The sequence below is a fragment of the Pristis pectinata genome, chromosome 20 (genome assembly GCF_009764475.1).
Source record: "Pristis pectinata isolate sPriPec2 chromosome 20, sPriPec2.1.pri, whole genome shotgun sequence".
Lineage (NCBI taxonomy): Eukaryota > Metazoa > Chordata > Chondrichthyes > Rhinopristiformes > Pristidae > Pristis > Pristis pectinata.
Window position 1 is genome coordinate 13,828,743 of NC_067424.1, and position 60,948 is coordinate 13,889,690.

At 43.4% G+C, this 60,948-nt stretch overlaps 1 protein-coding gene across 1 annotated transcript; it reads right to left on the reverse strand.

Annotated features, from left to right (window-relative positions):
- Positions 1-450: 450 nt before the first annotated feature.
- Positions 451-49,629, reverse strand: LOC127580878 (protein phosphatase 1H-like). The gene is made up of 10 exons (XM_052034847.1): positions 49,300-49,629; positions 31,666-31,798; positions 29,125-29,451; positions 23,173-23,285; positions 17,116-17,200; positions 12,604-12,722; positions 12,085-12,148; positions 11,079-11,186; positions 6,004-6,155; positions 451-3,896 (listed from the first exon to the last, which is right to left on the reverse strand). Exons 1-10 carry the CDS (start codon positions 49,539-49,541, stop codon positions 3,758-3,760), a joined length of 1,482 nt encoding a protein of 493 aa, XP_051890807.1. The 5' UTR covers positions 49,542-49,629; the 3' UTR covers positions 451-3,757.
- Between the last annotated feature and the right edge of the window lie 11,319 nt (positions 49,630-60,948).

A 60,948-nucleotide genomic window follows, 5' to 3' on the forward strand; every position in this document is an offset into this window, starting at 1 on the left:
TATAATCGTAATTCCACTTTAGTCCAAAAATGTATCCATCTCATCCTTGAGCACTAACGTCAAATTATTCACATTTTTATTCTACAAATACCTGAAGGGTTCAGTTTGAGCATTGCTGCTACAGTCCTTTCCCATTTGTGCAAAGTCACTGCAGATAGTGCAGATGGGTGTTACCTCTCTGTTTACGCCTACTGACTGAGGGATTCTTTCCAGGCCCTTTCCTGGAAGATCCAGAAGTGCAGTGGGACTATCCATCACTGTTGGAGGTACCCATTTCTGTATCCCTTGGGTAGATTCAGGGATTCCTTACTTCCCTGTCGGAGATCACTGTACACTCCACTGTCTCGCAAGTGCTAAACCCAAACTGTAGGCAAAAAAGGAATGGGAGAGCAAGGAGTCTCTATGACTGTCCTAGCATAGTCTGATGACAAAAAAAGCATGGAGAATGAATTTATGGAGAGCAACATTTTACTTACATTCACTTACAGACTTTCTGCTGCTCTTTGTGAGTAAAAAAACTGTTTCCTCATTTTACTCCTTTATGGCCAAGCTCTAATTTTGATCTTATGCCTCCTAATTCTTAATTTCAGAAGATTTAGTTTCTATGTACCCCATCAAATCACTTTAACATTTTATACACTTCTGTCAAATCAGCAATACCACTGCCGTTCCCTTCCATCAAATTGTCAATATTGTCAACCTGACTTTGTAATTTAATCCTCTTAAGCCCTAAAATTGTTCCTGGGAGCCTGTATTGTAGCCTCTCCTGTGCCAGTGCACCCTTCAAGATACTGCAATTGAAACTGCATGCAGTACTCTGGATGGGATTTTGATCACGGCTTTGTGCAATGGAAGCAGGACAGGCTATAGGTGATGTTCACTCCTAGCAACTTGAAGCTCTCAACCCTCTCAACCTCAGCACCATTGATGTAGACAGGTGCATGTGCACTGTCCCCCTTCCTGAAGTCAATGATCACCTCTTTTGTTTTGCTGACATTGAGGGAAAGGTTTTTGTCATGGCACCATGTCACTTAAGCTCTCTATATCCTTCCAGTACTCCAACTTATCGTTATTTGAGATACAGCTCACTACGGTGGTATCATCTGCAAACTTGTAGATGAGTTAGAGCAGAATCTAGCCACTCAGTCATGACTGTATAGGGAGTAGAGTAGGGGGCTGAGGACACAGCCTTGTGGGGCACCAGTGTTGAGAATAATCGTGCCGGAGGTGTTGCTGCCTATCCTTACTGATTGCGGTCTGTTGGTCAGGAAGTCAAGGATCCATTTGCAGAGGTAGGTGTTGAGTCCCAGGTCTTGGAGTTTGGTGTTTCAGAACAGAGTTTAGCAGATGTTTTTGGACAAGGGCAATAAGGTTTACAGAACCAAGGTAAGGAGCTTGCAAATAAGATGGTTCTGATCTAATTGAATAGTAGAATAGACCAGGTCAGCTGAAAGGCTCACTCAGCATGTGCCCTCTGAGGGTGCATCTAGCACATACGTTTGTGGAGAGTTTTCCTCCTGACTTCATCTTGCAGTAATAATAAGAGTTGGTGAAACCTTGCTCAACAGCCCTTCTATGAGTACCTTCCCATTGCACAGACTGCAGAAGTTCCAAGAAGACAGCTCACTACTATTTTCTCAATACGGGACATCGGGATGTCTAGTAGATGCTGGCCTTGCCAACAATTCCCAAATACTGTAAATGAATAAACAGCAAACCTGGCTGTGGATTTTGGTTAAAGACATATAAATCAGACTTCCTCCCCCACTTGTAACATCATGATCTCCAGCCTGATATGAATAAAATCAACTAATGTAAGTATTTGTAATTGCACCCAAGATGTGAATAAGTGAATTCTGTTTTTCCTCATTTGTCTTACAGGGCTGTGCATCAGGTTACTGTCCAAACATGTTTCTGATCGTGAATGCTCATTTGTTATTATGATTGATCTAAATCTTAAGACAACATACACACATAGTGAGCACTGCATAGAACAAATGCCTGTGTGCAGTAAACAAGATGAACCTGTGGAATCATCATTTAACAGCAACAAGCAATCTGCTGGAGGAACTCAGTGAATAAAGCAGCATCTGTGGGGTGAAAGGAATTATTGCCGTTTCAGGTCAAAATTACTGCATCAAGACTATTGGTCCTGATGCAGATTTTTGACCTGAAATGTCAATTCATTCCCCCACCCCACAGATGCAGCTGAACCTGCTGAGTTCCTCTAGCAGATTGTTTGTTGCTCCAGATTCCAGCATCTGCAGCATTTTGTGTCATTGTCATTTAACAGCTGGATCCTGCCCTGGGAAGAGCAGGGTTGGAGAGATGGGGGTTGGGGGAAAGAAATAATGATAGGTCTTTCTAGTTGGATGAACTCTTTTGACCATAGAGTTGGCAACACCCTGATTTTATATCATATGCTCCCCATCTCTAACTACCCTGTCCAGTCTTTTTCCTTACAACCTATATTTTCAGTAATCATTTTTTTAAAAAAAATGCTTGAAGGACATTGTCATTACCCACTATAATTTTTGCTCGCAACCGTATCCTGGAGTCTTCAATTCCTGGATATTCCAGGGAAATCTTGGAGAGGTGGGAAAGTCTAAATGCACCTGCCATCTGCCTCTCCAGCATTTCTGTTAATATTATGTATTTACAGAGTGTCTATTTTTCCTCATTTCATAAGTACCTATAAAGTCCAAAAACTTCAGGTTAATAAAACATGTAGATGAGGCCAGTGTGAAACTAGCTTTCTGGGATTTTATTTCTATTTCAGCTTTCCAGCATCCTCAGCACTTTGCTTTTGAATTTACCTATCTCAGAGCAGCATGATCACCCAGCAAAGCACTGTGACCTGATCAGTAGCCAGTCTCAGGATATATTCTGGAAAACTTACTTCTTTGCAGCAGTTAAGGGGTAAACGTACACATCATGAATGTCAGTACGTCTCAGTAGAAATCTTCTCCTCCTCTGAGTCACAGGATTGTAGTTTCATATCCTGTTCCTGAGGCTTGACTACATAATCCAGATGAGTACCCGCAGTGCAATATTGAGGTGCAGTCTGTTGGATAAGGTTTTAAACTGAGGACAGTCTCAGGTGGATATAAAAATCTACTACTTGAAGAACAGCAGGGGTGTACACGTGATTGTTAACGCTAATATCTTGCCTTGTCTAATACCCAATAACATGATTTATTAGACCATTTATCACATTGTTTTCTAGGAACTTGTAATGGGCAAATAGAGTGACAGATTTCAGACATTCCCGCAGCGAATACACAACCTTAAGACACTTTGGAATGTTGAGAGGTCGTGAAAGGCACCCTATAAGTGAAGGTTCTTGCTTTCAAGAAGGATTATATTACACTAGTGAGGGACAAATCAATTTAAATAGATTATTTATAGATGCAGCAAAAAACCGCCGGAGGAACTTGGCACAGTGTCATGGGCCAAAGAGCCTGTTCCTGTGCTGCACTGTACTATGTTCTAGGAACTCAGCGGGTCAGGCAGCATCTGTGGAGGGAAATGGACAGTCGACATTTCGGGTCGAGACCCTTCACCTGGACTGGTCCATTGACCAGATGACTGACCATTTCCCTTCACAGATGCTGTCAGACCCACTGAGTTCCTCCAGGAGTTTGTTTTTTGCTCCAGATTCCAGCATCTGCAGTCTCTTGGGTCTCTGTTATTTATAGGTGAGTAGATCCATTTCCCAGTCTTTGCAGAGTCCAAGGATAGGCTGTTCTAAGGCCAGTCACGTCTGCCCATAAAGAGGAATGACAAAGATGGATATGTCGTCGCCCGAGCCCAGCTTGTCGTTTGACAATCGCCACCCATGGTCCTTCAAAACTCCACGGGATTTCATCACCAAGTCCTGAGCTGCCAGTGTGAACCTGTGGAGAGAATTATATGGAAACATGTAGAAAGTAAAGCGCAAGTTGGCAATTTTGGGCCAATAAGTTTCATTGCTTTCCATTCGACTTATCTCAGCCTTTCAACATATCTTTATGTCTCCTTCTCCCTCTCGCAGCATAATTTCCTTTTGAAAACGTCTAATCTAGTTGATTTGACTACCACCTGAATAAGAAGTTTCACATTCCAGAGATTCTGAATAATGACATTTCTCTTTATTGCCCTGTTAATTTTTCTCAGCACCTTTTTTAATTCAATAGGAAAAAGGATAAGCAATATACAAAAGAATAAATCTTTTTAGAGAGAAGCAGATCAAGCTGGATTCTCAAATTGCAAATAAATTTGCCAATTTGAGTTGGACATATTTCAGGAGGTTTCAATCACATGACTGCCCACCCTACAAATGTACCCACTCAATGTCCATCATCACAAGCCCCACCCATGGTTTCATACAACCAATTGGAAATCAACAGAACATTTGTTACCCAATTGGATGATTCTTGGTGCTCAGCCCAATAGCCTTTCACCTTACTCTAAATATTTTTATAGCTGAAAACATTCAAAGAAAATGGAAACTGTGCTTTTTTTCTCTCTCTCCACCAGATCCCTCGCAGTGTGCTGAAGATTAAGTTACAATTCCTGAAGGTTTCAGGAAAATGTTGGAGAGCCGGCAACTCTAATTACTTGTTCTATTGTGGAACATTGATACATTCTTCCAACTCATTTAAAAAATAGCTTATATTACAGCTTGATTACTAAGAACAATGTGTTAAGTGTACTCATTAACTATAAAATGCTTTGCGATACTCTAACTCAATGAAAGTCTCTATATAAATGCAAGCTTTTCCTTCTCCAGCAGGATTGCTGTGGTTCCCAGATAGTGAGAGGCAGTCCCATCAATCGGAGACCTATACTTGACCCCTGCTTTACAGTCACGAGCCATTTTACTGAAATGGTATGCAAGATGGGGAGTTTCAGTTACTTGGCAAGACAGGAAAAGCTGTGATTTTTTAATATATATATATAAAGAGAAAGAGACTTAATAGTGGAAAACTGGGGAGTTTTAACGGAATAATTAGGCAAAAGCTGCTGCTAATGGATGGAGGGTTAATAAATCACGGGACACTTAAACAAGGGGGAGATGAGGAGAATTATTTTTTTAACGCTGCAAGTTGTTTTTATATCGTTGACTGTCCGAATCAGTAGTGGAAGCAGATTCAAAAGGAACTTTCAGAAAAGAATGAGGTATGTATTTGGAAAGGATAAATTTGTAGGACTACAGGGAATAGGTGGAACTGGACTAATTGGAGAACTCTTTCAAAGTGCTGGCACAAGCTAAAGGACCTCTGTCTGTTTTGTATGAATCTATAAAAGCTTGTAATGACAAGAAGTGATTCAACTTTTTCCATGTTTATACTAAGCAGAGACTCATTGGCTGCTAGAATCTGATGACTACATAGGTTTCTGTTCCCTATGCGAGAGTGCCGCAGACTGTGCTTACATGAAACATTTGTTGTCCCAATGAATGCTTATGTGTGGGCTTTCTGGGTCATTATTTTTAGACTAGACCACGTAAGTTCAGGGAACCAAGAAAAGCTTAATGGAATTAAGATACACATCAGTAAAAGATCATTGTTTAAACAAAAAGTCCAGACTGACATCCCTGATGCAGTCCTGAAGGAGTACTGCACTGCCAGTGGTGCTTTCAAATGAGATGTTTAATCAAGTCCCTTTTTTTCCCCCATCTCAGATAGGCATAAAACATCCCATAGCTTATTTGAAAAAGCTGGGGAATTTTCCCTGGTGTCCTGATCAATACTTATCCCTCAACCAAAATCACTAAAGCAGGTTATATGGCTATTAATCTATTGCTGTTCATGGGAGCTTGGTGTGCCCAAATTAGTGATTGCATTTCCTATGTTGCTGTGGTGACCTATGCTTCAGAGATTATTCTGCTGACAGTAAAGCACTTTGGGATATACAGAGCGATCGAAAGATGCTGAATAGGTACAACCTCTATTTATTTCACGTCCTTAATCTTCAGTTTGTGAGAAAGACTTTGGAGAAAACCCAATCAAGTTCACAAACCTGTTGGGGTCATCAGGATCACAGCTGGAAAGCACGCGAATGACCGTATCTGCCACCTCTCGATCTGAGACAACGTCCCACAGACCATCAGTCCCCATCACTATCACATCATCCACACCATGCTCATACTTTTTCACATCATATACTTTCACCTGCAAGGATAATAGAAGATTTTATTAAACAAGTTGCACAGAACTACATTGTTTACTGCTTACTGACAGGCCACTGAAGCCTACGGGTTCATACAACCACTTATACTGCATGTACTCTATCCCACCCACACAATACAGCCTTTGGTTCCTCTTACCCCCACATCATTTTTAGGCTCCTATTAAACACATCTACACAATACACCTCATCTATTTGTGGCAGCCGTTCTACATTTATCACTTTCTGGATAGAGAAGTTTCTCCTGAAATCCATATTGGATTTCTTAATGACTCTTGAATATATTTAATTCACTTATTTCTTAATTCTTTGGATGTGGGGGTTGATGGCAAAACCTTGCGACGATGGCAGCTTTAACCTCCTTTTGGTGAAGGCACTTCCACGATATGGTTAGCTAGGGAGTTCCAGGATTTAGACCCACCAACAAAAAAAATACAATCCCAAATGAGTGTGGTGTGCAAATTGGAAGAGATCTTGCAAGCAGTGGCATTCCCATGTTCATGCAACCCTTGTTTTTTCTAGGTGGAAGAGATGTGGTGTTGGAAGGTAGTTAGATTGAATGTTTAGGCTTACCATTAAGCTGGTTACATTACTGTGGATAACATGGATCTCAGATATTGTTGGAAAATATTTCATTATGCTCCTGACTTATGTCCACGAGGTGGTGGACTTTGGGAATCAAGTGGCAACTCACATGCTGCAGGATATCCACCTCTGACCTGCTCTCGTATCCACTTTATTTATGTGGATGTTCCAGTTAAGTTTTTGGCCATTTGTCTGGGATGTTTATTGTGGGCAATCTGGTGATGTGTTAGGTATCTTGGATGTGAAGCGAAAGGGGTTATCTAATTACTTCATCAACAAGTGATTAATGTCAGCCCACGTCTGAATGTTGTCAGGATGTTGCTGCAAGTGGGCACACATTAGATCATTATCTGTGGAGCTGTGAACAAAACTGTATAATATTGTGCTTTCCACCACATTTCCAATCATCCTCCCCACAGATCACCATTTACCAGTGCCCTCACTCCAATCACCCATTTTCAGGCACCCTCCCCACAAACTCATCAATTTACTAGTGTCCTACCTCGAACTCTCCTCCATTTTATTCATTTACTTGTGTTCCTCTTTCACTGATGCATTCCCCCAATTCATTGATCCACTGCCATCTTTCTCTCATTCACCCACCAGCTGATGGTCTCCTTCAATTTACCCACTTACTAACACACACCAACCCCCCCCTCCACCCAAATATACACCCAGCTTCCCCAATTCACCCATTTATCTGTGTTCCCTTCCAGTTCCCTTACTTACTGGGTCCTGTCTCCCAATTCCCCCACATGTAGATAAAGGTCCCCTTCTTCACCTTCTCCAAATGACAAAAGACTCGACAATTGGAAACAAAAAGATCAAGAGAGGGTAAAAGGCAGAAGGGGGAGTCCAAATGGAAGAGGAGTGTTGCAGATGGGAGAAGGAATCATCAAGTGGGGTGAGGACTTCTTGCTGAAGAAATAGGCAGTGAAGGAACTCAATATCATGTCAGGCCTGCAGGGATACAAAGGTGAGACCTCTACTGAGGACTGACCATTCAGCACTGAAGAGCAGGAGGGATGAAGACACGGCAGCATTTGGAGCCAGGGTGAGATGTGGGGTCAGGGGAGGGTGAGGGAAGAGAGAGTTAGTGGGGTATTAGAGTGGGGAGAATAAAGCGGGAGAAAGTGTAGGCCTTTGGTGGGTGTTGGAGGCCTGGCTGGGTGGAAGAAAGCCTCTCTTTTCAGGCAGAATATTAATAGAGTTTCTTTGGTCCTCACCTTTCACCTCATCAGCCTCGACATCCAACATTGTCCTCCGCCATCCAGGTATGCCCTCCGTCAGGAGGCTAAAGAAATTCAGTATGTCCCCTTTGACACTCACCAACTTTTATTGATGCACCATCGAAAGCATCCTATCTGGATACATCATGGCTTGGTACAGCAACTGCTCTGCCCAGAACCGCAAGAAACTGCAGAGAGTTGTGGACACAGCCCAGCGCATCACAGACACCAGCCTCCCCTCCATGGACTCTTTATCTCTCGCTGTCTTGGTGAAGCAGCCAGCATAATCAAAGACCCCACCCACCCAGGTCATTCTCTCCTCTCTCATCAGGTAGAAGATACAGGAGCCTGAGGGCACATACCACCAGGCTTGACAGCTTCTACCCCACTGTGATAAGACTATTGAACAGTTCCCTTACACGATGAGATGCACTCTGACCTCATGATCTCCCTTGTTGTGACCTTGCACCTTATTGCACCGCACTTTCTCTGTACTGTTATTGTTTTTACCTGAACTACCTCAATGCACTCTGTATTAACTCAATGTAACTGCACTGTGTAATGAATTGACCTGTACGATTGGTAAGCAAGACAAGTTTTTCACTATTACCTCTGTACAAGTGACGATAATAAACCAATACCAATAACTTCCAGTTCTCTGGTCCCAAATAGCTCATCTTTATCAATGGACATCCAGTCTCTATATACTTCCATTCCCCATCAGGAAGGTCTTTAGGCCTTCTGTTTCTTTCTTGAACAAAACTCAACCAGTTTTCTTCCACTAACACTGTCATCCACTTGGCAGAACTTGTCCCTGGTTTCAGTTCCTCTCACTTTCTACAGATCAAAGCGGTAGCCATGGGAACTCACATGGTCCCTAGTTGCACCTGTCTTCTCTTTGACCACATGGAACATTCCTTATTGCAAACTTATTCTGGCATACCTCCTCAGCTCTTTCTCCATTACATTGACGACTGCATCGGTGCTGCTTCCTGCACTCATGCAGAATTCATCAATTTCATCATGTTCACCATCAACTCCCTGCCCTCAAATTCACCTGACACTTCTCTTCCATTTCTGGATCTCTCTGACTCCATCTCAGGAAACAGACTTGCCACTGACATCTTTTATAAATCCACCGACTCCCACAGCTACTTCCTCCCTCCCTGTCTCCTGTAAGGGTGCCACCCTTTTTTCTCAATTTCTCCATTTCCACATCTGTTCTCAAAATGAGGCCTTCTGTTCTTGTTTATGGAACCCTCTCATGTACTTCCTCCATATCTGCTGTGACCCAGCCCCAGCCCCACCCCCCTCCCCAGGCAGAACAGCAATAAAGTTCCCTTGGTTCTCACCTTTCACCTCACCAGCTTCCACATCCAACACATCATCCCTCTTCTCCAAGTGTTTCATTTATTGGATCCCCATCTTCAATCACCCAGTTTATTGGTGCCCACCCACTAAATATATGTCTTCAATGTGACTCTTTGCTGTAGGTATAGACAGGATTTTCAACCAAGAATAGAATCACAGTTGTTCTCAAGCTTAATCATGACTTTCCAGGATGTACCCGAGTCTGCAGATCATGAACTTCCCTCTCCTGGTACTTCAGCAGTGAGATGGACTGTTGTCAAATGTAAGAAACACACAGTGCACAACAAGCATCAAAAGTTCCCCACCTCAATGAGGGTGATGCAGTAGGTACCTTCTGATATTGTAAACTTCAAATTGAATACATTAGGAAAATGAAGTTATTATTTGAAGTCCAGTCTGGGTCAATTCCACCTCTTGCACTACCATGGACTTTTCTTCGATTGTGTCTTTGTTTTTTTGCACTAAGGTCTTGCTTTTGCATAGTCTATTTTTCACCGTTTGGTATAATTTTTTGTATAATTTATATTGTGTGTTGTCTGTACCTCCATGCCTGTGATGCTGCTGCAAGCAAGTTTTTCATTGTACTTCTACCTCATTCTACTTGTGCACATGACAATAAACTCAACTTGACTTGAATTCCTGTTTCTCTAAGAGCATCTGGTGCCCTCTGTTGGAGCTTTGAATCAGAATCAAACCAATGTAAATCGAGCCATAAAATCATATTTAATGGGATGGCAAGAACTTGAAAAAAGGAGTCACTTCCATGGTCACAACCTTCCCATGAGCATCCAGAGTGGTTACTTATCTAGGCCAAAGGCTCCTTAGTACTGAGATATGATGTCCTGCATTACTGATAAGACCCTTAAATGTAAGGGATGTGGTCCTGGTATTGAGTCACCCAAGTGGTCTTTAAAAAGGACCAGAGGTTGCTCATTCATAAAAGATCCTTCTGGGGCCTTGCTCTCTACCCCCTCTACCCCACTGTCTCTTGGTCCCCACTGTCTCCCAGTAGCCTCTTTTGACCCGTCTTCCCCCTATTGCTCTCCTTTCCCCCACTACCCCCCACACCCTCCTCCTTCTGGGTATCCCTCCATCCCCCAGTGCCTTTCCTTTCCCTAGTTCTGAAAGTTGGTTCTTTGCCCCTTTCCCCTAGTAGCCCTTTGCCCCTTATTCTCCAGTAGCCCTCAATCCCCCCAGTGTCCCCCTTTTCCCCCTTCCCCCACTTGCCCTCCTTACTCTCTCTCCCCAGACCCATTCATTCTGTGATACAGCAAGAATTCATAAGGCCCCAGTTGGACTGATCAGACCTGTTGCTGAGTGGGAAGGTGGAAAACAGATCTGACTCTTTAAATGGGAGAGACTTTCAGGAGAAAACAGATTGTGCATTGGTGTGAGACTGGTTCTGGATGTGTTTTGGATTCAGAAATCCACATTCACAGTTTGGCGTTCAAATCAATTTGTGACTGGTGTCTGAAATTTCTAAATATTAAAAAGGTGGAACTCCTAGGTTGAAGAACAGGGAAATTCCACTGATTTCTCACCAGCATGGTCAACACTGGAACTCGCCTGTCATTGCTATTCCCTGCTCTGCTCTATTCAATTACATACAGGATGTGATGGAGATAGATTCAGATTTGCTTTATATCTACTGGGTAACCCTGAATTAATTACCTCCTTCTGATACAATTAGTATTATTGACAGCATCTATTAGTAGCTCTCACCTCTGGCATGCAAGACAAGAAAGGTTTGATGTGGATGTTGGAATAGTGAACCTTCAAGTCATGATCTCCCAGTCCCCGAGTAACTCCTATAGTTGCCATGACGCGTGCCTGTTGGGACAGAGAGCAATTCACAGATGATCATTATTGTAAAGTATAAGACCCTGTTCAGTAATCTTGTTCGTCCTTTGACATGTCTAGAGGAAGTGCTACTGTTTGCACTTTCTCAACACTTGTAGCTGGTCAGCAGTTTTGATAAACTGCTGAGCTCTCTTGATGAACTGAAACCTGTTGTTACTCTCTGACGCTGCATCAGCACTGAGAATATAGAGGGAAGATCGCCAGTGTACAGGCATGAGAGGGAGGGGTGAAACAGAGGCTGGTAGGTGATGTGGAACCAGCTAAGAGAGGGACAATGGAACCAGATGGAAAGGTGATCCAAGGGAGAAGAAACCCAGGTAGGAAGGTAAGTGGGTGAAGGGCAGATGGGACCAGGTGGGGGAGGGTGTGTCTAGGTAAGGGGGGGGGGGGATGGGGGGAGGGAAAGAGCTTGAGGAATGGAAAAGGTGAACAGGTAGACAGTGAGAGATATCCTGGGAGGAACTGGTGGGAATGGGAAAAGAACACAGGGCGAGAGGGTTAATTGAAATTGGGCAATTCAATGTTCATTAATGTAATCCAATGGGAGCTAAATTGGTTTTCCCTATATTACATTGCCCACACTTCAAAAACAATGGGTGTGAAGTGTTTTTTGGATACGTCAAAGACATGAAAGACAACTTAGGCTATGGACCGAGTGCTGGTAGATGGGGTTAATATGGTCAGCATGGGCAGGGTGGGCTGAATGGCCTGTTTCTGTGCTTTATGACAAGATGTGAAATGCCTACATAAATGCAGTTTTGTTGATTCTTTCAAACATCAGAAATCCTTGGAATGCTCACTCCCGGATTGTAAATTTTACATTGCGTTATCATGTGTGTTCACAGACTGCTTTAGATGTGTCATTTACCTTTTTGCCTTCACCATACACCAGTGGGAACTTCAAGTCATCCTCTTCTATCGTCTTGTATGCCCTACAGAAAGAAGAAGGGATGCTAGAATGCTCATTGATTAGATCAAGAAATATTCATCTACCTCTCATGGTGTCACAGCTCAAGACCTGAGTTGGTCAAATATATAATTTTTTTGCAGTGGTGAAGAACCACAGAAACATTGTGGTTGTGCCAGGTCCCTGAAAGAACTATCAGTCCTATTTCCACTCCTCTATCCCCCATCTCCATTCAATTCACTTCCAATGCCAATCAGTTCAAATGTGCTCACAAAGTGCCATGAGCAACTCACCCACCCTGCTGTCAACCACCCAACCCTCTTCCTCCTCCAATCTACCAGGAAGTTTGCAGCAGTTCAAAAAACAACAGCTCATCACCACCCTCTTGAGGGCAATTAAGGAAGGACAATAAAGGCTGGTCTTGCCAGCAATGCTCACATCCTGTAAAATGTCTGAAAAAAATTGTTGGTTGACTCTCACCAGCCAGTCATGCTATAATCCCGGAACAACATCTTGCGTCCAATTTCCCGGTGCTGAATTCTCCTTGGAAATTCCAAATGCGTGAACTCATTTCCAAGCAGATGCGGCTGTAAATATCCCTAAACAAAAAACAATCTGGATTAATGCAGCACTAGTAAAATGTTCCAAGGTGTCTCCCAGGATCATTATTAGACAAGATTTTTCACTGAGCCACATAAGGCAGGATAGGTGATGGAAGGCACATTTTGAAGGATCATCTTTAAGGTGGCATCGAAAGGTGGAGATTTAGGGGGGGAAATGTCAGAGCTTTGATCTTGGAGACACTATTGCCAATGGTGCTGTGAAGAACACTGGAGATGTGATAGAGGCCAGGAACGGAAGAGCAAAGAGATGTGAACAGATTGGAGATCTAAGCATTTTACAGATGTAAATAGAGCAATGGAGAAGGGGAGGGGTGGTTGAAAATAACAAGTCAAGTCGAGTTTATTGTCATATGCATGGTACAATAAAAAAAAACTTGTTTGCAGCAGTATCACAGGCACATAGCATTAGAGACACATCATTCACAAGAAAAAAACATAAATTATACAAGGAAGAACACAGTTAGAACAAAAAAAAACAAAGTTCATTGTAATGCAAAATGGTCAAAGTGGTCATAGTGTTGCTATACTGATTAGAGTTGTGCAGATTGGTTCAAGAACCAAGTAGCTGAAGGAAAGTAGCTGTTCTTGAACCTGGTGGTGTGGGACCTCAGGCTTCTGTACCTCCTGCCTGATGGTAACTGTGAGAAGATGGCATGGCCTGGATGGTGGGGATCTTTGACGATAGACGCTGCCTTGTTGAGGCAGCGCCTCATGTAGATACTTTTGATGATGGAGAGGGATGTGAGTTTTACAATGGGGGAGAGTGAACCAATATTGAGCACTGTGGTTGAAGGGTAAATAAGGCAGTGAGAAAAATTGTAGCTTTACAAATTACTCACCATATGGCTCGCACAGCTGAAGATAGGTAAACAGGTTAATGGGATGACTATAGAAACTGAGATTAGCTCCTAGGCTGTGGCAAATTAGACAGTTGTGGTGGGAGTGCTGTAACAAGGTAGATGAGCTTAGAGCGCAGTTAGAAATTAACAGGTATGACGTTGTGGGCATCACAGAGTCGTGGTTGAAAGAAAATCACAGCTGGGAGCTAAACATCTAAGGATACACATCCTATCAAAAAGACAGGCAGGTGGGCAGAGGGGGTGGGGTGGCTCTGTTGGTAAAAGATGAAATCAAATCCCTAGCAAGAAGTGACATAGGATCAGAAGATGTAGAATCCTTGTGGGTAGAGTTAAGAAACTGCAAGGGTAAAAAGACCCTGATGGGAGTTATATACAGGCCTCCGAATAGTAGCCAGGATGTGGGGTACAAATTACAACAGGAGATAGAAAAGGCATGTAAGAAGGGCAATGTTACAGTGGTCATGGGGGATTTCAATATGCAGATAGATTGGGAAAAGGAATTTGTAGAATGCCTACTAGATGGCTTTTTAGAGCAGCTTGTGGTCGAGCCCACTAGGGAAAAGGCAATTCTGGATTTGGTGTTATGCAATGAACAAGATTTGATTAGGGAGCTTAAGGTAAAAGAACCCTTAGGAAGTAGTGATCATAATATGATAGAATTCACCCAGCAGTTTGAGAGGGAGAAGCTAAAATCAGATATATCTGTATTACAGTTGAGTAAAGGTAACTACAGAGGCATGAGAGAGGAGCTGGCCAAGGTTGATTGGAAAGGGACCCTGACAGGGATGATGGTCGAGCAGCAATGCCAGGAGTTTCTGGGAGTAATTTGGAAGATGCAGGATCAGTTCATCCTAAAGAAGCAGCAGCATTCTAAAGGGACGATGAGGCAACCGTGGCTGACAAGGGAAGTCAAAGACAGCATAAAGGCAAAAGAGAGGGCCTACAATATTGCAAGAATTAGTGGGAAGCTAGAGGACTGGGAAGCTTTTAAAAACCAACAGAAGGCAACTAAAAAAAAACAATAAGGGGAGAAAAGATGAAATATGAAGATAAGTTGGCCAATAAATATAAAAGAGGATACCAAAAGTTTTTTCAGATATACAAAGAGTAAAAGAGAGACAAGAGTGGACATTGGACCGCTGGAAAATGACACTGGAGAGGTAGTAATGGGGAACAAAGAAATGGCGGATAAACTGAATAACTATTTTGCATCAGTCTTCACTGTGGAAGACACCAGCAACATGCCAGAAATTCGAGAGAGAGTCAGGGTGCAGAAGTGAGTGTAGTTGCTATTACTAAGGAGAAGGTGCTTGGGAAGCTGAAAGGTCTGAAGGTAGATAAGTCACCTGGACTGGATGGACTACACCCCAGGCTTCTGAAAGAGGTAGCTGAAGAGATTGTGGAGGCATTAGTAGTAATCTTTCAATAATCACTAGATTCAGGAATGGTTCTGGAGGACTGGAAAATCGCAAATGTCACTCCACTCTTTAAGAGAGGGAGGCAAAAGACAGCAGTTATAGACAGTTAGCTGGACTTCAGTGGTTGGTAAGATTTTAAAGTCCATTATTAAGTATGAGTTTCAGGATACTTGGAAGCATATGATAAAATAGGCCAAAGTCCGCATGGTTTCCTTAAGGGGAAATCTTGCCTGACAAATCTGCTGGAATTCTTTTGGGTAGTAACAGGCAGGATAGACAAAGGAGAGTCAGTGGATGTTGTTTACTTGGATTTTCAGAAGGCCTTTGACAAGGTGCCACACATGACACTGCTAAACAAGATAGGAGCCCATGGTATTGCAGGAAAGGTACTAGCGTGGATAGAAGATTGGCTGACTGGCAGAAGGCAAAGAATGGGAATAAAGGGGGCCTTTCCTGGTTGGCTGCCGGTGGCTAGTGGTGTTCCGCAGGGTTGGGTTGGGTTCGCTACTTTTCACATTATATGTTAATGATCTGGATGACGGAATTGATGGCTCTGTGGCCAAGTTTGCGGACGATACAAAGATAGGTGGAGGGGCAGGTAGTGTTGAGGAAGCAGGGAGTCTGCCGAAGGACTTGGACAGGTTGGGTGAATGGGCAAAGAAGTGGCAGATGGAATACAACATAGGGAAGTGTACGGTCATGCACTTTGGCAGAAGGAATAAAGGTGTTGACTATTTTCTAAATGGGGAGCAAATTCAGAAATTGGAGCTGCAAAGGGATTTGGGAATTCTAGTGCAGGATTCCCTAAAGGTTAACCTGCAGGTTGAGTCAGTAGTAAGGAAGACAAATGGAATGATAGCATTCATTTCGAGAGGACTAGAAGATAAAAGCAAGAATGTGATGCTGAGGCTTTATAAGGCATTGGTCAGACCACATTTGGAATATTGTGAGCAGTTTTGGGGCCCATATCTAAGGAAGGATATGCTGGCATTGGAGAGGGTCCAGAGGAGGTTTACAAGAATGATCCTGGGGATGAAAGGGTTAACATATGAGGAGCATTTGATGGCTCTGAGCCTGTACTTGCTGGAGATTAGAAAGATGAGGGGGAATCTCATTGAAACCTACCGAATATTGAAAGGCCTGGATAGAGTGGGTGTGGAGAGGATATTTCCAATAGTGGGAGAGCCTAGGACCAGAGGGCACAGCCTCAGAATAGAAGGGTGTCCCTTTAGAACAGAGATGAGGAGGAATTTCTTTAGCCAGAGGATGGTAAATCTGTGGAATTCGTTGCCACAGACTGCTGTGGAGGCCAAGTCATTGGGTATATTTAAAGCGGAGGTTGATAGGTTCTTGATTAGTAAGGACGTCAAAGGTTAGGGGAGGAGGCAGGAGAACGGGATTGAGAGGGAAAACGAATCAACCATGATCAAATGGCGGAGCAGACTCGATGGGCCAAATGGCCTAATTCTGCTCCTACGTCTTATAGTCTAACAATGGACTTTCTGGAGTGGACAATGTGGTGGAACTCAACCAAGGCTATACTCTTGATGACTTACCCGTTATCCCTCCACATTTAAGCAGAGCTATTGGGGACTATTCCGCTGTTGTTGGCAATATGGTAACCAGTTCCTGAATCCCACCGTCATTTGAGCTGCATCCTAACCCAGTTCAGGAGCCAAGGAGCTCTAGCTGCTAATCTAGACCAGTGACCCGGGTTCAATTCCGGCCACTGTCTGTAAGGAGTTTGTACATTCTCCCCGTGTCTGCGTGGGTTTCCACCAGGTGCTCTGGTTTCCTCCCACATTCCAAAGACGTACGGGTTAGGAAGTTATGGGCATGATGTTGGCGCCGGAAGCGTGGCAACACTTGCGGGCTGCCCCCAGAACATTCTATGCAAAAGATTCATTTCACTGTGTGTTTCGATGTACATGTGACTAATAAAGAAATCTTATCTTAATCAACAAGCTGGGGCAGAGAAAAACAACGAAAGGGGCTGGATGGGATGGTTGATCCTCCCTTGTCACCCTAGCTCACACACAAAAGAAATGTAGATTTATAACGAAGGCAACAAGACAGGAAATATTTCCTTACTAAATATTGCAATCTCTGCCGCTCTGATTCAGGAGTGAATTCATTGGACAGTGGAATAATTTCTCCATTGCGGATTAAAATAGCTCTGGAATTAAAAACAACAAAAAAATTTACAAATTTGGTAAAGGTATTTAGACACACCAAGAGTTTAGACAGAGTAAATTAAGAGAAAATTCAACAAGCTGTTGGAGGAACTCAGCAGGTCAGGCAGCATCTGTGGAGGCACAGGGACAGTCGATGTTTCGGGTCGAAACGCCAACCATTAGGATTGATGCAGGGTTTTGACCTGAAACGTGGACTATCCATTTGCCACCACAGATGCTGCCTGACCCTCTGAATTCCTCCAGCAGCTTGTTTTTTGCTCCAGATCCCAGCATCTGCAATCTCCAGTATCTCTGTACATTAAGAGAAGTTGTTTCCAACAGCTAAAGGGCTAATAACCAGAGAGCACAGGTTTAAGGTGGCTGGTTAAAAGTCAGGACCAATGTAAGAAAATGGAACATTAGGCCATTCAGCCCCTCATGCCTGTTGTGAATTCAATAAGATCACAGCTGATCTGTTAACTCAGTGCCACTCTCCTGTATTAATCCCATATCCATAGGTTCCTGTAACATCCAACATTTTAACAATCTCAATTTTGAATCTACTCAAATGATTGAACCTCTACAGTGCACTTGTGTGGAGAATTTCAGAGATTCACAATCCCGTGGGTGAAGAAATTCTTTGTTATCTTGGTTCTGAAAGGCCAACCCTTACTTTGAAACTGTAAACACCACTCTTGAACACCCTAGCCGATGGAAAACATCATCCCTGCACCTACCTTGACAAAGACTATATATTTCAATAAGATCATCTCTCATTTCTGTAAACCCAAGAGAGTACAAGTCCAGTCAGTTTCAGATACAAGAAATGTGGGGATATAGAGTGGGAATCTATCAGCCCTAGATCCAGGATGTCCGGGAGAAAGTTCTTTTCCTGGAGGATGGTGAATCACTTGAAACAATCTGCTTGTGTGCAAGATAGATGCCCAATTGCCTAATTCCCTCTAACGAGAGTTGGGCCTTTAACTGAGTGTACATAACTGCATGTCAAGAGGAAACACCTAGGTCGGTTTTTCTAATAAGTGGAGGCATAAGATCATCAGAGGCATAGATTGAGTGGACAGTCAGAGACTTCTTCCCAGGGCGACAATGGCTAACACAAGGGGACATAATTTTAAGGTGATTGGAGGAAGGTATAAGGGGGATGTCAGGGGCAAGTTTTTTTTTACACACAGAGAGTGGTGGGTGCATGGAACGCACTGCCTGCAGAGGTTGTGGGGGCAGATACATTAGGGACATTTAAGAGACTCTTAGATAGACACATGAATGATAGAAAAATAGCGGGCTATGTGGGAGGGAAGGGTTAGATAGATCTTAGAGCAGGATAAAATGTTGGCACAACATTGTGGGCTGAAGGGCCTGTACTGTGCTGTAGTGTTCTATGTTCTATGAATGGGTAGAGAGAAGAACAATTTCCCAGATATTCTTTCTCTCACCAAATTAACCAGAAGTTTTATCCAGTTTCCTCTCTGCATCTCTTAAGGTGATTACATGTTTTGTTTTTAAGTGGGTTGTGCGCATACTATAGCATGATATTGTGGGAGATAGGCTGGTTAGAACAGGGAGGCTTTTCCTGTCACATCACTTAAGGTTTAGTTGATGGCATTATTGCATCAGAGTAAGAAGATTGGTGGGTGAAGTCCCACACTAGAGACTTGAGCACTCCAGTGCAACTGAGCGGTGCTGCATTGCTAGACGTGCATCTTTCCAAGCAAGTTTCCATCTGCTCCCTCAGGTGGATGTAAAAGAGCCCCTGGCACTATTTTGAAGATCAGGGGAGTTATCGCAGTATCCGAGCTGCATTGTGTCACATGTAATAGTAGTTGTGAACAATCATGGCTGTTTTAAGGCTACCATTTTAAGAAATGTATCACGGGACCAACTGTTCTTTGAGTGTTGCAATAGTTTAATGTGGTAAGTGCCAGAATCCGTCTGTCTCTGTGGAAAAAGTCACAGAAAGCTTTTCTTGTATTTAATAAGATGCATTTAGACCATAAGACATAGGAGCAGAATTAGGCCATTTGGCCCATTGAGTCTGCTCTGCCATTCGATCATGGCTGATTTATTTTTCCCTCTCAACCCCATTCTCCCGCCTTCTCCCCTTAACCTTTGACGCCCTTATTAATCAAGAACCTATCAACCTCTGCTTTAAATATACTCAATGACTTGGCCTCCACAGCCGTCTGTGGCAACAAATTCCACAGATTTGCCAGTCTCTGACTAAAGAAATTCCTCCTCATCTCTGTTCTCAAGGGATGTCCTTCTATTCTGAGGCTGTGACCTCTGGTCCTAGACTCTCCCACCACTAGAAATATCCTCTCCACGTACACTCTGTCCAGGCCTTTCAATATTCGGTAGGTTTCAATGAGATCCCCCCCCTTATCCTTCTAAACTCCAGCGAGTAACAGGTCCAGAGCCATGAAATGCTCCTCATTAACCCTTTCATTCCCAGGATCATTCTTGTAAACCTCCTCTGGACCCTCTCCAATGCCAGCACATCCCCCCCTTAGATATGGGGCCCAAAGCTGCTCACAATACTTTAAATGTGGTCTGACCAACGCCTCATAAAGCCTCAGCATCACATCCTTACTATCATTAGTCCTTGCTATCATTTATCATTAGTTTCATTTTCTGACCACCTTAGAGAGAAATACTGAGATACTGGCCTCACTTAACATCACTGTTTGTGGGAAGTCACTGCCGGATTTCCTGCACTGCAGCAGTGACTTCTAAAGTATTTCAATGGGATATCTTAAGGTTGTAATGCAATAGCGAGATTCTTTCTTTTCATCTCTCTAAGTTTGTATGTTTGCTTTATCTGCCTCCTGCAAACTATTCGAGAAATTTAAAGATTTACAATCATATCCCCTCAAACTCCTCTGCCTCTCATGTATTGAAGCACACTAAAGTGGTAGTATTTTATTTACTCAGGCAAATGTAGCAGCCATTTCCTGCTCAGCGAAATGCCGCAGAAGAGGAGCAAGATCACTGGCTGGTTTCATAATCACCACTGTTTGGAAGAAGTTTGTGGACTCAAAGAATAGCATGTTATTGAAGGCTTTCAACCTACTGACTCTGCTAACTTATTTGAAGAGCAATTCCCTTACTCTTTCCCCAGTTCAGAGCAACTTATTTCCTTTTATAAACTGACCTAGTTCCCTTTTGCAAGCTATTACTGAAATAGATTTTACCAATATAGCAGGAATGTATTCAAAACCCAATTAATCGTATAACAAAAAGTTTCCCTCATGTTACTCTTAGTTCTTTTGCCTGTCACCTTAAATCTGGGCTCAGTAGCTTTTGCTTCATCAGTTTCTTTTTATCTACTCCATCTGAACTTAAGCCCCAAACGTCTTCATCAAATCTCTCCATAGCTTTCTTTACTCCAAGGAGAACAACCCCAGCTTCTCTGGTGATCCATTCTAGAAAATCTCTCTACCACCTGCTACAAAACTTCACATTTATCCTAAAGTTCAGTGGCCAGAAATGCAGAGGGAATGAGCTATTTTTATATAGGTTTGGCCTAAGCTCCTGGATTTTGTGTTGTATTACATATAAGCTCTACTGTTCTATGAATAGGTGCAGTAAAGGGTCATAGCAATGGGACAAAGATGAACTATGCAGTTGATGGCAGTTGAGGCTGAGGTTGGGGTTGTTGGAGGTTAGAGGGAGAGGGTCTATGCTGTGCTTGGGTTCACAGGTAGGAAGTGGAACAGGGGCTGCCAGATTCAATGAGGGGGGCAAAAATAGTAGTTTCAATCACCAGGACGGTGGCACCATTGACTTTGCGATTGAGGGAGGAAGACTAGAATAGCAGGAAGAAATGTGGGGGCAGGGCTGTTAGTAGGTGGAGGCTTGAACAATGTAGGTAAGTAATTAACTTATGTGGCAGCCATAAGTCTGGTAGTGACCATGTTTCCCAGCAATGCCAAATGATGATCACTCCCAAGACATCACGGTCCAGGTTCCCTGCAATGCTCTCAAAAAGTCATTGCACTAGGGAAAGATGTCATAGTGTGTGTTTCTGAAATCACATCAGGAGTGCAAGCGTGACTCATCCCTCGAAGGACCCAGATGGATATGGTCATTATCATATTTTAGTATGGGTGAAATGATTTTGAAAAGGTCAGCATCCTTTTGGCCTTCTTAACTGCTTTAATCAACCTGTTCAACTTCTTTTAGGTTTGTGCACAAACAGCCCTGGCTCTCACTGTTCTTGCTACTTCTTAACTGATCCATATATATAATGTATGTCCTCATTCTTCTTCCAAAAACACATCACCTCACACGTGAATTTACTAAGTGCCTGCCCATTAGCATCTTGCTCAACAATTATTGCTTCCAAGTTTTCTGTCTTTGGTAAATACTGAAATTTCAGCAAAATGTACTCTAATCCTTGTTATTAATGTATTTCAAAAATAGCGAGTGTTTTTAAGACTGAACCCTGTGGAGCAGTTCTACATACCTCACTTCTGTATAACTCCATTCATCTTAACCAATTTTGTATCCACACTGTTACTGCCTCTTTTATCAGAAGAATCCTAATATTATAAAAAACCTCTGAACCCATTCATTGCTTCAAGACATCCAAAAGGACTTTACCACCAATTAAGTATCTTTTGAAGTATGATCACTGTTGTACTATAGGAATCTATATGCTGATTTGCACACTGCAAACTATATGTTGATTTGCACACTGCAAACTACTATAAGCAGCGATGGGAGAATTAATATTCCTAAATAAAAAGGATTGAGGAATAACTGTTGGGTAGGAGACCAACAAGACCCTCATTTCTCCACTGGGAGCATTGGACTGACTGACATACTCAAGTTTATGGAGAGGGCTCAAATCCATAGCCTCTTGCCTCAGAGGCGTCAGTGTCTCTTGGTACTGGAATAGCAAGGTGCATTGGCCTTTTGGTAGACAGGATAGAGAAAGTTAGTGGCACAGTTTTTTAAAATTTTTTTTTAGAATTTTATTTACAGCGTGGTAACAGGCCCTTCCGGCCCAACGAGTCCGCGCCTCCCATTTTAAACCTAAATTAACCTACCCGTACGTCTTTGCAATGTGGGAGGAAACCGGAGCACCCGGAGGAAACCCACGCAGCCATGGGAGAACGTACAAACTCCTTACAGACAGCCATGGGAATCGAACCCCGATTGCTGGTGCTGTAATAGCGTCGCGCTAACCGCTACGCTACCGTGCCGCCCAAGAGTTTGCAGTAACAGAGGGACCTAAGAGTTCATATACATAGATCTTTGAAAGTGGCAGGATTATTGACAGAAAGGTAGGCAAAGCGCGTGGGATCCATTCATAAACAAAGGCAATAAGTACAAAAGCAGAGAAGTGATGCTGAACTCTTAAAAAATTCTAGTTGGACCATAACTAGAGTATTGCATCCAGTTCTGTTTACTACACTGCAGGAAGGCTGTGAAGATTCTTGAGGGGGTGCAGGGGAGATTTACCAGAGTGTTTCTAGGAATGAAAGAACTTTATCAAAAAGGATAGGTTGGTGAAGCAGGGATTGTCCTCCTGAAGCAAAGAAAGTTCAGGAGAAATTCAGTGGAGGAGTACAACATTACAAGTTAAGGTAGATAAAGGAAACCTCTTCACGTCAGCTAATGGTACAAGGAATAGGAGAAACAATTTCAGGTTTGGGCCAAGGGAGAGGAGAGAATGTATGAAGGAACTTTGTCCACACAATCGGTGGCAATGATCTAGAATTCACTGCTGATGAAGTTAATGGAAATGATTGATGAGTTTGAAAGTAAACTGCATAGGCAATTGAAGGAATTAAATGCAGGGCCACAGGGATAGAGCAGGACTGACTGGATTGCACTTGTTGGGCTGAATAGCCCCCTCCCATGTCAAAATGACTCTATGGACCCCAACTCTAACATGTTGCTAACACATTGTTCCCATGGTAGTCCAGGACCAGCAAGCTGGGCTTTGTACCTGCTGTCACCTGCATTTGCCACGTAAATTTTTCCCAGAAGGTAGATAACTGCCAGAGCACAGCAGCCGCCCAGAATGCAGTAAGAGCTCCGTTCCCTTTCAATCTGTTTGTCCTGCAACAACAAGAAAGGTCCATTCTTCAGACTGGGAATACAGAGACCCTAGGTGCTAATCTCCTAACTAGCAAATCCCTCCTGAAAGCATCAGGGCATGTAAAGGACCTTACCAAGTGTTCTTTCTTCATGGATGCTGGGCACTCTCTCTAATACATACAAACATTTCCTGAGGTGTTGCTCATAATAAATAACATCTTTATCACTATGTAAAACAGGCTCACATTTCTATTATCTTTCATAATCTCAAGGCATCCCAAAGCACTTCACAGCCAGTGAAATATGTTTGGAGATAAAGCCACTACTGCAGTGTCGGAGCATGACAGCAAATTTGTGCACAGTGAGCTCCTACAAACAACAGTGAATAACTTGGTTTGAGGGTCTGAATTATAAACATTGATCAGGATACCAGGGTGTTTCCCTGCTTTTCTCTGAATAGTGTCTGTGTCCTGGCTTAATGTTTTGCCTAGAAGTTAGCCCTGCTGACAGCGTGCTACATTCAGTACTCAGATCTGTGAACTCACCTCCAGCTTTGAGGCCTTGAACCTTTAACTATCTGGTTTATGAGCTGAGGATGCTACCAGGGAGTACTGGTTATGCTGCTGGACTAATGAACCAACAAACCCAAATTCAAATCAGACAGTTTGGGAGTTAACATAGAACAAAGAACACTACAACACAATACAGGCCCTTTGGCCGACATTATATCCTGCTCTAAGATCTATCTAACCCTTCCCTCCCACATAGCCCCCTATTTTTCTATCATTCATGTGCCTATCTAAGAGTCTTTTAAATGTCCCTAATGTATCTGCCCCCACAACCTCTGCAGGCAGTGCGTTCCATGCACCCACCATTCTCTGTGTAAAAAACTTACCCCTGACATCCCCCTTATACCTTCCTCCAGTCACCTTAAAATTATGCCCCCTCGTGTTAGCCATAGTCGCATTGGGAAAAAGTCTCTGACTGTCCAATTTAAATTTAATTTTTTTTTAAATCTGGAAAATAAAAAGCCAGTATCATTGAGATTGAGCATGAAACTGTAAAACAGGCATAAACATTTAAATAATGTCCTTTAAGAAGGAAACAAGCAGGTTAGATAAAAAAAGAGTCAGTGGACGTTATTTACTTGGATTTTCAGAAAGTCTTTGACAAAGTGCCGCACACGAGGCTGCTAAATAAGATAAGAGCCCAGGTGTTAGAGGCAAGGTACTAGCATGGATAGAAGATTGGCTGACTGGCAGAAAGCAGAGAGTGGGGATAAAAGAGGTTCTTTTCAGGATGGCTTCTGGTGATTAGTGGAGCTCTGCAGGGGTCAGTGTTGGGACTGCAACTTTTCACTTCATACATTAATGATCTGGATGAAGGAACTGATTGCATTGTGGCCAAGTTTTCAGACAACACAAAGATAGGTGGAGGGACAGGTAGTGTTGTGGAGGCAAGGAGTCTGCTGAAGGACTTGGACAGGTTGGGAGACTGGGTAAAAAAGTGGTAGATGGAGTACAGCGTTGGGAAGTGTGGGGTAATGCACATTGTTGGTAGGAAGTATTAAGGTTTTCTAAATGGGAAGAGAATTCAGAAAATCGAAGGTGCAAAGGGACATGGGAGTCCTAGTTCAGGATTTCCTTATGGTTAACTTACAGGTTGAGTTGGTAGTAAGGACGGCAAATGCAATGTTAACATTCATTTTGAGAGGACCAGAATATAAAAGGATGTACTGCTGAGGTTTTATAAGGCATTGGTCAGACCGCATTTGGAATATTGTGAGCAATTTTGGGCCCCATATCGAAGGAAAGATGTGCTGGCCCTGGAGAGGGTCCAGAGGAGGTTCATAAGAATGATCCCAGGAACGAAAGGCTTAACATGAGGAGCATTTAACAGCTCTGGGTCTGAACTTGGAGTTTAGAAGGATGAGGGGGGAGCTCATTAAAATATATCGAATATTGAAAGGCCTGGATAGAGTGGACACGGAGAGGATGCTTCCATTAGCAGGAGAGTCTAGGATCCAAGGGCACATCCTCAGAATAAAGGGACATCCCTTTAAAACTGAGATGAAGAGGAATTTCTTCAGCTAGAGGGTGGTGAATCTGTGGAATTCATTGCCACAGAGGGCAGTGGAGGCCAAGTCATTAGGTGTATTTAAAGCAGAAATTGATAGGTTCTTGATTGGTAAAGGGGTTACAGGGAGAAGGTGGGAGAATGGGGCTTTAAAAAAAAACAGCCATGATTGAATGGTGGAGCAGATTATATGGGCCGAATGGCCCGATTCTGCTCCCATATCTTATGGTCATATGAAAAATCCTGCTAATTCTAACCCCGCCCATGCCAATATATCTGTCTCTAGTCCAGACCTATGTTGTTGACTCTCAACCTCCCTTTGAAGCGGTCTAACATATTGCCTTAACTGAAGTGACATGGTGGACCACTTCAGTGGGCTGTTGCAGTAAATAATAAGTACTGTTCAAGGTGGTTCATTATCACCTTCTCAGGCAAACATATGGCTCAGATACTTAGTGCGAGGAGTTATGTGAGCAGATGAGGGATGTGAGAAATCCTGAAGTCAGAGTTTGCTGCAACTGCATAGCCCGCATCAATTCCTTGAAGTTAGCCCGATTGACATATTTGACATCCAATAGTGGGGGAGCATTCTGGAGGAAGCAAGAGGATCAGGTGGGTTGCATCCAAACTCTTGTTGTCTGGGCTGGGGGGAGCGATTATTAGAGGGTTTGAAGGGCCAGTTAGGACCCATAGGTAAAGTTGTGAATACCCCTTTCAGCTGTTGGGTTTCCCAAGACACGGACCATCCAGCTGCCCACTGTTAGGGGATGAAATTGGATAAGTCCAGCCTGATAAATACATTTAAAATCTTATCTCCTCATCAGGTTAGCTGACCACTTCTTATCCTACTTTGGTAAAGTCCAGAACTTAAAGGGTTGTAATATAAATGCAAAGTGCAAGAAATACTCAGCAGGTAAGGCAGAATCTGTAGAGAGAAAAATAAAGTTAACATTTCAGCTCAACGACCTTTCATCAGAACTGGAGATGTAAAAAATCAACTGTATTTTAAATTATAGAGGGAGTCAGGGGTGGAGAGGACAAAGGGAATGTTTGCGATAGGATAAGCCGACCTGTCCAAGTAGACCCGTTGCTTCTGCTTGCTCTTATTGTCCTGACTCTTCTTTCTCCCTTTGTCCCACTTCATCCATGAATCCTCTGATGCCATCACTTTCAGTTTCCTGGTCCCAACCAGCTCACGTTCACCACGGACATCTAATCTCTCTATCCCTCTATTCCATACCCGGATGATCTGAGGGCCCTGTACCTCTTCCTTGAACAGAGATCCAACTAGCCCCTCTCCACCACCACACTCAATCATCTGGGTGAGCTCATTCTAATATTGAACAACTTCTTCAGCTCCACTCACTTTCTCCAGGCCAAAGGTGTGGCCCTGGGAACTAGCACTGGCCCAAGCTCTGCTGTCTCTTTGTTGGATACTTGGAACAGTCCTTGTTTCAGTCTGACTCTGGCACCCTCCCTCAGCTCTTGTTATGGTACATGGAAGACTATTTTGATGATGTTCCCTGGGCTCACACAGGACTGGAAAATTTCAATACTTTTGCTGCTAATTTCCACCCTGCTCTCACTTTCACAGGGTCTAAACCTGATTCTGCCCTTCCCTTTCTTGAGTCTTTGATCACCAACTCAGGGAACAGTCTTGCAACCCATAGGGAGACACAGTGACACAGCAGGTATTGCTGCTCCCTCACAACTCCAATCATCTGGATTTCATACTGACTTCTGGTGCTGTCTGTGTGGAGTTTGCACACCCTCCCTTTGACCACATTGGTTTCCCTTAGGTGCTTGGGTTTCCTCCCACAGCCCAAGGATATTCTGGTTGGTAGGTTAATCGACTACCGTAAATTGACTCTAGTGTAGGCGAGTGGTAGGACAATTGGGTGGTGGTGGGGCAGAGTAAATGGGCATATGAGCAGGGAACAGGTTGCAGGGAAAGTAAGTGGGGGAAATGTGATGGATGAATTGCTACAAGAATTGGCGTAGACTCGATGAATTGAATGGCCTCGTTCTACATTGTAAAGAAATGTGGAATCTATTTAAGCCTATTGATTCCCATGCTACCTGAACTACATCTCATCCCACCCTGCTTCCTGTAAGGATTCCTTTCCATTCTCCCACTTTCTCCAACATCTGATAATGAGACTTTTCACACCAGTGCCTCTGAAATGTCTTCCCCTCCACCTTAGATTGACAGTGTACTCCATTTCTGACTCTCTCCTCTCCCACCCTCTCCTTGCAGCCAAAACAAGAGTAAAGTACTTGTTGTCTTGACCTTCCACCCTTCCACATTCAAGCTCTAAATAGTTTACCAGCTTCTACAAGATTCCATCTGCAGACACATCTTCCCTCCCCCTTTCAGCATTCTGAAGGGACAACTCCCTTGACATTTTCCTGGTTCACTCTTCCATGGCCTCCAACCACTCCCCTTTCCATGGCACTTTGCCACGCAACTATAGGAGATGCAATACCTGCCCTTGTGCTGCATCCCTTATTATCTAGAGACTCAGTCTTTCAAGGTGAAGCAACTATTTACTTGCACTTTTCCCCAATCTAACATATTGCATTAATTACTCATGATGTAGTCTCCTCCACACTGACAAAACCAAACACAGATTGGGTAAACGCTTTGCAGAACACCTCCATTTACTCCATAAGGGCAACCCTGACCTTTCAGCCACTCGTCACTTTTATTCTCTATCCCTCTCCCACTCTGAATTCTGTATTTGGTCCTGTACTATTCTAACAAAGCCCAATGTTAACCCAAGGAACAGCACCTTATCTTCTGCTCAGGCACATTACAACCCTCAACAATTTCAGATAACCAGCTTTTCCTATGGTTTTTTTAGAACGCTCTATCAACTGGACAACCTTGGTCTCCCCTTTCTTCTCTCCAACCCTCTCCCTCTATGAAACCTTGAACACGCTTGTTTTCTCAATTCTGTAGTTCTGATGAAGGATCACTAACCTGAAACATTAACTCTGTCTCTTTTTGCAGAGAGTGCTGCCTGACTCCCTCAGTATTTAGAGCATTTTCTGTTTTCATTTCAGATTTCCGGCATCTGCAGTTTTTTTAATTCTCACTTAAGGGCTTCTACCCATGTTATCAACATCAGAAGATTTAATCCTCTTTGCCCTTCTCCAAAATCCACACTTCCTAGATATTAAAATTCAACTGTCCTCCAACAACCCTGTCCCGCCTTCCCCTGATTAGCCAGATTGGTTTTCAGTTTAATTTCTTTAGACTCCAGATAGTGCAGTGCTTCTTTGGTATTAGGTATGATACAGTGGCTTGACAAGGTACGTTATTCCACTGTAATATATCATATCCAGATATCTATTGATCAGATATGTGATTTCCTATCCACTACAATAACCAGTAAATTCAATTAGCTGCATCAAGAATTTAAATCAATCTGGAATAAAAAGTTGATATGAAACTACTGGATTATTTTAAAATTCCACCTGGTTCATCAGTGACTCCAGATAAACGACAATGTTAATGACTCTTAACTATCCTCTTTAGAAAGTCATTCAGGGGCAATTAGGAGTGAAAGCTGGTCTTGCCAGCAATGCCCACATCTTCCAAATAAATGCATACAATATAACGGCATTGTATTTGTGTTCAAATCTCTGGACTTGGACCCGAATCTTCTGTCACCCATTGAACCTGACACTATAGCCTCAGTGATGGCCAGGAGGTACATTTGGGAGCTGCTTAGAAAAAGGTAGAGCTACCAGGCCCAAAGTGTTATGTCCCATAGCTCACCATCTGCTTAAAGGCATTTTCTATTGCACCAATGACCAGGTACTCATGCGAGATTTCCTTCTCCAGCAGGAAGCGTGATTCACTGTCAGTGGGGGGTTCCCAGTCCCCCTGATGTTCGTGGCTCTTTGCACCATCTGCTGTTACCGCCTCTGGGTCACTGGAAAGGCAGATTGGTGGCGGTACATCAGAGTCTTGTAGGATGTTGACAATGTCACGCAGCTGTTCGCAGATGTGGAGGTGAAGCAGTCTCGAGGCCATGACAGCAGCACCTGTGCCTGCATGGCCATCAAACAATGCCCAGTAATGGAATGTAAATCCATTCCCTTCCTGAAAAAATAAATCACAGAAACAGAATAAGTTAGTCTACACAACAAAGGTCTAATCCTCCACATTTACATCCAGGACCTCAACAAAGAACACCAAAAGAGGTGATATGGACATTTAACTCATTCTTTGCGTTTGTTCATGACCTTCCCACCGCATCACATAACAGTAACCATAGTTCAGAAAATATTTCTCTGCTTATTAGGAGCTCTGCAAAATCCAGGGGTCATGAATTCTAAATGTTTTTGTTTCTCTTTATCCTCAGTTATTATATCAGTACCTGAAAAATCATGGAACCCAAAGGAAGGAAGGAAAACTTGCATTCAGATACGATCTTTCACAATCTCAAGACTTCACAAAGCACTTGACAACCAATTAAGTAAATTCTGAAGGTAGCAATTATTATCATGTAGGATGTATTGCAGCCAATTTATGCAGAGCAAACTTCCAGAAACAATGACTAGATAATCTTTTTTTGTTTATGGTAGATAAATAATGATCAGGGCAGTGGAGAGAACTCCCTGCCCACCTTCATTGCAGCACCATGGGATACTTTACATCCACCAGAGAGCAGATGGGACTTGGGTTTAACATTACAATCAAAAGACAGCACCTCAACACCACATTGTGAACACACCTGAATTATGGGCTCAACCCCTGGAATAGGCCACAAATCCATGAATTTCAATTCACAGCTGACAAGACTTAATGGGACGTTCTGAATGTTATTAAGACTTGCAGAGGTCTGATCCCTGGCATTGTCTGTTTCTCTTCTGTCACCTAGACTGTCGTGATTCCTGGGGCTCTTTGTGGGACTGGGTATTGCAGGGAACCTCTGGAAATAAGCTATTCAATCTTGAAAGGAAGTGTCAGAGGATCAAACTGTGATTAGATAAGATATCTTTATTAGTCACATGTACATCGAAACACACAGTGAAATGCCTCTTTTGCGTAGAGTGTTCTGGGGGCAGCCCGCAAGTGTCGCCACGCTCCCGGCGCCAACATAGCATGCCCACAGCTCCTAACCCGTACATCTCTGGAATGTGGGAGGTAACCGGAGAACCCGGAGGAAACCCACGCAGACACAGGGAGAACGTACAAACTCCTTACAGACGGTGAATACAAGATACAACAGATAAAACAGAAACAACTTTTAAATCAGCAACGTCTACCGCTAAGAAGGACAAGGGCAGCAGGCATATGGGAACAGCATCATCTGAAAGTTACATACCTTCCTGAGTTGGAAAGATCTCTCTGGTCTGTCAATATTACTGTCTAAATTCCCAAACTCACTGCCAAACAACAGTGTGGGAGTACCTTCACAAAGACTGCGGCACAACAAGGCAGCAGTTGACCACCAACTCAAAGGCGCTTAAGATGGGTAATACAAGTTGGCTTTACCAGCAACACCCACATCATGGGATTAATTAAAAACTGAAACATGACAACTGGTGGAGGGTCAAAGAGTCAAACTTGTAGGAGGCAAATTCAAAGAACCATTGACAAATGAAATGTCTGGATTCAGCTGGAAAAGGATTTAATGATTTGTTGGATTACTGGAATCAAAAGTAGGTGACTGAAGAATCTTATTGGATGATGCAGGTTGAATTTGAACACCATCTCTCGTCCCTCCCCACTGATAGCCCCCTGGCACTTATGCCTGCAACTGCACCAAGTGCTACACCTGTCCCTACACCTCCTCCCTCACCACCATTCAGGATCCCAGATAATCCTTCCAGGTGAGGCAGCACGTCACCTGTGAGTCTGAGGGTGTCATTTATTGCATCCAGTGCGGCCTCCCGTACATCGGTGAGACCCAACGCAGATTGGGTGACTGCCTTGTCGAGCACCTTCGCTCCATCCACTGCGACAGCCAGGACCTCCCGGTGGCCACCCACTTCAATTCCACATCCCACTCCCATATTGACATGTCTATCCATGGCCTCCTCTACTGCCACGTTGAAGCCAGACACAGGTTGGAGGAACAACACCTCATGTTCTGCCTTGGGAATCTCCAACCTGATAGCCTCAACATTGATTTCTCTAACTTCTGGTAACCTCTTCCTTTCCAGTCCTGATGAAGGGTCTCAGCCCGAAATGGTGACTGTTTTTTTTTCCTGCCTGACCTGCTGGGCTCCTCCAGCACTTTTTGTGTATTGCTCCAGATTCCAGCATCTGCAGAATTTTTTGTGTCTCCATGTGAACACCATCATTTACCTTGTCTATATTGTCACCATCTTCGTTGATCGTCTTGGGTCCCGTGCTGTTCCTTGGATTCCTACTCTCCACAACTACTACTTCACGGGTAGCTTGATCTTCATTGAGGGGACTTTTTCCTGCATTAATCACCCTACAGAAAAGAACCATACAGCAGCTGTTATTGTGGCACTCAGTTCACAGTGAATGATTAGTCTCTGTAGAAGAGAATATATACAAAGCAGAGGCCTGTAGCTTTGACACATAGATCAGGTTTGAACCAGTTGAATGGCAGAACAGGTTTGAGGGCCTGAATGGTTTCTTTCTCTTTTGATTTCTGCTGTGGCAAACTTTATCTCTAGCTTTTCATCTGAGCCATAATTCCTGGCGAAGATATGGGAATGATTACAATAGCAAATTGGCTGCCATGTTTCCTACATTATAACAGTGGCCATACTTCAAAAGTTTATTTATTGGATATGAGATGTACTGAGGTCACAGTAGGCACTATATAAATGCAAGTTATTTCTTTCTCAATGAAGGATTAGTTAATTGCTTTTTCTTAAAAACAGTTGGGCTTTCATAAACATTAGCGTTTAATGTTGTTAATCTTATTGAGGATGTCGCATGGGCAAACGTGTCTTGCAGATAAGTTTATTCATATTGGTATCTGAAGGAAGTGCTTACTCACACACATCCTGGTCAAAATTAGCAGAGGGCTACTTGAGCTCAAGTCATTTCCTTCTGCTAAAGTTCTTAACTTCTGACACTGTAAAGTTTTAATCCAACAGCCTCTAAAACACAACAGATTATTAAATAAATTGTTCCCTGTGGCATTTAATATCCTCATTATATAACAATACCTAGGAGACCATTCTGTTGATTATGCCTGTATCAGTGTTTTGAAAGAGTTATCTAGTTAGTCCCATTCCCCACTCTCCTCACTTCCCCCAAGCCTGAAAAATGTTTTCATGTCAAGTATATAATTAATTCTCTTTTGTAAGTTACTACTGGATGTGCTTCCACTTTTGAGGCAGAACTAGTCCAGATCTTAACATCTCATTACACAAAATATGTGCGCCCATTTCCAATTCTAGTTCTTTTAGGTCTGGTCTGTGGTCACTGATTCGTTTGACAGTGTGAACAACTTTTTCCATTCTATCAAACCTCATTCAAAGGTTGGCACCTCTCAGTACTGCACTGATGTGCTCAGGTCCTAGAGAGGGGCTCTGAAACGAAAAAAGAGAACTGAAGAAAGCAAGCAAGCAAAAAAAAAGGAAAAAATGAAAAACAGAATACAAGACAAAATGGAAATAAAGAGAAAGAAAAAAAAGAAACATACCCACAGACAATACCGGACACTTGAAAACAAAGTTCATTAAAAGAACGTTAGCAAAGGAAATGGTTTGTGACCATTCAGGCTTTCTGGCTCCTCTCTATTTGTTCAGGAAGTCTTGTCACCCAACATTGGTGTGTGGTTAGTGTTCAATGTTTGGGCCTCACACTTACTGGAGGATCTGCTAACAATTCTGAGTGGAAGAGGAAATCAATCGTTATAAATTTTCAATGTCAATGAATTTTCTTCTCTTCTCATTAAAGGGTATCATATAGCAATGGAAGGAATAGGATGACAGAGGCAGAATCATACATCCTGCCTTTGGTAGTAGATAGTAGTGAGGGTGGCACCAATGAGACAAGGGGGAAGGAGGGAACCTTGGCATTATCAAGCTTTTCTCCTCCTTCCCTGTCTTTATGCTGTGTTATATTCAATAAAGGGAATCAGGAGTGAAGGATTTAAGGATTATAAGAAAGCATCCTGACAACATTTCATTACCTTGAGCTAACAAAGGACTTTAAGTTAATAAAAGTGCTAGAAACATTCAGTAGATCAGATGTAGTTTGCAGAGAGAAAAAACAGAGTTGACGCTTCAGGTCACTGACCCATCTTATCACAACCCCAGCCAACAACACGAGTTTTATCTCTCAGTTAGGGTGAAAGCTCATTGATCTGAAACATTAACTGTTTCTCCCTCCTCAGTTGCTGCCTGACCCAGGTTATTTTGGTTATTCAGATTTTCAGCATTTGCAGTATTTTGCTTTGGTAGCTTAAAATTAATAACAAAAACTTTTTTTTAAGAAGTTTCTATTGTTTACCTTGATTCTGTTCCATTTTGCTTCTGTTAAATTTTACTTCTTGAATAAATATAGATAATAGAGATGCAAGAGACTGCAGATGCTTGAACCTGGAGCAAAAAAACAATTGCTGGAGGAACTCAGCAGGTCAAGCAGCATCTGTGGAGGGAAGTGGATAGTTGACGTTTTGAGTTGAGACCCTTCATCTGGACTGCTTCATCTAATCAAAATATCGGTTATATTTCAGCCTATGGTATGCCTTGGGTCTGCAAGGTTTTTCCAGCCAGTTTGGAATGGTTTTCTTTCTTATTTTTAGATATCTTTGTCTTTATTTCAGTTTGGCTTTACCCTCTATGATGCATCTCCAAGATTGGAAGGATTGCTTTGTTGCCATGTGCCAACCTTACAATAACCTGCAACTAATACTGTTTTAAACATAGCCTAATGTTGCAAGTTATTCTATAGGGGCACAGGAAGAGGAAGGTTAATGCTGGGGATCCAGAGGTGATTAAATACTAGGCTGAAGGGTTGGATTTAAGGTTGAATAATAGGAGATAGGAGTATGAAATCCAGAGCCTAAAGCTTCAATGATGGATGGCATAATCATGTATATAGTGTCCCCTAGATTTAGATTTTCCTATGAGAAGAAAGGGTTTCTTGTATCACGTCTATTGAATCATTTTACATTATATCACTCCTTGAGCATCTAAATTCAATCAGACGTAAAAGCAGGATAGATCTTTGGACACCTCTAGAAGCATTGGTCTAGAAATGGAACAGGAATCATTACAGGAGATTGTCTGGCTAAGCTTGGACAGATTGGGCTGGAACCTGACAGGGTTACTTCACCAGGACATGAGGTGGCAGTGTAATCATATCATCAATGGCTCAAGAATGATAAGAGGGGGTTCACTTGTCATGGTCACATAAAGATGCCACATGAGTTTGATTATAGCCTTATTATAGCAAAATATAGGTAGTTTTATGTAGAACCAGCAGTATTTACCACAGAAGTCTAGAGCTGGCTGGCTGTGCTCTTTCAGAGGTAAAACTTGACTGGTGGATTTTAAAAATCGAGTTACATGAAGGATGGGATAGATTTTGGAGGGAATAGCACATTCAAGGACATTGGAAAAGAGGAAGGTTGATCAACAAGTTGCCGAATATTTCACCAAGCTTCAATACATGGGAATTGCAGGCTTGCTGACTGAAATGTCATTTGTGGTGATGCACGTGTTGGGAAATTGTACATTGCAACAGTCCTCACTTCCCTTAGTCTTTCACTTGACCAATAGTTTACCAGCTTCATTTATCGCCCTACCCTGGCATCACCTGATCACTGCTTCCAGGTTACACCACAACTTTTCACCTTGCCCTTTGAACACCAACCATGCCCTGCACCAAGACCAGTAGCCCAGACCATCCCATGCAAAGTGCACGACAGATAACATTACAAAGGCAGAATGCAAGGAAGTCACACACCAACTTGCAACAGACCATTTCAATTTGCACCCTCTCTCTACCAGTCCACTGCAAAACTACAGCAGACTGACTTTAAAAATTGTATGAATCTGGCTGGAACTTGTTGCAAAATATGGGTAGTTCTGTGAAGAACCAGCAGTATTTACCACAGAAATCTAGAGCCAGCTGGCTGTTCTGCAAGGGAATTCTCCTAACTGCACTGCAACAGTGGACTCCTCAGAGTCTGGATGCAGAGCTCAAACTTGGAGTTCCACCACAGAATCTACTTGCTGACCCTCTTTAGGCACAGAAAACCCATCTACTTCAATAGAGGGAAATAGCCGTGAAGGAGTTGGGCAAATACTAGTAAATCAACATTTTTGAATAAATTGAGTTTAATAGTTTTGACCTGTTCAATTTATCTTAGATTTTCAATTTTTTTAAATAGTTCATTGATTGTTTTTACAAAAGGTTTTCAATGTTTTTGGATGTTTCTAAATTCAGGAGCATTAAAACCCGTGACAGGTTTGACAGCTGGCAAGACTGGTGGCATTGATTAGCCAGTTGTCAAAGTGTTTCTTGACAGGAGTTGTGGGTGAGGGTTATTCTGGCTCACCCATGTGATGGCATTATGGTGCCATTTAGGACCAGGACAGCTTTGGAAAGCTTGTCAAAATTGTTGGATCTGGTAAAGGCAACTACCTACTTAGCTGGTAGGTCAGTGTTTAGTGCAGGCAGCTTACCACCTCTAAGTTCTGGTCCATTGAACTTAACAGCTCAGGAGGCAGCTGCCTATCCCATTATGTACAAAAAACAGAATGCTGGAAGAACTCAGTGGGTCAAGCAGCATCTGTGGAGGCAAAAGACATTTCGGGTCAAGACCCTACATCAAGACTGAGAAGGAAGAGGGAATATTGCCAGTGTATAGCAGTATGAGGGGGGTGGGACAGAGGCTGGTAGGTGACAGGTAGAACCAGATGGGAAGGGGATGATGGACAGATGGAACCGGGAGGAGGATGGGAGCGATGAATAAAGGGAGAAGAAAACTAGATGGACAGGTGAGTGTGTGTGGGAGTGTGGATTACTTGACATTGTAAAATTCAATATCCATACCTTGCGTTGTAAGCTACCCAAGCAGGACATGAAATGTCATTCTTCCAACGTGCATTTCCAACTCTCCGTAGCAATGGAGAAGGTCGAGGACAGACAGGTCAGTGTGGGAGTGGGAAGAAGTGTTAAAAAAGACATGTAAATGGAAGTTCAAGATGCAGACAGAACAGAGGTACTCCACAAAACCATTTCCTCGTCTGTATTTTGTTTCTCCAATGTAGAGGAGGCCACATCACAAGCACTGAGTGCAATAGATAAGGTTGGAGGAGGTGCACATGAATCTCTGCCTCACCTGGAAGGGTGTTTAGGTTCCTGGATGGTGGTGAGGGAGCAAGTGGAGAGACAGGTGTTACACCTCCTACAGTTGCAGGGGGAAGTGCTGGGGATGGGAAGGGAGGGATGAGCGAACCAAGGAGATAAAAGAGAGCGATCCCTGCAGAAGGCGTGGGGTGGGGGAAGAGGGGAAGATGTGATTGGTGGTGGAATCACATTGGAGCTGGTGGAAATGGCGGAGGATGCTGTGTCAGATGTGGAGGCTAGTGGGGTGGAAGGCAAGGACCAGGGAAACTCTATTGCTGCTCTGTCTAGGAAAAGGGGTTGAGAGCAGACGTACAGGAAATGGGGGAAGTGCGTGTGAGGGCTTCATCAACTATGGAGAGGGGAAGCCACATTTCTGGAGGAAGAAGGACATTTCAGAAGTCCAAGAGCAGAATGCCTCAGTTTGGGAACAGATGCAGTGGAGATGGAGAAACTGGGGAAAAAGTTACAGGAGGCAGGATGATAAGAGGTATAGTTGAGGTAGCTGTCGAAGTCGGTGGATTTCTTGAGATGGAGACAGACAGATCCAGAAAAGGAAGAGAAGTGTCAGGGATAGTCCAGGTGAATTTAAGGGCAGGGTGGCAGTTGGTGGCAAAGGTGAAGAAATTGATGAGTTCTGCACAAGGGCAGGAAGTAGCACCAATGCAGTCATCAATGTAGCAGAGAAAGAGTTGCGGAGGTAGGCCAGAACAGGCCTGCAACAAGGACTGTTCCATGTAGCCAACAAAAATATAGGCATAGCTATGGCCCATGCAAGTGCCTGTGGCTGTGCCTTTTATCTGCAGAAAGTGGGAGGAATCGAAAGGGTAAGGACAAGTTCTTTCAAGTGGATAAGAGTGTTAGCAGAGAGGAACTCATTCGGTCTTTGTTCGAGAAAGAAACAGAGGGTGCTAAGACCTTCCTGATGGGAAATGGGGGTGTATAGAGGCTGGACGTCCATAGTAAAACTGAGACAGTTGGGACCAGGGAATTATAAATTATCAAAACAATGGAAAGCATAAGAGATGTTCTGGATGCAAGTGAGAAAGGGGAAACAGGATGGAGCCCAGGTATGAAGAAATGAGTTCATTTGGGCAAGAGCAGGCAGAAACAATGGGCCTATCAGTCCTATTTATGGATCTTGGGTAAGAGATAGAAGTGGGCAGTGCAGGACTAGCGGGCACTGTCTTGGCCAATTATGTTCTGGCTCTCTGAAAACAAGATCCAAATTAGTCCCAATCCCCTCTGCTCCTTCTCCAAGAAATTTTCCTTTTCAAGTATTTATCCAACTCCCTTGGGAAAGTCATTGCTAAATCTCCTTCCACTGTTCAATCAGTCAATGCATTTCAGATCACAACAACTCTCTGCATATTTAAAAAAATGATTCTCATCTGCTCCTGGCTCTTCTGTCAATTTTCTCAAATCTTTGATTGCTGACTCTCCTACCAGTTTGTTCTTTGCAATCTCAGCACATCTGGCAGGAAACTTTGGCTCAAAGGCAGCATGGTTTAGGATGGATATCAGACCTGGGAGCTCTGATTCTCCAACTCACGGTCCCTTCTAACACATGACTTCCCCATTCACAATACATATCAGCTGGCAGCAACACATTACATGGCTCCAGGATCCCATGGCACTGACACTCAAGTGAAATAATGAGAAAGGCGAAGCCTCTTAGACGAGCTGTTAAACTAACCCCCTATTTTGAAACAGAGGAAGAGAGTTCCCCTTGATACCCTTGCCAGTATTTCTACTTGGTGGGAAAATTCTGCTGCTTTCCACTTGCCAGTATTCCTGGGAGCTTGTTGAGCACAAACTGACTTCTACATTTCCCTGCATTTCAAGGGAGCCCACAATTCAGAAAAATAGTCCACCGACTGCGGTGCACTGCAGAACATCCTGAAGTTTTGATGGGTTGGCAAAAAATAAAGTGGTATATTGAAAATAGCCAGCATCAGCAGCAAAGGGTCTGTGCAACTTCAACTTGTGACCAATTTTAATTGATCACTCCATGAATGAATATGAAGTGAAGTGCATTTTCACACTGGAAACTGAAACAGGAAAATTAAAATTGGAAAATGGGGAAGTTCTTGGTTGCTCAGTTCAGTACTTTTATCCCATCCGGATATTACACATCTGTAAATGGATTATTCATCAGTCACGTGCAAGGTCACATGACTGATGAATAACCGTGAATTGTCACTAATGTGTAGGTGAGTGGGAGAATCTAGGGAGAGTTGATGAAAATGCGGAGAGAATTAAAAAAATGGGATTGATGCAAGATTAGTGTAATTGGGTGGTTGATGGCTGGCTTTGAGCCAATGGGCTGAAGGGTCTGTTTCTGTGCTGTATCTCTCCATGACTATGAAAATTTTATGGAGAAAGTTCAGAGCTTGGGATTCTAGACAGGTACAGACATAATTGTGACCATTAAAACCAACTGATTTTGAATTTAGTTGGCATGCCCTAGGATTATCCAGTTAGTGCTTGTACCTCCGAACAATCAGCTCATTCTGCTGCAATAAGCTGAGTAACGTCCAGCAGCACTCAAGGCATAGAAATGGAAGACGAATCTTTCTGGACTGCGAGAGGCTGGGTTATGCAGGTTAGCAGTGAATGATTTTGTTTTTAAGCAGTAATCTTCGGAACATGACCATTTACGCTGAAAGCATTTCCAAACTCAAATCCACTCCAGCACATGACATCTATGATGAAATTTACCATCACCTTCAATGTGCCAGCACAGCCTTTGGTTGATCCAGAAAATGGGTACTCAAACTTCAGACCTCAGACTTGGAACAAAACTCATGTTTTACTGGGCAATGCTGATGCCTGCCCTCCTATACATTTCTGAGACCTTGGGCTTCCTACAGAAAGCATCTCGAGGCACTGGAAAAATATCACCAATGTTGTCTCTTCATTCTTTCCCAGGCCATCATCCTAACATTGAGGCCCTAGTTACTCTCAGTTAACTACATTGGGCTAGTCACATTCTTTGTGTGCATGACATAGTTTCCCCGAAACAGACACTCTATTCCAAACTCTGTAATGAGAGGTGATTACTAGGTGGATAGAAGAAAAGATTCAAGGATGTGCTCAAAGCTTCCTTGAAGAATTACAACATCCCCATTGACTCCTGGCAACTCTGGCCCATGACCACTGAAGGTGGAGAAGGAGAATTTCAGATGGCACTTAGAATCTCAAGGCCATTCTTCGGAAGAACACACAAGCCCTTTGTAAGCAATGCATGGAGTGCACCACCTCACAACCTTTCCATTTGTCCTGCCCCATGTGTGGAACAGCCCAAGGATCCCACATTGGTCTCATTAGCCACCCCAGAACTCATAAAACTGGAGTGGAGGTGGGTCATCCTCAATCCCTAGGGACTGTTTAAGAAGAAAAAGACATGCTTTTATCCAGCAATTGGTTGAGGACTGTGGATAAGGAGATCCCAAGCTTCCTAATCATCTATTCCTGAACAAAGTTGAACAATCTGAATTTAGCTGGGACTGGCATTCCCACAGTGTTCAAGTTTAAATGTTCAAATCCTGTGTACTAGAATGTGGCTGAGAAGGTGTGGTGGTGGTGGTGGGGGGGGGGGGGGGGGAGGAGAGTGAGGTCAAGAGAAATGAGACTTAAAGGGGTGAGACAGAAATAAGACAAGAGGGAGATAAAGGGAGAGAGGGAAGGATAAAGAAAATAAAGAGGTGAGAGAAAGAAAGATGGAGATAGAGGGAAAGAGAGCAAGTGGGGAAAGTTGGAGAGAGGATAATATCAGGTTTTTCTGCAACGATTGCTAAGGCTAACACTCATTGACAAGGAAAGACTAATACCCATGGATATACTTCTCAGCAGCTCTAAGAGAGAAGGGAAGAAAAATAGGTGAAAGGCAGAAAATCCAGGAGTTCCAGTCCAATGATTCCCTGTATTAAACATAATCTATCAACTAAAAACACAGGCAGTATGCTTGATTAACTGAATGTGTGACCTGCCCTCACCTTGTGCTGTGCTTCCTGTACACAGAACAAACCAGTCCTGCAGGTAATCGCTGTGTCACAGGAACAGAAAAAAAGGTTTCCGGTTGCACAGAGGGGAGAGTGTAGCCAGAACAAACAGGATGTCTGCAATAGGGCAGAGACTCTTACGATGATGACACTTTAAAAATTGTGCTGAGATTATTTCTCTTATCCTTAACTATAGCTTACACTCCAAAGTTGACAGGGGTCTCAACCACATCAGTTCCATTTCCTGCACCTCTGCTTTCACTCCTCACCTCCCACCCAGAACAAGCATAGGGCCTCCCTTGTTCCTGTCTTCCACCATTCCAGGCCAACATACCACTTGTATTCCTGATTGCTTGCTATGTCTGTGTGTCCCAGCAATGGGTATACAAGGAAATCCAGTTCCCTCTGAACACCAATGTCTTTCAATCTCTCACCATTTCATCATCAATCACTCTGCCTTTATACTTTATCTACAAAAGTGGATGACCTCACATTTTTCCACAATGGCTATTTTCTCACCCATCTACTTAACCTCAGAAGACTCCCTGCATGATATTCATAACCCACATTGCCAAACTTTGCAGTCAACGAACTTGGATATACAACTTGACACTCTCTAGTCTGGAACCCTTGGGACCCAACTGGTGTCGGACCACAGAAATCGCCCCCAATCATCTTCCCCTGAACAGGAGAACCATTCTTTTTTAAGTTCTGAACACGCTATGTTATGTTCCTGAAAACTGTCGGTAACCCAAAGTTTCAATAGGTCCAAAACACTGTTGGCTTAGATCGCAAAAGTTACACTGACAGATTAATCAGGTATAGATTAGTACAGATCTTTCTTTGATATTAGTTATAATTTGTTAATTAGTACAGGTCCAAAACATGGGACATGCCAAACCATAGAACACCGTACTGGAGTTTCAACCTGTATAACACTTGATCCTCTCATTCATAGCAATGATACTGAAAAATTCTAGTTTCTTGCACATCCCCCATTCCCTTTATCAGCCATTAGTGGCCATGACTTTAATAGTTTAGGTCCTGAACTCTGTACTTCCCTTCCTAACCTGCCCCACTTCTATCAGCATTTCCTCCATGATGCTCCTTAAAGCCCAGCTCTCTGATCCAGCTTTCAAATGCCTATTATCTCCTTGCATGACTCCATGGAAAAACCTTTTCCTAATAGGGATAGAGAATATGGTGGGGAGAAAATAATGCAAGGTGTGATTGCACATTGATAACAACTTCAATACTATCCAAATAGTAGATTTGAGCTCACAGGCAGCCACTTGAACGGGATTAATTCAACTCCTCCCACAATTTACCTTAGTACTTGCACAAGACTGTAGATGCTCAGTCATTGAACATGATCAAGACTGAAATCTTGTATTTCCAACACTAACGGAATCAATGAGTGTTAAGTGAGAAAGTGGACACATGTACAGGATCAGCCACAATAGTGAATAATGGAGCAACCTCGAGAGGCTGTATGGCTTTCATTTGCATTCGTTTTTATGTTCTGAAGCCAATCAGCACTCTTGTTAAAACGGAAAAAGATACAATGAAGGGACACAAAGGAAAGTTGGGAGAGAAAGGTCAGAGTCAGCTGCTCCCTATTCACTATCCAAGACACATGAGTGTAAAAATTCATCCTCTGTGTTGTCTGGCCCTTACTCATTCGACAAGACATTCAGATGCACTTTCTTCAGAAGAGCTGAGTAACAAGCAACTAGCCACTGACGCAATGCTGCCTGTTTCACTCTAATATTCCCATACATATTTTTAGCTCCAGTGGGAAACTCCAATGGAAGATGGTACATTCACTGTGCTTTGGCCAGCACTCTGGTCTGGGAATCACAGCCGTACCTGAGCATGTGGAATGGTAGATGGTGCCCAATACAAACGAAGCAGGTAATGTGCATTGCAGTCGGGAGCATTTTATGCTGGCATTTGTGCAAGCTAAAGAAGCATTTGAGAAATCCAAGCACCGTAATCACGAGGAGAACGAGTCAATTACAAGGGCTGGAAGAACAAAGCGATCACAGTGGCTGTTACCAGAGCTTGCGGATATGATCCTATCCCATTAACATTCCTCAGTTATATGAGCTTCATTCTCCACAGGTCTCTGTACTATCCAGAAATTGGCCTCACCAGGGATGAGTGAAGTGGCTTCTTTGCACGAAATCAAATCTATTGCAATAAAGTATTCATAACCTAATCAAACCCACAGTCTCCCTTGGGCTAACTCCAATTAAGGAGAGCAGTTCTGCTTATCACTTTATTGCACTTCTCAAATATCTCAAAGTGCTTCACATTCAGCAGATTGGCATATAGTTAATATTTACATTGACACTAATCATATCTGCCACTACATCTTTCAGCACCTCCTTCGCCTTGTTGTCAGACTTTTTGCCTGACATTGATTTGGATGAGCTGCAATTTTTTCTAGCAAAACACTGAGAAGAACAAAGCCACCCTCTCTCATAAGTATCCCACCCAACGCATAAACTTCAGTTCCCTGTCTGACCTGTGTCTGAGGCTGAGCTTGACAGTTTGCCTTCTTGATGTCATATTGATCTCATGATGAACTTCTGACCCCATTCTACACCCTCATGTATATAAAGATTACTTACCACCGCCTTGGCATCACATGCTTCCAAATCTACTCTAACCCATCTGTTGTGGAAACCTTCATTCATTTCCAGATTTGATTGCTCCAATCCTTTCCTTGTCAGCATCCAATTCTCCAACCTCCAAAAACTTACTATACACAACAGCCTGTATCCTCTCTCATTCAACATTCATCCATTTCACTAACCACACTGAATTCTTGCATCCATCAAGGACTCAGATTTAAATTTCTAATTCCTTTGTTCAAATCCCTCCACAGGTACAGTCCTCCCTTTGTCTCTGTAAACTCCTCCATCCTAAAACCCCATTAAAACTCACCATTCAACTGATGAATCCTCCACTCCTGACTGTAGCCATGATGGTAGGTCTATTAGCCAACTAGAGCCCAAGCTATGGAACTCCTTCCCTACATCTGTGCCTCTCTATATCGCCCAAGTCCTTTAAATGTCTCCTTACAACTATACATCTGACCAAAGTTTTGTTAACATCCACCCCAATCAATCACTCTCACTAATACCTTCTTTAGCTACATTTCCAACTCTTCAATGAATACCACAAATGAACATTTAGGGACAATCCTGATTCCTTTTTCTTAAATAATTCCACCTCCACTTTTCCAAAACCTTTCCAACAGGATTCTAGTTTCCGTTCCATGGTTAAATATCCATTTTTCAATCTTATCAATCTATTTAATAAAACATTTTGATTCCTGATGTAAACTAGCAAAGAGAAAGTGAACACAGAATAATGAACACTCTGTGTAAGTGGACTCACAAATCTTCTACGTTAGCCTCTGAAAAGGATTTTCATTAAATCTCACATTTAGTGAGAAAGATTCTGGAGCAGATCGAGGGCAATTCTATATGTATGTTATAAAGCATAAAGAAGAGATTTGAGCAGCACTTTAAAAGTGGATTTCTAAATGAGGGATCTTAAGTAATGGGAGTGCCACTAGTAAATCCCATGGGGAATTCAAGAGAAACGTAGAGAGTAGCTATAATGTGAAATATGCCAGCATATGGAGCAGTTGAGGTAAAAAGCAGTAATGTGTTTTAAGGGGAAATGAGATAAGGGAGTAAGGAATTCTAGGTTATGCATATAAGAGCAGATATTTTTGTGGAAGGAGCTCGTGTGAAACATAAACACTGCATGGACCAATTGATCCAAAAGGCGCTTGTGTGTTGTCCTTTAGATGTAAAGGGAAAAATCCAGAGAGTATAACAGCAAGGACAAAAATAGAATGTCAGCTAAGAAATGCTACTTCCATTCCCTTCCCGCTGGGTCTTGACTTCTGTAAACTTCAGATATCCATAATGTAAGAAAAGTAGATCTTGTGCAATTTTTTTTAATGGTATAGTGACTATCTGCGGATACACCCAGCTCTCTAAACAGTTACTAAAAGGATAAACAGATATTGGCTTAATATCCTATCTGCAAGTTGTGCACTCCCTCCGAAATGCACTGGACTGTTCAGCCTGGATTATGCAGAGGCCTCTGAAGTACGACTCATACACATGATTTTCTGAGTCCAACGACAAGAACAGTGTCCACTGAGTCACAGCGAACACCAAACAATGAACAGAAAACTACCCATCTGCAAAGTGATAAACCAATTTATTACGGGGGTGGAGGGGGGTTATAAAATAAAATTAATGAAACCATTTGGTGCAATTCTTTGTTGGTCATTCTTTATCTAACATCTGGGAAATAGAGCACTGAATACAAAGTTTTGCAGCATATAATTGTTCCATGTCCTCTTGGAATCAACATCAAATATTTTCCACAGAATTCTATCCATTCTGTTTATTTGAATTGGTGTAATGTCATCAAATCTGCTCAAGGCATCAATCAAATCAAATCTCTTCATCCAGGTAGAGATCAGGGCTTGGCACAAAAAAGAATGCCTCATGAAAATTTCTAATGAGACCACTCAATCCAATGGATTTGGCACTGCGTCTCCCCAGTGACCAGTCACCCATTCAGTTACCATTCTTCCTGCAAGCAACAGGCCATCAAAAATGAAATCTTGTCATCAACCACCTCATTACTTCCTAATTTATCTCACCTTCAGTCATGCTCTTTTGAACCTCATTCAGATCTTGAAACTATGGATACAAGTTTCTCAGAAACAATGATCTCATGGACTGGGCTCGGCTCTAAATCAAAGCGCAATAAAAATGGTTCAGTGTCTTTCCTACACTTGAACATTGGCCATTTGGGACAAAGGGAAAAAACAAGACATTTGATTCATGCTTTCCATTACCACCCGCTCCCCCTCCCCCCACATCCTCCAATCACCCACTCACCACTCCTATTGCCATGAAAACCAACTTTTCCCCTGTCTTTGGATAGAGTTCAGGATTACATGTTGCTGTATTATAGATTCTTGGTGCCCTTCCAGCCATGATAAAGACATATCCTGGGTCTTGTAATGCGATAATTTATTGGATCCATGGTGGAGCACATGATTGTACATGGAATAGTACAAAAGTCCAATAAGGTGATGGGAACCTGCTCTTGATTTCTGGTTATTTGTTTTGTTGCCACAGAAAATTCACTGAAAAACAATCTACTTCCTGGTAGGCCATTGTATTTCACCAACATTGCCATACACCTAATCTTTAGGAACCTCTGAGTTTGCAGTCAAGATGTCAACTAACATCATTACTCCTGGAATCTGCATTGTATAAAGTCTATTGAAAAAAAGTTAAAAGGGATAACCTGAATAATGTGGAGGGGTGGTAGAACAGACTAAATCATGATAGATTGCATGGATTATGTTTGCAATCCCTTGATCATGGAAGATTAAGGGATTACTGTGATTAAGGTGTTGAATACAATTGAAGGAATTGTTGAAAGAATTTTTTAAATGGCAGGTCCAGATTAAGGCATTGTAAAATTACAGGAAGGCCATTCAAAGGGGATTTGTGGAAGTATTTGTTCATGCCAAGTATAGTGGACACTGGCCTCTCTTCCTTCAAGCATTCCTACTTCTGGATTTTCTGTTCCCCTCCAATTCTGCCCCGAGGCACATCCTCAAAGTCCTGGCAGCTTTCCCTCAACTACCCTGGTGTTATTCCTGGAATTCCCTCCGTAATCTGCTACCTAGATTTGCTCATTTTCACAAGCTTACTTTTCATAGGACAGGGAAGCCAACCTTACTGGTCCTGGAGCCTCAAGGCTCTGAGAGGCAGCAGGGCCAACAGTTGATGTAATTCAGTGACTTTTACAATGCTTAATCTAGCCTGCTCTCAAAACCCATCTGAAAGCCTTTGCCAAACCCAACTCCTGTTTGATATGTGTCAAAGCTGTCAAGTCTTTTCAATGTTCTTTATATTTTTGACATGCAGACCAATGTAAAAACTATTAAGAATGAAATAAACAATTACATCATAGTTGATTATTAAAAATAATTTTTAAACACTTAGCTAGACTTTTAAAAACATTTTATGTATGAATAATTTAACACAATTCTTCTTTCTTTTTCACTGCCTAACAATCCTCATTGAAACGAATGGGCTCATGGATCTCATGCCAGGTATAGGTGGGTTGGCCTAGACTCAGTGGGCCAAAGGATCTGTTTTTATGATGTATCAGTCTCTCTGACACTCATTTACACTAATCCTGCATTAACTTTTTTTTTTAAATTCTCCCCACATTCTCATCAACTCCCCCCAGATTATATCATTCTCCTCCATACTAAGGGCAATTTATAGCGTGGCCAATTAGCCTTCTAACTGGCACATTTTTGAGATGTGGGAGAAAACAGGAGCACCCAAGGAAAACCCACATAGTCACAGTGAGAACATACATATAGTTAATGGCAGGGCCCTTAATATTCTGCATTGTTATTGTTTTTCCCTTGAACTACCTCGATGTACTGATGCGATCAGTATGTGACATGCGTCAATCTGCACTGGGGGAGCGGCGGTGGAGAGAGTCAGTAGTTTTAAATTCCTGGGCTTTTAACATATTGGATGACGTGTCCTGGGCCCAGCACATAGATGCAATCACAAGGAAGGTGTGCCGGTGTCTTTACTTTCTTAGGAAGTTAAGGAGGTTTGGCTTATCATCAAACACTCGAACAAACTTCTACAGATGTACTGTTGAAAGTATGCTGAATGGTTGCATCATGGTCTGGTACGGCAATTCAAATGTTCAGGAACGCAAGAAGCTGCAGAGAGTAGTGGACTCAGCCCAATACATCATGGGCACATCTCTCCCCACCATTGGTAATATCTACAGGAGACGCTGCCTCAAACGGACAACATCCATCATCAAAGATCCCCACCATCCAGGCCATGCCATCTTCTTGCAGCTACCACCGAGCAGGAGGTACAGAAGCCTGAAGTCCCACACCACCAGGTTCAAGAACAGCTACTTCCCTTCAACCAGTTGGTTCATGAACCAACCAGCACAACCCTAATCGCTAGAGTTTAACAACACTATAACTACTTTGCACTAAAATGGTCCTTGTCTTTTTCATGCTCATTGTGTTCTTTCTTGTAAAAATTGTGTATAATTTATGTTTAATTTATGTCTTTCTCGCGAATGCTGCTTATATGATGCTATGTGCCTGTGATGCTGCTGCAAGTAAGTTTTTCATTGCACCTGTGCATACATGCACGTGCATATGACAATAAACTCGACTTTGACTTTGTGATGAAACGATCTGCATGGATAGCATGAAAAACAAAATTTTTCACTATACCTCGGTGACAATAATAAACCAATTTACCAACTTATACAGTTAATGACAGGATCCTTAACATGTATGCAATTAATGGCAGGACCCTTAACAGCATTGATAGACAGAAGGATCTTGGGGTCCAAGTCCATACTTCCCTGAAAGTGGCAACACAAGTAGATAGAGTGGAAAGAAGGTGTTTGGTATGCTTGCCTGAATTGGTTGGGGCATTGAATATAAGTCAAGAAGTCATGTTGCAGCTGTATAAAACTTTGTTTAGGCTGCACTTGGAGTTTTGCATGCAGTTCTGGTCGCCCTATTACAGGAAGGATGTAGAGGCTTTGGAAAGGGCCCAGACGAAGTTTACCAGGATGCTGCCTGGATTAGAGGGTTTGAGCTATAAGGAGTGGTTGGCCAAACTTGGGTTGTTTTCTCTGGAGCATTTGAGGCCAATGGGAGACATGGTAGAAGATTATAAAGTTATGAGAGGCATAAATAGACAGTCAATCTTTTTCCCAGGGTGGAAATATCAAATGCTAGGGGGCACAGCTTTAAGGTGAGAGGGGGGAAAGTTTAAAGGAGATGGGGGGGGGGGCAAGTTTTTTATTGAGATTTGGTAGGTGTGTGGAATGCACTGTCAGGGGTGGTGGTGGAAGAAAATACAATATTGGTGTTTAAGAGGCTTTTAAACAGGCACATGAACAGGCAGGGAATGGAGGGATACGGATCATGTGCAGGCAGAAGGGGTTAGTTTAATTTGGCATTATGTTCGGCACAGGCATCATAGGCCAAAGGGCCTATTCCTGTGCTGTATTGTTCTATGTTCAAACACAGGAGGACGGGATTCAAGACCAGTCGCTGAAGCTGTGAGGCAGTAGCTCTACTTGCTACATCACTGTGCCTCCCTAGTCTTGTTAAACTGTTGCTAAACTGGACAAAGGAGAAATCAAATGGCACTGTATGGGTGAACAGGTGGTGTCTGGCCAATGTTTATCCCACGGGAAAGAGATTGCTCAAGGCATGACTGCCGTGCGGCAAGAATATTATGCCCAAACCGACTGTTGGCGTTTCCTACGTTGTAACAGTGTAACTTCAAAAATGTTAGCTGTAAAGTAATTGAGATTGTAAAGTGCACTACATTTATATTTAAATCCGATTAAAAACTTGTAGTTTTAAACAACTTCACGTCTCCGAATCAATCCCAATTTATCCCTCTGAGTTGAGAGAACTAAGTTCAGTGCTGAGTCTTCCTCCTCGCTTCTAACATTAAAGGAAGATGCAGCTAATGAGCCCCTTACACTTCAGCGCGGGGTGCAGGTCTGTACTCACTCGGCGTACCCCGCGTCCCAGGGCAGCAACTTCTTCCTGCCTTGCCCAGGTACCAGGATAGGTCTGCTGTTGTGATCCGCCGCCCGCTGCGCTTCGTCGGGGCTCAGGAGCAGGAACGGCGGCCGCGAATACGGATATCTGGCGCAGCGCTCCGCACTGCCGCCGGGGTTCGAGCCGTGGCCGGCGCCAGAAGCGACACCGCCAACCAGCTGAGCGACCGCCGTTTTCATCCGGCTGATCATCCTTAGTCCGTCCGTCCGCCCAGCGCTGCCAAGGCAGCGAGCGCACCTCCCGCTCCGCCTGGAGAGTCGCGCATAGGCGGGGGCAGTACTGGGACCCGCCTCCCAATAGCACAGCTCTGAGAGCGGCAAGGGGCAAACGGCAGCTGTGGGGTGATAACATGGGGGAAGAGGGGTGTACGAGAAAAGATAGCGAACAAAGCAAGAACAGAGACATATTAGGACTTTATTCACTGGAGTGTAGGAAACTTAGGTGTATAAAATCATGAGGGTATAGATAGGGTGAATGCACACGGTCTTTTCTCCCCCTATTTGAGGAATCAAGAACTGGAGGGCATAGGTTTAAGGTGGGAAGGGAGAGATTTAATAGGAACCTGGGGGACAATTTTTCCACCCAATGGAACGAGCTACCAGAGTAAGTGGTTGAGGCAGGTATTGGTATTGGTTTATTACTGTCACTTGTACCCAGGTACAGTGAAAAGCTTGTCTTACAAACCGATCATACAGGTCAATTCATTACACAGTGCAGTTATATTGAGTCAGTACAGAGTGCATTGATGTAGTACAGGTAAAAACAATAACGGTAAAGTGTCATTAATTAATATTTAAAAGGCACTTGGATAGGTACACGGATTGGAAAGGTTTAAAGGGATATGGGCCAATTGTGGGCAAATGGGACTAGCTTAGATGGGCATTTTGGTCAGCATGGATTGGTTGGGCCAAAGGGCCTGTTTCCGTGCTGTATGACTCGGTGACTCTACATGACTGGGGAAATCAGGAGAAGGGTTTAGGCCAGAGAGATCTGGGGCAATCAGTTCATATGGTTCAAATACTAGAGGACATGCACTTAAAGAGAGAAGGGGAAATTTTAAAGGGGATGTGCGGAGCAAGTTTTTTTACACAGAGAGTGGTGGGTGCCTGGAACGGGTTGCCAGGGGTAGTGAAGGAACCAAATACCATAGTGGCATTTAAGAGGCTTTTAAGTAGACTCATGAGTATGCAGGGAATAGAAGGGTATGGATCATGTGCTGGCAGAAGAGATTTTGGTATTGGTATTGGTTTATTATTGTCACTTGTACTGAAATACAGTGAAAAACTTGTCTTGCATGCCGATTGTACAGGTCAATTCATTACACAGTGCAGTTACATTGAGTCAGTACAGAGTGCATTGAGGCAGTACAGGGTAAAGCAATAACAGTACAGAGTAGAGTGTCACAGCTACAGAGAAAGTGCAGTGCAATAAGGTGAAAGGTCACAACAAGGTAGATCATGAGGTCATAGTCCAGCTCATCGTATAAGGGAATTGTTCAATAGTCTTATCACAGTGGGATAGAAGCTGTCCTTAAGCCTGGTGGTACGTGCCCTCAGGCTCCTGTATCTTCTACCGGATGGAAGAAGAGAGAAGAGAGAATGACCCGGGTGGGTGGGGTCTTTGATTATGCTGGCTGCTTTGCCAAGGCAGCGAGAGGTAAAGACAGAGTCCAAGGAGGGGAGGCTGGTTTCCGTGACATGCTGGGCTGTGTCCACAACTCTCTGCAGTTTCTTGCTGTCCTGGGCAGAGCAGTTGCTGTATCAAGCCATTGGCATGATGTTCAGCACAGACATCCTGGGCTGAAGGGTCTGGTTCTGTGCTGTACTGTTCTACGTTCTATGTTCTAAGGTGGTAGGAGGTGGCGGTAGGAAGGTGTGAAGGTATGGGTGTTCGGGAGTGAAGAAGGAAGATCATGTGATGAGCAAAAAAATCTGCTGGAGGTACTCAGCGGGTCAGGCAGAATCTCTGGAGGGAAATGGACAGTGGACGTTTCAGTTTGAGACCCTTCATCTGGACTGAAAGAGCAGAGGTGAGATAGTCAGTATAAACTGGTCAGGGGGAGAAGTGGGGCAAGAGCTGGCAGGAGGTAAGTGGATCTAGGTGAGTGGCAGGTGGAAGAGGGAAGGTGGAACTAGCGACAGAGGCTGCGAGGTGATAGGTGGAGGCAACAAAGGGCTGCAGATATTGGAATCTGATAGGAAAGGAAGCTGGTGAATGGAACCAAATAAGGGAGCATGTGATGATGCAGTGTACGGGGAAGGTTGTTTGGATTGATGCTTGTAGGGCACTGTCGGGATGGGAGGTGTGGTGTGGCAAGTAGGTTTGGGTAAGGAAGCCAAATGTTGCTGGGGAGGCAAGGGAAGGGAGGTGAAATGGGTGGGGGGGGGGGTGTTGAGATTGAATTGGGGGAATGGAAGTAGTTGAGGTGAATGCAGAGGACAGGAGAGTGCTGGAGATTGGGCTGTGGAGTGATGCTGTGGGAAGGGAACTGAATCTGAGATTGGGTGGGGGATATGGGTGAAGAAAGTGGGTTTAGGATACCAGGAGCACTACGGTGGATGGGAAGGGGAGGAAAAACAGGAGAGGCGTGGCAGGAGAATGGTGCACGGTAGAGAGAAGCAGCGCGGAACATGGGATATGAGATGGGAGATGTTGGTGGCAGCAGGGGAGGGGGAGCCAAGATTGGAGGAGATTGAGAGTGGGGGCAGAATAAGTCTGACTGGGAAAATCGGGATGAGTGGAACAGAATAGGCAATGCAGGCAGGAATGAATGGAAGGGTGAGGAAAAACAGTGGTGAGACAGGGAAGAATTTGGTTGGGGTTAAGAGAAAGGGAAGGGAGGGCATCACATGGAGAGAAGATTGTGGGCTTGTATGTAGGGGAGGGGTTGAAGGGACCTCCACAGGGTGCAATGGAGCAAAGGGACAGGCTGAGTAGTAGGATGGACTGGGAAAGGGGTGGTGGAGGAAATAGGGGGAGATGCAAGAGATTTGCTGAAGGAATAGTATGGGAAAGGAGAGCGAGATAGTGAGGATATGAAGGAATCTGCAACAAAATTGGGGGAAAACAGATCGAGGAGTGAGGGAAAAGAATTCGGAGAAAGACAGGGTTCCTCAGCTGACCAATCCTGATCCTGTCCTTCATCACACATTTTCCAGTAGAATTCACTATATTGTGATAGTGGCCGGCATCCTGGCTGACCTTCAGTTCTCGGACTGATGAAACCATTTGTGGGATCTCTGCAATTGCCCTGCTCAGATCAGAGAGTCATTCGTACACTGGACAGTCACAATATTGCATTTGAGATTGTTAATGTTCCTCTTTTGAGCACCCAGTTGTAACGGAAACTATTTTTGCCTTTTAGAGCAGGAACTCTCCACTTTTTACCTTAAGATGTTCACCAAATTAAGAAAAAATCGCAACTTCTAGGTAGCTCTGAATTCCTCTGTCAGACACTCTAATTACAGCATGGACTGAAGTTTGAAAGCTCTGTGGAAAATATCCTAAATTGTTCTTTTGATTGACGAGGCTTACTGGAATTGTTCAAAGAGGAACTGTTAGAATTCAGTGGGTTGATTTTTCTTTGACATGTGCTGGAATCTCAAAGCAATTTTCGCTTCCCTTTTTAACTTCTTGGTTCCTTGTTTTCTCCCCTCCCATTCTCGCTACAGGGAACTCAGTTACTAAATTACACCTTGTCCCAATGCCCACTTGATTTATGTGAAATAGACAACAAAGTAATTTGCTTGTTTTATGAAGCCTTGCATTAAACCACCATGTGCCATAAGGATCTACCTTGGACAAAATTGGACGTTGTGTCACATAGTTAGAAAAACTTAGTTAAAGAGGAAGGCTTTCAAGGAAGAAAGAGGTGGAAAAGCAGAGTGCTTTAGAGCAGGGATTCTGGTGCTTAGGGCCTAGGTACCTGAAGGCACAGGTATCAGTTGTGGGGTAGAGGAAGTCATAGAGTCATGCAGCACGGAAGCAGGCCCTTTGGCCCACTGGAACTGTGCTGACCATCAAGCATCCAACCACACTAATCCCATTTTTCCTTTCACATCCCCATCAATTCGACCCCACTCTCCTGATTCTCCTGCCACCCACTTCCACCAGGGGCAATTTATAGCGGCCAACTATCTGACCAACCAATATGCCTTTAGCATGCGAGAAGAAACGAAGGCACCTGGAGGGAAACCCATACAGTCATGGAGTGAATCCGTGCAGATAACATACATAGTCAGGATCACACCCAAGTCTCTCAAGCCGTGAGGCAGCAATGCTAACCACTACACTTCTGTGCCACAGTGGCGGATGCATAAAAGACTAGAGTTAGAGAAGGTTAGTGGAGTTGGAGGAGGAGGCGGAAATAGGGAGGGCAAGGCCAAAAAGGAATTGGGGTATCTTAAAACTGAGGCCTTGTTGAAAGGGGATACAGTGGGTTCGTGAACATTGAAGTGATGGATGAATCAGACGGAGTGAATTTTCATATTTTGAAAACAATAAGGCAGCTCACCACCACCTTCTCGAGGGTGCTGAGAAACAAATGCCAGTCTAGTTATTAGTGCCACATCCCCTTTTGCCAGATGTTAAAAGTCAGATTATCATCAGTTGGGAAGCAATGCAAGAGCAAACCCAAAGCACAATCTTTCAGAAAGAGCTATGGATATAACATTAAAGCTGGTATATATTGGCAAGTTGTTAAATAGTGCAGGTAAAATTATCAATATTGGAGGCTGGATATATTTCCACATCATAGCATATTGTGGCAAGCATTGATACAATCTAATGATTTGCTGCAGTTATTCTCTGTTTTCTTTTAGCAGCACTTCCCAAGTTCCTAATCTCCATTGCCAAAAACAGCAGGTGAATGGAACACCACATCTGTGTTCCCCTCCAAGTCACATTTTAGCCTTTTCTCTGAATGTCACTGGATCAAGAATGCAAGAATTCTCTTACTATTTGAACCTTCACAAATGGACTGCAGCAGTTCAAGAAGAAGCCCCTTCGCATGTGTAAACTGGGATAGGCATTGAAAGCAAGTCTTGCTAGTAAAATCCTTATTTTGAAAACGGATGATAAATAAAATGGCTGTACTTCAAAGATATTTAATTGATTTGTGGTGGCTTTTGAGTAAGATCAATTTATTTCAACATTTTAACGACCTCCAAACCTCACTCATGTTCCATGCAACCAACAACCCTTCTAACTGATCTATATTTCTCCCTTAGAAGACATTAGTCCTTGCAGGGATATGGACGCCATGAGTATTCTAATCTCAACAGAATGTTATTGAAGCATAGACTCTTCGTGGATGAGCTTAGATAGCAAGATGGATGGATAGTCAACAACAGAGAGCTCCATAACTGAATGGAAACCTGTTCTTATCCAACAGTCATAAATAAAGAAGATACTGTCTAACACTGCAGCAGGAACCATGACTTTATGTTATTGAAGGATTTGCAGTTATCTGTTAGGTTCAGTATCATTGTTGTATGCATCAAGCACTGTTAGACTTTGACAGTATGCCATATGGCAGTGATTGAGTGCTCATTCAGCATTCTATGGCATCTGTCTTTGTGGAAGAGTTGAGTTATATCTACCATTTAATTTTCACACCCTTTGCTTTTGTAGAGACCGTTTGCTTCACACTTCACTTATGAGACAGTTTGCAAATTGTAGATTTTTGTTTACTCCTTCTCCTACCTTTGTAACATGCTACAGCCTAACAACCCTCTGGATTCTCTGTGCTCTTCCAATTTTCTACATCTTGTGCACCTCCAGTTCCACCATTGGTGACCTGGCCTTCAACCGCCTAATTCCTACAGTATGGATTTCCCTTTAAAATATCTGTCCATCGCCCTCATTCTTTTTTTGAACCTATTAACTGCAACAGGGATTTTGCTTCTCCTAGTCGAAACCAGGCAAGTAGAGAATGTTAAGAGTTTTCTCTCCCCTCTTTAATAAGCTCCAGGTACGATTTCAGAAAAAAAATGAATTTACTATTCTGTTTCTGTTAATTTTAAAGATTTTTAATGAGAAGAAGACTGCTTTGTTTGTTCACATGCCAATATGAAGAGTCTGAGATGCTGGGGTTTAATGTTTATACGAAAAACACCATGATGCTGGAGGAACTCAGCAGGCCAGGCAGCATCCATGGGGAAAAGCAGGCGGTCAACGTTTCGGGTCAGGACTCTTCTTCAGGACTGAAGATAGGAAAAGGGGAAGCGCAATATGTAGGAGGGAAAAGCAGAGCAGTGATAGGTGGACAAAAGAGGGGAGGTGGGGTGGGCACAAGGTGGTGATAGGTAAATGCAGGTAAGAATTAGTGATGGGCAGGTGTGGGGGAGGAGGGGAGAGCAGATCCACCGGGGGATGTGTCAAAGGTAAGGAGAGAGAGGGGAAAAAAGGGAGAAAGAAGAGAGATAGGCCAGGAAAGGGCAGAAAAGGAGAAGCATGGTTGGGGGGGGAATGTGGGGAAGGGGGGGGTGGGGATTACTTAACGTGGGAGAATTCAATGTTCATGCCAAATGGAATTCTCCCACATTAAGTAATCCCCACCCCTCCTTTCCCATATTCCCACCCCCCCCCCCCAACCATGCTTCTCCTTTCCTGGCCTATCTCTCTTCTTTCTCCCTTTTTTTCCCTCTCCGTACCTTTGACCCATCCCCCAGTGGATCTGCTCTCCCCTCCTCCCCCGCACCTGCCCATCACTATCTCTTACCTGCATCTACCTATCACCACCTTGTGCCCACCCCACCTCCCCTCTTTTGTCCACCTATCACTGCTCTGCTTTTCCCTCCTATATATTGGGCTTCCCCTTTTCCTATCTTCAGTCCTGAAGAAGGGTCCTGACCCGAAATGTTGCCCACCTGCTTTTCTCCACGGATGCTGCCTGGCCTGCTGAGTTCCTCCAGCATCACGGTGTTTTTCATCTCGATTCCAGCATCTGCAGTCCTTTGTTTCTCTAGTTTAACGTTTATGTGTCTATTCAAGGAACTGATACTCACATGCAATACACAAGATTATGTAATGGTTTTGGAACACCTTATGCTACATGTATTGCTGCTGACCTCAGTAGCTGTGTGATCAGCCTCTGCCCTGCTAAACTGTATAGTCTTGCCTTAAAACCTTAGCTATGAACTATCCTATTACACGACTTCCATGACATTTTCCTTCAATGTACATTAACTACTGTGGAAAAGTTCCACTCCTGCTAGAAACTGAGAACTTCCTCTCCCAAGAGCCTGCGGGCCTGTGAAAATTTAATAGATTCTTGTTCAGTGACGATATCAGGCAATGTTCAGTAAAACAAAACTAGAAAGTGCTAGAAATGCTCAGCAGATCAGGCCGCATCTGTGGGAAGAAGAGCAGAGTCAATGTCTTCCCACAGATGCGGTCTGACCTACTGAGTATTTCCAGCATTTTCTGCTTTTGTTTTAGATTTCCAGCATCCGGAAATTTTTTGATATTCAGCAAAGTTCGATGCATGGAACTGAGGTGCATTTCAGCCAAACAGGAATAGAATTGTGTCAAGGGATTCAATAGCATCTTTTTCCAATGTTCCATGGTGCTGCAGGACATAGACTGCGTGATCCCTGCCAGGTTATTTTTATTTGGTGCTGGCTTTCATCATGAGACTTTACCCATGTGACAGGAAAGGGAGTGATGTGCTGTGAAGCACCACACCACTGGAGAATGATTCATCCATTTGGTCATATCAAGCACCATGCATCAGTATCTTTTCAAAATGTTATTATGGAAGTGTTGGCACATGTTGTCTTCTTCACATCACTGTTGAGCTGTTAATGGAGGGCATTGATAAGGATTCATTTATCAGCTGTAGTTTAAATTAATGGTTTTTATGTGTGTGATTGTGTGCGTGTGTGATTGTGTGCGCGTGTGTGTGTGCGCGTGTGTGCGTATGTGTGTGCGTGTGTGCGTGTAAGGGACAGTGGGGAATGCAGGTGGGGGGGTTTGTGGTGGAGGGGGTGAGGAAGCTGTTTCTTTCAAATACTGACACACTCCCAAGGATCTCCGCTGAACATTTATGGATAATCCCGTCTTTGAGTCAGCTGGCAGTGGGTTCAAGCCCCACTTCATAGTGCTAAACATATCACCCAGTTTGCCACTGTGAGACGAGGAATGGAACATTCTGTACTGTCAGAGGTGTGGTCTCTAAAATCTCTCAGATGACATGTTGAACTGTCACAGAGTTGTACGGCGCAGAAACAGGCCCCTTGGCCCATCGGGTCCCTGCTGACCCATTTACTCTCCCATCCACTGACTCCTCACATTCCCCTCAACAGACTCACCTGAACAGTAGGAGCAATTTACAGCAGCCAATTAACCTACCAACCTGCATGTCTTTGCAATGTAAGAGGTAACTGGAGCACCCAGAGGAAACCCACGTGGTCACAGGGAGAAGGTACAAACTCCATCCAGAGGTCAAGATTGAATCCAGGTCGTTGGAGCTGTGAAGCAGCAGTTCCACCGTGGTGACACTGTCCCGTCCTATGACTGCCCTTGCAGCTGGATGTAGAATATCTGATGGCCACCTTTCCAGGACATTTTCCCCAGTATCTTGCTTAATATTTATCCATCAGCCAGCACGTAAGAATAGGGTATCTGCTCATTTATCTCACTTGCGTTATGGAGAGCTTTGAAGGAATGTGTCAGTGTTTCAATTGTGTCTTTACTTTCTTAGGAGGTTAAGGAGGTTCAGTTTGTCACCGAACACCCTAACAAACTTCTACCGATGTACTGTTGAAAGTATCCTGACTGGTTGCATCATGATCTGGTACGGCAATTCGAATGCACAAGAATGTAGGAAGCTGCAGAGAGTAATGGACTCAACCCAATACATCACGGGGACATCCTTCCCCACCATCAGGAGAATCTACAGGAGACGTTGCCTCAAGAAGGCAACATCCATCATGAAAGATCCCCACCATCTGGGCCATGTCATCTTTTCGTAGCTACCATTGGGCAGGAGGTATAGAAGCCTGAAGTCCCACACCACCAGATCGTAATCACTACAGTTTAGCAACACTGCAACCACTTTGATCACTGTGCAAAAATGAACTTTTATTTTATTCTAATTGTGTTCTTTCATGTGTGTAATTCATGTTTATGTTTTTTCTTGTGAATGCTCTTATATGATGCTATGTGCCTGTGATGCTGCTGCAAGGAAGTTTTTCATTGCGCCTGTGCATACATGTACTTGTGCATATGACAATAAACTTGACTTTGACTTTTGACTTTGAAAGCAGCAATTGCAGTGGTTTTGGAGAATGAGGGGAGAGTTTCTGCTTCCAAGGACTTCACAGAATGCAACTGCACCTAACAAGCTGCAAACGGCTGTTTGAGATGCCCAAAATAACCATTGTGCTTGAGAGAGTTTATGCAGTGTCTTTCTAAAGGACACCTAGATATATATGACAAATGATTAGGAGCATTGCCAGTGTAGGCATCAGCACGGAAGGTGCCATGGTGGTGGACTGTGGAGACAGCAGTATGTGTATTATATTCACCTGGTAGTGTTAGATTGGAAGGGCCACAACTTATGCCTGCTAGTTGCTGTAGGCAGTTTCCCTATCCTATAATGCACCTCATCAGTTGATGCTGCCCTTTTCTCTTATCCTTCGACATCAGTTCTGTCTTGTTCAATTTTGCTACCATAAAGCACAGCTTCTCCCAAGCTTCCTACTCACTACAGCCTTATAAGCATAGGTTAGCCATTAAGAAATGAGTCTGGCATTAGCTGTTATAGGAATGGATTGAGTGTTTTCTTGCAGAATCCTTTGACTAACCTCAGAAACTTTTATGCTTATGTAATGCTTCCAGTTACTTCCTTCTGTTTATGGCCTTGGGCAATTTTAGCATCCAACGTTTTGAAGTTTAAGAGATGTCAGCAGGTCTTCCTTGATTGGATTGAAAATGGTGGTGTGACTGCGTCATAGATAAAAGGGTATGACTAGATTACAGTTAATAGGTGTGTTTAACTTACAGTAACTCACAGGGCTGTTGCTGAACTATAATTAATGTGGTACATGACTCTAACACAGTTAACATGTGCGACTGTACTGCAGTTTATCAGTTAATGGGGGTGCATGACTGCTGAAGTTAATGAGGAATGTGAATGTACCATAGTTATGGGGGGGATGGGTTAGCCTGCAACAGTGAATGTGATATGACTCGACTACAGTCAATATTGGTGAGACTGTAAAGTAAATGGATAGTGTGGCTATCCCAAATGAGGACAGTAGTTGCACTGTAGTTTATGGGATATGTTACTGTCCTGCAGTTAGTGAAGTGTGACCACGTAAGTTAATGGGTGTTTCCCTGGTACAAGAGTCATTGAGTCGTACAGCACAGAAGCAGGCCCTTCAGCCCATCATCCATACTGCCTGTTGTACCTACCTACTCTAATTCCATTTACCTGCAAAACAGGTCCTCAGCGGATGCAATCTCACTGGCTCTTCACTCGGCTTTGGGGTACCTAGACAACAGCATACATACATCAGGCTGCTGTTTATCGATTACAGCTCGGTGTTCAACACCATCATCCCCTCAGTACTAATCAACAAGCTTCAAAACCTGGGCCTCTGTACCTCCCTCTGCAACTGGATCCTTGACTTCCTTATCGGGAGACCACAGTCAGTGCGGATCGGTAATAACATCTCATCCTCATTGACAATCAACACAGACGCTTCTCAAGGACACGTGCTTAGCCCACTGCTCTATCCTCTCTACACTCATGACTGGGCGGCTAGGCACAGCTCAAGTGACATCTATAAATTCGCTGATGACAACACTGTTGATCCTCGAGTGGTGACGAGGAGGCATACAGGAGTGAGGTAGATCAGCTGGTTGAGTGGTGTTGCAACAACAACCTCGCACTCAATGTCAGCAAGACTAAGGAATTGATTGTGGACTTCAGGAAGGGGAAGTCGGGAGAACACACACCAGTCCTCATTGAGGGGTCAGCGTTGGAAAGGTTCAGCAGTTTCAAGTTCCTGGGCGTCAACTTCTCAGAGGATGTATCCTGGGCCCAACACATTGATGCAATCACAAAAAAGGCATGCCAACAGCTCTACTTTATTAGGAGTTTGAGGAGATTTGGTATGTCACCAAAGACCCTTGCAAATTTCTACAGATGTACAATGGAGAGCATTCTGACTGGTTGCATCACTGCCTGGTATGGAGGCTCCAATGCACAGGATCGAAAGAGGCTGCAGAGGGTTGTAGACTCAGCCAGATCCATCACGGGCACAACCCTCCCCGCCATCGAGGACATCTTCAAGAGGCGGTGCCCCAAGAAGCCGGCATCCATCATTAAGGACCTCCATCACCCAGGACGTGCCCTCTTCTCATTACTACCATCAGAGAGGAGGTACAGGAGCCTGAAGACCCACATTTAACATATTAGGAACAGCTTCTTCCCCTCCACCATCAGATTTCTGTACGGACCATGAACTCTACCTCATTATTCCTCTTTTGCACTATTTTATTTATTTTTTGGTAATTTATGGTAATTATTATGTCTTGCACTGTACTGCTGCCGCAAAACAACAAATTTCACGACATATGTCAGTGATA

Excerpts from the sequence above, each read along its gene's own strand:
- LOC127580878 (XM_052034847.1), bottom strand. The coding sequence starts at position 49,541 with ATGATCAGCCGGATGAAAACGGCGGTCGCTCAGCTGGTTGGCGGTGTC. Across the intron at positions 23,286-29,124 it reads AAAATGCCTTTAAGCAGATG|GACAAACAGATTGAAAGGGA; the intron begins GTGAGCTATGGG and ends TTGTTGTTGCAG. Across the intron at positions 12,723-17,115 it reads GGCAGAGATTGCAATATTTA|GGATATTTACAGCCGCATCT; the intron begins GTAAGGAAATAT and ends TTTTTTGTTTAG.